General features: G+C 39.9%; 4 protein-coding genes and 1 long non-coding RNA gene across 10 annotated transcripts in view; 4 read left to right on the forward strand and 1 right to left on the reverse strand.

Annotated features, from left to right (window-relative positions):
• Window positions 1-7,464: 7,464 nt before the first annotated feature.
• LOC113134054 (myosin-7-like) lies at window positions 7,465-20,894 on the forward strand. 2 transcript variants are annotated; one of them, XM_026313261.1, is made up of 39 exons: window positions 7,465-7,558; window positions 7,873-7,927; window positions 8,121-8,328; window positions 9,009-9,152; window positions 9,341-9,497; window positions 9,600-9,627; window positions 9,721-9,826; window positions 10,101-10,193; window positions 10,298-10,361; window positions 10,471-10,569; window positions 10,683-10,786; window positions 10,920-11,058; window positions 11,138-11,256; window positions 11,856-12,005; window positions 13,830-14,000; window positions 14,089-14,398; window positions 14,478-14,551; window positions 14,691-14,896; window positions 14,985-15,108; window positions 15,219-15,355; window positions 15,453-15,708; window positions 15,790-16,032; window positions 16,118-16,294; window positions 16,369-16,514; window positions 16,602-16,692; window positions 16,777-17,166; window positions 17,495-17,621; window positions 17,705-17,823; window positions 17,902-18,098; window positions 18,172-18,355; window positions 18,430-18,595; window positions 18,688-18,812; window positions 18,924-19,232; window positions 19,314-19,517; window positions 19,618-19,914; window positions 20,001-20,105; window positions 20,191-20,286; window positions 20,397-20,531; window positions 20,766-20,786. In XM_026313261.1, the coding sequence occupies exons 3-39, from the start codon at window positions 8,128-8,130 to the stop codon at window positions 20,784-20,786; spliced, it is 5,814 nt and encodes a 1,937-aa protein (XP_026169046.1). In that variant the 5' UTR covers window positions 7,465-7,558; window positions 7,873-7,927; window positions 8,121-8,127. The 2 variants fall into 2 exon arrangements, with proteins under 2 accessions (XP_026169046.1, XP_026169047.1); XM_026313262.1 differs by lacking the exons at window positions 7,465-7,558; window positions 7,873-7,927 and having other exon boundaries at window positions 8,128-8,328; window positions 20,766-20,894.
• A 4,276-nt stretch (window positions 20,895-25,170) lies between these two features.
• On the forward strand, window positions 25,171-39,401 carry LOC113134053 (myosin-7). 2 transcript variants are annotated; one of them, XM_026313259.1, is made up of 39 exons: window positions 25,171-25,291; window positions 25,390-25,428; window positions 25,581-25,788; window positions 26,194-26,337; window positions 26,448-26,604; window positions 26,684-26,711; window positions 27,224-27,329; window positions 27,431-27,523; window positions 27,617-27,680; window positions 27,774-27,872; window positions 27,960-28,063; window positions 28,448-28,586; window positions 28,666-28,784; window positions 28,904-29,053; window positions 29,176-29,346; window positions 29,435-29,744; window positions 29,903-29,976; window positions 30,122-30,327; window positions 30,416-30,539; window positions 30,965-31,101; window positions 31,235-31,490; window positions 31,578-31,820; window positions 31,908-32,084; window positions 32,198-32,343; window positions 32,459-32,549; window positions 32,627-33,016; window positions 33,139-33,265; window positions 33,458-33,576; window positions 33,674-33,870; window positions 34,104-34,287; window positions 34,362-34,527; window positions 34,615-34,739; window positions 34,825-35,133; window positions 35,215-35,418; window positions 35,519-35,815; window positions 36,325-36,429; window positions 36,660-36,755; window positions 37,025-37,159; window positions 39,280-39,300. In XM_026313259.1, the coding sequence occupies exons 3-39, from the start codon at window positions 25,588-25,590 to the stop codon at window positions 39,298-39,300; spliced, it is 5,814 nt and encodes a 1,937-aa protein (XP_026169044.1). In that variant the 5' UTR covers window positions 25,171-25,291; window positions 25,390-25,428; window positions 25,581-25,587. The 2 variants fall into 2 exon arrangements, with proteins under 2 accessions (XP_026169044.1, XP_026169045.1); XM_026313260.1 differs by lacking the exons at window positions 25,171-25,291; window positions 25,390-25,428 and having other exon boundaries at window positions 25,588-25,788; window positions 39,280-39,401.
• A 5,606-nt stretch (window positions 39,402-45,007) lies between these two features.
• Window positions 45,008-57,942, forward strand: LOC113134052 (myosin-7-like). Of its 4 annotated transcripts, none has more exons than XM_026313255.2 (38): window positions 45,008-46,872; window positions 47,066-47,304; window positions 47,408-47,551; window positions 47,643-47,799; window positions 47,892-47,919; window positions 48,003-48,114; window positions 48,279-48,371; window positions 48,456-48,519; window positions 48,605-48,703; window positions 48,800-48,903; window positions 48,985-49,123; window positions 49,198-49,316; window positions 49,402-49,551; window positions 49,643-49,813; window positions 49,902-50,211; window positions 50,337-50,416; window positions 50,580-50,785; window positions 51,219-51,342; window positions 51,618-51,754; window positions 52,070-52,325; window positions 52,423-52,665; window positions 52,773-52,949; window positions 53,046-53,191; window positions 53,273-53,363; window positions 53,494-53,883; window positions 54,020-54,146; window positions 54,230-54,348; window positions 54,428-54,624; window positions 54,698-54,881; window positions 54,955-55,120; window positions 55,204-55,328; window positions 55,418-55,726; window positions 55,827-56,030; window positions 56,131-56,427; window positions 56,519-56,623; window positions 56,790-56,885; window positions 57,001-57,135; window positions 57,388-57,942. In XM_026313255.2, the coding sequence occupies exons 2-38, from the start codon at window positions 47,104-47,106 to the stop codon at window positions 57,406-57,408; spliced, it is 5,826 nt and encodes a 1,941-aa protein (XP_026169040.1). In that variant the 5' UTR covers window positions 45,008-46,872; window positions 47,066-47,103; the 3' UTR covers window positions 57,409-57,942. The 4 variants fall into 4 exon arrangements, with proteins under 4 accessions (XP_026169040.1, XP_026169041.1, XP_026169039.1 ...); XM_026313256.2 differs by having other exon boundaries at window positions 45,008-45,872; window positions 46,665-47,304; XM_026313254.2 differs by having other exon boundaries at window positions 45,008-47,304.
• Window positions 50,631-69,425, reverse strand: part of LOC113134056 (uncharacterized) — a 33,866-nt gene continuing 15,071 nt past the window's right edge. The window contains exons 3-5 of the long non-coding RNA XR_003296047.1: window positions 59,499-59,545; window positions 59,241-59,359; window positions 50,631-50,764 (exon numbers count right to left, since the gene is read on the reverse strand). This is a non-coding gene — a long non-coding RNA (uncharacterized LOC113134056). The remainder of the gene's footprint in view (window positions 50,765-59,240; window positions 59,360-59,498; window positions 59,546-69,425) is intronic.
• The window catches only part of LOC113134055 (myosin-7-like), a 13,098-nt gene continuing 10,494 nt past the window's right edge, over window positions 66,822-69,425 (forward strand). Inside the window, exons 1-10 of the mRNA XM_026313263.1 lie at window positions 66,822-66,937; window positions 67,584-67,792; window positions 67,878-68,021; window positions 68,113-68,269; window positions 68,362-68,389; window positions 68,473-68,584; window positions 68,749-68,841; window positions 68,926-68,989; window positions 69,075-69,173; window positions 69,270-69,373. Of these exons, the coding sequence (XP_026169048.1) occupies window positions 67,592-67,792; window positions 67,878-68,021; window positions 68,113-68,269; window positions 68,362-68,389; window positions 68,473-68,584; window positions 68,749-68,841; window positions 68,926-68,989; window positions 69,075-69,173; window positions 69,270-69,373 (1,002 nt within the window). The 5' untranslated portion in view covers window positions 66,822-66,937; window positions 67,584-67,591. The remainder of the gene's footprint in view (window positions 66,938-67,583; window positions 67,793-67,877; window positions 68,022-68,112; window positions 68,270-68,361; window positions 68,390-68,472; window positions 68,585-68,748; window positions 68,842-68,925; window positions 68,990-69,074; window positions 69,174-69,269; window positions 69,374-69,425) is intronic.

The raw sequence follows: 69,425 nt of genomic DNA on the forward strand, positions 1-69,425 counted from the left end.
TACAAAACATCATCGTGCATACATTGGGTTTCTGTCTGACTTAAACTATAATGAAATGGCAACAGCTGGGAGAAAATGTTTGATGCAAAACAGTTTGATACAGAACATTGGTTCACAAGACTTTTGAGAAGTGTATCTTGTAGCCCAGAGTGTTTGATTCAAAATGATGTGAAAATCATCATCATTCACAGAAAACAATACACTGATTTAAATTTTCTAAGACACTTTTTGTTTAGAAAAAGACATATGCAGGAAGGCGTGCCTGATCGTGAATAATCATGTGATTCACCTGAGAAGACAAAGACCCACATAATGAGCTGCATAATGAGCCTTTTAGTCAGGAATGTGCCTGAGAGGGAATTACTGCAATGCAATGCAGATGCAAACGTTCGTCATCTGAGTCGCATTTTTCCTCTGAGGACAAAGTAAACTCTTCGTCACTGTCCAGAACCATCCAAAATGCTTCTTCACCCGTGTAGCGTGCCATCATCCAGACACCATCCAGAAAAAGTGAGTAAATTCTAGGATTGACATTTTATGCCATTTCGCAGGGGTGTGTACAGAACTACCGGGCTCACCTCAGGTTATTTCCATATGAACAGTGTGCTCAGTGTGAGGTGGGATCACATTAGCTATAATGAGGTGAGACTTGAGAAAACGTACCGCTCCCTACTTTCATATGGATTACATAAAAAGAGATTATTTGTTTTCAACTTGAATTGTTTCATTTAAATGAAGACATTTCAACCTTTCTATACATATATTTCTCATGTTTTTGAGGCAAGTATTCGCTGAGATTCAGGTTGTTGTTTGGGTGTCTGTGAAGACTGGTGACAGAGACATCGAAGACAGAGAGGGCACCCTGTCTGCTTTCTTTACCTTGCAAAAGCACAGTGTTTTGTTATTCTGAAATAAAATGATATATTGCTCTTATCTGTACGATCAAAACTGACAGAGTAATTTAAGTTTGTTTCGGCGTTATCAGGAGAAGATGCCATTCATTGACCCCTGAGGGTTAAAGAGGATCAATCCTTGTTCTCTGCAAGTCCAGGCAAGGGTCCAGGCACCCTGCAACATCCACTAATACTTGCTATACTATGCATTTACCATACAGGTACACATGTGTTAGAAAAATGTGATGTTGAAGTTGAAGGCTCAACATTATGATATTATAATGTGCAACTGCTAAAGTAAATAGCTGCTTGTCCGAACAGGAGTAAAATTAAATAACTTAATCCAGGCTTAATCCAATTTAAAACTATGCAACAAACGTGATCACATACATGCATATTGTTTTCAAACTGAGTGAAATACACATGTGCTTTGCATTTTAATTAAACAAAACATTAAATCTTTGTTTTTAAAGCAAGAACAAATATTGCCACATTATAACCAACAATGACTGTGAGGTAATTTAACCCTAACAAGCCAGGCACATTGTTCTTAATTGTTGGAAACAACTGTTCTTGTTTCCAGCTAGAATCTGGCTGCAGACAAATTAAAATTTTCATCAGTCAGTATTCATTTCTTTGAAGCCTGTCCATGTGTATCAGCTGTATTTCATCGGCTCATAAAGCTACATAGAAGAGGTCATGACAGAGCTGTCACTGAAGTGTCAGCAGTGGTTGCTGACAGGGTGTAGCTTGACCGGCCCACAGTGTATACAATAGATTTAAAGCCAGGTTGTGCTAAGCATACTATAATGAGACAAGTGTTAAATTACAGATATCATATAATCACTCAACCCTACTTTCATTAAAGGAGGGAGTGATCTGAAAGCCAATTAGCACCTGGTGACAGTATGCAACACCTTTTTTTATCACCATCATCATAGGTAGCTTGTTAAATATAAACAACATCATCTAAACCAACTTTGACTTGATAGCAGGTTTTGTTGTTGGAGCTTTTCTATACTTCCAGAACACAGTTTTATAATAAGGTGATACTGCAAATAACCCCTGAGTAGAAATTAAGTTAGAAATAAAACATGTTCCTGGTGCTTATAAATAGGCCATGACTAAAGCAGGTGGACATTGGGGTGGGAAGGTTTTAACAATAGCAGCATTCACACAGTAAATACAGCCAAAAAGGCCTTTAAATAGACATGTCATGACTCACTGGCACTTTTTGCCTCAGCCTTTATTTTGACATGTCTTCCCACTTCCTGCAGTCCTTGCAGGGAAGTCCTTGCTTCCTTTTGTTGCTTGTTTTCACCTGCACATCATTATCTGGATTCATTTTATATCAACCACCAATTTTTCAGTCTCCGGTTTGTTTCGTTGGAATGTTTCTATGCCTCTTGTACTCTTGCTTGCTCCCTATTCTCTCTGTCGTCTGTTGTTTGATGGGACACTGGCTTTAATATTTGAGTTTGTGGTTTTTTAGCAAGAAGGACCAGCAGAGAAATGAACTCCCAATAACGCTTGGGATTAAAACGTCATCCATTAGAAACACTGAACATCTGCTGGACCAGGTGAAAGAACATTCCTCCCAATGAATGGGAAACAACAAGTTGGTGTTAGCTAGCTTATCAGACAGAAATTCCTGAGGCAAAGCCAAGAGGTCCTGACGACATGGTGGAACAGTATTGCCACCTAGTGGACTACAAGCCACAACTGTTGAACGAACTTGTACCGCTCAGAATGAATCACATGCCAGGAATGCCTGATTTGATACCTTAGCTATAATAGTGTGTGTATATATGTCTCTTTGTAGCACTGAAGTAGTTGTATTTCTTAATGGCTAGGTTTGTGGTTCACACGAATCATGTTACGCCCTGTTGAACTGACTATAACCAATGTACTCTCCAGGTAGAACATCATTCCAGTAACAATAATACACTAAACTTAGACAAACTGTCATCCTTTGTAAAACAAGCTGAAGGTTGTTGTTTGTTCTTTATTGAACAAACTCCTTTAGTTGAAGCCCCAAATCTTCTTGGTAACCTTTCGATTTTTCTACCTGCACTCAAATGTCTTTCTTTCTGCGCTTTGATTGTTACTTCGATTCCTTTTTAAATTTTACAAGCCAGAGCTTTTTCCAAATTTTGTTGTACAATATCAAAGTTGTACTATATCAAAGTCGTACTATATCAAAGTCTCATTTTATAACAAGCCATCCGCCTGCCTGCAAACCTCAGCCACTCAGAGAAAAACCTGAGCAATCCTGTTGTGACTACAGCAGATGACCGGAAAGCAGTCTACCACACCTGCAGGACAAACAACGAAATCAACAGGTTATCTTCAGCACCAGTTACTGGCAGCAATAGCTACAGTTTATTGTTTTCCCTCTCTCAACTGCTGATGTTCTTTTGTCTGGGTCACGTTGGCTGTGTGGGCCCCTGCTGTGAAATATTCCTCTGATCATAGATCCCTTAAAGTTCACTTCGTCATAGTACAAACCCAAACTCACTACAACCTTACTATTTAAATATCAAACCTACATCCCTCTGATTTCCCAGGCTCATCAGCCACTCCACCTATTACATCACATCAGTAGTTAAAATGTCCTTTAACTCATGTCTGCAGTAATAAATTACTGTTCTGGTCTCTTTGCATCTTTTGCTGTGAAAAAAGGTCATTGTTGGTAGGATTCACCTTTAGATATCAAATTGATTGACTACTGAATCAGTATTTGTGGATAATTAATTATTATATTTGGTTTTTATATTTTAGTTTTTCTCTCTACACTGTCCTGTGTGTTATAGTTCCTTATGTGTCCCTTTTCTGTACTGTTCTGTAATACTTTATTTCCCTGTCTTACTCTTGTTGTCTTGGTAAATATGTTTTCATGTGTTGGTTAGCTTCTGTTCATATGGTTGTTTGTTTGGCCACTAAATAAAGTTTGTTTCATTCATTACACCTGCATCTCTTCATTTGCCTGAATCTGGTTACACACCTGAGGAACCAGCCAGAGCCTGAGACGTCCGACCAGTCAGAACATTGCACAGTCTATCTTTGCCTGGGTCGACGATGCCCCTTGTTCTCCTGTTCCCAAGAAGGTCTGCAATGCCATGCCTGTTCCTGTTGAGGCGTCTGCCATCGTAGCCAACACTACCTCTGTTCGTATTCTCGAGTGGATCAACGCTGCTGCCTCTGTTCATGTTTCAACATCACCACAGCTGTTTGAGGTAATAACACAATCCTGGTTCTGGCCTCCAAGGGGGCCACCAACAGCATCCCCTGTATCCATTAGTGGGTGTATGGTCAGAGATGCTGATGTCGGGCTTGTCCTTGTTTCTGTCCAGGCACCAGCATATGCTGTGCTTTCTGCTTATGCCCACTGCCAATGTTACCCTGCCAAGCAATGCCAGGTTCCTGCTCCTGTATGCAGCCAAGGCCATCCTCATGAGCAACCTGTGCTTGCTGTATCCACCCACCATAAAGGCCATCCTTCCAAGTAGCACTAGTTCTTATATGCTCTCCAGTTCCCCTCTTCAGTCAGCCTCTGAGGCAGACTGGAAGCTGGTACAATACAATACACTTCATTGTCCCCAGTGTCTCTGCTGCCATTATAATCTGTGCCATTTTGCACAAGGCTGCATCTAATTCTCCAAAGTCCTATTGACTGCTATATATTAGTTTCTGTCCCTATACTCCTCTCTAAATGAAGTGTCAACTCCAAACTCCTTAATAAAGAAAATATTTGCATTAATGATAATTTGTCTCTTTCCCTGGGAGCACACTGCAGAAACAGCTTTCAAGAGAAAAACCTTAAATATACAGAACTAGCTACAAAAGTAGGGAACAATTTCACAACCAGAGTTCAGTGCTGCGAAGCCAGAGCGGCACCTGTTCCTGAACGGCCTGGGACCCACGCCCGCCTGAGAGGGCATCCCCCTGAACGGCCTCGGACCTATGCCTGCTTGAGCCTTCCACCGGGATGGCTCCGGACTTTGTTCGCCCAAGGGGTTGACCTCATCACCAACCCTGGAACCTGTCCCATCAGAGCCATGATGGTGGCTTATGTTACCTTGTGGGGATCCTTAAAGAGGATCCTAGGACTTGGACTCAGCTCCCTCCCGCCCACCCTGGATCTTGCTTTTTGGACTTTTCTAGTGGCTGTCTGGAATCCGGCCTGTCATGATATGGATTCTTCAGTTCTGGTTTTGGACTTTTATTTTCTTTAGTTTCCTGTTTTCTCCTGTGTGATCTTGGGTAGCTTGTTTTCATTAGTTTGATCAGTTTCACCTGTGTCAAATTAGTTCTGTCCCGAAGGTATTTATATCTCCTGTTTTCCTTTGTTCAGTGTTGGAGCATTAACGTACATGTGTTTATGTCTGTCCAAGGAGAGCTTTTTAGTTTTTTTTTTTTATGCCCGGCCCGCTGAGTGGCAGAGATGTTTGTTGCCTGTGCCTGGTAAATCCAGGCAAAATAAAGAACCTTGTCCTGCATCTGGGTCCTCTCCTCTCCTCCTTCATCATCACTACCACCACATCATAACATCTGGGTGGTTATCACATTTTTGTTGCTTAAGGAGTGAAACACCATAATTGAGAGGGTGCCCATCTGATGACCCTGTAGACTCACCTACCCTCTCACAGCCACACAGAAGCTGTATAGGGGTTACTAATAAGACAGACATTTTATTCTGAAAGACACTGTTGATATTTTTTCTGCAGAGTAATATGACTGGTAGTATCAGTGGAGTAGTAAGGAGAGAGTAGAAAGTAACTGAGGATGATGTGGTATACCTCCAGGTATTCAGGGCACCGTGCCAATCTGTGTCACTGAAGAGTGATAACAATGACAGCCATCTTTGTTACTGCACGTAAACAGGGGCTGGAGCTGTCCTGAGGACTCTGAGTATATTTACCTGTACCAGTAGGTCTTAACCAACAGGATGGCCTGCATTTTGCCCATGTTCTGTAGTGGTGCTTTTGAAATCATTGGATGTGAGTTTCATGACAGGTTAGGATTGGAGAATGGGGCTGCTTGTTGTGCGGCCCTGAATACTTATGACACCTGCATGGTAGGTTAAGTATCATTTCATCTGGATATAGAGTTTCCATAGCAATGCTCATATATTTGTGTAATGCTAATAATTGGAACAAATCTAGAATTTGATTTTAAAAAATTAACATGGACTTATAATGACAAAGATACAGTTGTAAGCTGTTATTTCCAACCTTGGTATGGTTGAGAAGGAGAAAGAAGTAGATATAAAATTTGTGAAAGAAAATTCACAGCTTCCAAAAAACCTATAAAAAGATCAATTAAACATCCTTGTCTAATGAATCTCAGGCAGGATAGTGGAGGAAATTGGTGACCAGCTGTTTTCCTGAGAAAAACCAAGGTTACTACTAAAAGTAATAGCATTATTGCTGGACTGCTGAAACAGTATATAATTAACTCACAGATCATAATTATAAGAACAGGTCTTATTGGCATGCTTATAGAGGATCAGAAGGAGATATATAGATTTCAGGTCATGCCATAGCTTTTACTGATACTGTCTGAGTTTTTCAAAGTGGCCTTTAGTTGAGGCCCAGGGAAAGAGAAGTTTGGAAAGCTGCAATTAAACGTGAGACAAAGTCAGACACATATGTCATAATGGCCTAGAACATGAGGAGCACTTAAAATGAAACTACGAATGATAGTCCTATGAGATGCGAAGGGCATAATATTGTTGCAAGATGACCTGCCTGATAATGCTGATGACAGTCTTATCACCTTTAACTGTGACGCATTCTACAGGTGTCCCCACATGAGACTTCCAAAAGAATGGAGGATTGGTCACATTGCAGAAGGTCCTGATACCAACTGCAGGAAAATCCCTGGTAGCAGGGTAATACCATTCTATTGTGTCTGCATTTAAAAAACGTCATAGGAGAAGATATTATTCCTATTATGCGGAACAAATTACCAAAATCTCAGATCTGAGCATCAACCTTCATCTAGCAATATCTTATTGTTGGTGGATTGGATGATGCCTAATAAAATATAAAAGAGCAGCCTTGAGGAAATATTTTCATAGTAAAATTGATTGTTAAAAATTATACAAGTAGGTAATTTTACTTTTGACCTAGGTGGCAATTCATAGCTTTGATTTTACACTCTTCCCCTCATTGCTCCTCCTCAAAAGCAACTATTGGAATCTGGTTTCTGTCCATGGACAGTACTCACTTGGAAAAACTATTTAGCACCTGACATGACAGGAAAAAACTATGGTAGAATTAGAGATAGAGAGGTTATGCTTGGATGAGTCATGGGCGAGTTATGCTGCAGAAAGTTCCTGGCACTGCTCCCGTAAAATCACATTATTTGGACATGAGAGGTAGAGACAAACAGGCAGAGAGGGCAGCCAGACATCATGAGAGCCATAGAGAGCCCTGTCATAAGTGATGGCGATTACCCCAGTGCTGCGTGTGTGTGTGAGAGGGCATAATAGTATGTGTGGAAGTAGTGTACCTTTTGATGTGTGTGTTTGTTTGTGTGTGTATTAATAAGAAGGTCAGGGTGGTGCCCTTGGCCTTGTAAGGCAGGGTTATCTAGGGTTATATATTTGAATCCTGCCTACCCTGCAGGTCTAGTAGCTGCTTCTCTTTCACCTGGCCTCGGTAAGTATGCACAACTGATTACATTTGTATTCACAGATGCTGTTTCTCATACTGTATCTTTCAATTAAACAAAGGTTACATGGCTTAAAGTTGATCTCATCAACAACATTTGAAGTATAATTAATACAGGGGCGACATACATATTTAACATAATGTTGCTAAATCAGATGCCATTGTTAAATATACTTTGACAGTTGTACTAACCAGGTTACCTAATTATTAACAAGAGATCTGATGTTAATGTGCCTCAGCTATTTCACACATTTTACTGTAACATCAAAAATCTTCCTTATATTTCCCTTCACCCACTGCAGTCGGATCACCGATTTATTTACTGAAGCTTACCTGTCATCTGCGTTGAACCCACAGGTAACTGTTTCTTTCGTAATGCTTACATGGCAATTCATATTGTACAGCTAATCATTGATATAGTATGCCTATATTCTGCTGACCCTCACAGGTTTAGAGTAATGTTTTAGACATAGATGTATTTATAAATGGGTAAATAGTAGTACAAACAGGCTGAGGATTTAATCATCTCTGCCGGCTGCATGTACATTAGTGCAGCCATGGGGGATGCAGAGATGGCTGTGTTTGGGGAAGCTGCCCCGTACCTGAGAAAGTCGGAGAAGGAGCGGATGGAGGCCTCCACACGTCCCTTTGACATAAAGAAGGAATGTTTTGTCCCGGATCAAGTGGAAGAGTTTATAAAGGCAACCATCACAAGCCGAGATGGAGACAAGGCCACTGTTGAGACGCAGAATGGCAAGGTCTGTATTTGCGTTTTAGCACTCAGACACTATTATTAACAAACCACATGGTGTTTTTGTCATAGATTCAAAGATAAAATTACTGTTAACCGATCACTAACCTCTCAATATTGTAAGCATGTTGTTCAAATACTGTACAGTAGATTTAAAAATCTGGTCATAGCTACGTGTACTGTAGAAGGTCAAAAGGCAACCACAATCAAATGCCAAGACTGTTCCACTTCATTCTTTAGTACATTTGAAACTAATTTGTGCCATAAAACCGACTGAAACCATTTGAGTCACCATCAGTTAGAGCAGCACAGGAAACACGTTAGATCTGCTTGGAGTGTGAATTTGTGTGTTGGTCCTTGTCTGGAAGCAAGTGTTAATCCCAGTGTAAATCTATGTGTGATTTAAAGCGTCTATCCTTGAGTGAGTGCAAATACAAGTTCAAATGAGACCCTGAGTGCTGCTGTAATTAAAGAGTCTCCATTCGCTACACTCAGCTGCTTAGTGAACAAAACAAGGCATTGCTGCCATCTGGTAATAATGATGTGTGGCATGCGTTATAATATCACACAGGCAATGTCGACAATAATAGTGTAGTACAGGCAGGTAACATCAACAGTAATCATCTGGATTTTTAGCTTACTCACTTCTTTGCATATTAATCAATGAACTGTCTTCATTTTCCTTAGACTGTGACTGTTAAAGAGTCTGAGATTCTGCAACAGAATCCTCCAAAGTTTGACAAGATTGAGGACATGGCCATGCTGACCTTTCTCCATGAGCCTGCTGTGCTGTATAACCTCAAAGAGCGTTATGCATCATGGATGATCTATGTGAGTTATAATTTAAAATAAATATCATTCAACTGGCATCACTTTTAAAGTTGCGAACAAAAACAAAATAATGGATTGAAAAGCACAAGCACGGGATCCTCTTCCAAGGATGGGACAGTGTATTCAAACATTTTGATTTATATATAGAATTGAACTGATGCCAAAATGGCATTTTCTGTGTTTCTCAGACCTACTCTGGGCTGTTCTGTGTGACGGTCAACCCTTATAAGTGGCTGCCAGTCTACGACCAAAAAGTGGTTGTTGCCTATAGAGGAAAGAAGAGGAGTGAAGCTCCTCCTCATATCTTCTCCATCTCTGACAACGCCTACCAGTACATGCTGGCAGGTATGGAAAGATAAGACAGATTGGTTTTACTTTTGCTACATATGCACATACAGAATATTAAATACTAATATAATTCTATTCCCTGCCAACTTGTGTTTGTAGACCGTGAAAACCAGTCCATTCTGATAACGTATGTAACTACTTACACATTCTTGACACTTATATAAAATTGTGTTCTCTATTATGCCACTGTAAATATTGATCAGTGACTTTGTAATTACAGTGGAGAATCTGGTGCAGGAAAGACTGTCAACACAAAGAGAGTCATCCAATATTTTGCAAGTATTGCAGCTGGAAGTGTTAAGAAAGAGGTCATTACCAAAGACAAGGTGAATAATGAGCTGTCAAATGTGTGATTTTTTGTTGAGGTTACAGGGAGTCTTAGACTAGTATAACTGCAGATAACACAGGTTTACAATGAAACACTAAGTGCCACCATCAACTCACACCATTTTTAATTAAGATGGGATAGATTTGCTATACATAAAATTCTGGTGTCAAGTAAAAACCTGATGTTAAAGCCATGCAAAGAGTATACAAAGAATCTTTAGCAGCCTCTGGTGGCATCACACACATACTGAGTAAAATGTTCTTCCGTGACAGGGTACCCTGGAGGATCAAATCATCCAGGCTAACCCTGCTCTGGAGGCCTTTGGCAATGCCAAGACCATCAGGAATGACAACTCTTCGAGATTTGTGGGTATCTAATTTCTGTTGCTGGTTGTATTTAGTTCCATGACAACGTTTCTAATAGCAGTAGATATCATGGTATCTTTGTAAATGAAAAAATATGCTTTCAGGGTAAATTCATCCGAATTCATTTTGATACCAGGGGGAAGTTAGCCTCTGCTGATATTGAAACATGTAAGAACAAAAGTCTTTATCATTAATAATGTAAATATCAAAAATAAGCATAGAAATATAGTTGATTCTAACTCATGGCTCTGTCTTCACTCTTGTATTTGTCAATCAGACCTTCTGGAAAAGTCTCGTGTGATCTTCCAGCTCAAGGCTGAGAGAGATTATCACATTTTCTACCAGATTCTGTCCAACAAGAAGCCTGAAATTCTAGGTTGGTACTAGTCCAGGATTCATTTCTGTGTCAGTGGTGGTTTGCCATCATGGGCTTTATACTTTAGTTCTGCACCATCTTACAGTTGCTCATATTTTCTCTGTTTCCTCTAGAGATGCTCTTGATCACAAATAATCCATATGACTACGCCTTCATCTCTCAGGGGGAAACCCAAGTTGCCTCTATTGATGATGCTGATGAACTGATGGCAACAGATGTCAGAATCTCATTCCTATTTTTACATGTTACATTCACCTCTATGTATTTTCTGTGTTTTTGATTCAGAAATGTATTATTTCATAATTACACTCTGCATATGTTTTGAAAAGTCACTGCCTGCTTTTCCACAGAGTGCCTTTGATGTGTTGGGTTTCACTCAAGAGGAAAAGAACTCTGTGTACAAGCTGACTGGTGCCATCATGCACCACGGTAACATGAAGTTTAAGCAGAGGCCACGCGAAGAACAGGCAGAGGCTGATGGCACTGAAGGTTAGCAAAGCTCTTTGAAGCCACAAGACGTGCTAAATGAGATATGAATGAGGACTCAGTGATTAACCTGTTTTCTCAGATGCTGACAAAGTTGCATATCTGATGGGCCTGAACTCTGCAGACCTGATCAAAGGTCTTTGTCACCCAAGAGTCAAAGTAGGAAATGAGTGGGTCACCAGGGGGCAAAATGTTGCTCAGGTGAGAAATAAGGATAATTGTCTTAAAATCTTGTACTCCCTAACTGGTGTGCTCTGTTTCTAATAAATGAACACAAGGTGTTCTCTACATGGATCATATTCAAACTGATTTCAGTTTGATCCAATAACTGTTTCATATATTTACTTGTGTCAGGTTAAATAGTAGAATAAAAACTGTAAAAAAAACATGTATGCATCTGCTCAAATGTATCCCAAGTGAAAAATAAATATGTTAATTCATACTTACATGATACTTTTAGCATATAAAGTGTTCTAAAGTGTTGCAAAGTGTATTTGTGCTTGTGCTGAAACATAGTAAAAGTACATTTTGGTAAGTCTCCAAAGTACAAGATTAGTAAAACAGTTACTGATACAAAAAAATATTGGCATGATATCAATACTTAATTAGTGCTTTAGCATATTTCTTAAAACATATTTGTAAGTATATTTAGTTTAGTTGTATTAAGTGCAATTTCAGCGGTTTCATTTTAACACAACTTCAAGTATAGTAAAATCTAACATTTAAAAAGTCTACTTAATAGACTTTTAGAAAATATACAAAAATATATTTTCTTTCACTGGGAATTACCTGTTCCACAGGTGAACTATGCTGTTGGAGCTCTGTCCAAAGCTGTTTATGAGAAGATGTTTCTGTGGATGGTAATAAGAATTAACCAGTCATTGGAGACCAAGCAGCCTCGTCAGTACTTCATTGGTGTACTGGACATTGCTGGATTTGAGATATTCGAGGTAAACTTTTTCTATTTATGTTCATATCATCTATATTTTACAATCCCTTTCATTTATGTACTGTAGCTATAAATTTTAATGCATGTAATACATACAGTGGGTACGGAAATTATTCAGACCCCTTTAAATTTTTCAATCTTTGTGTCATTGCAGCCATTTGCCAAAATCAAAAAAGTTCATTTTATTTCTCATTAATGTACACTCAGCACCCCATCTTGACAGAAAAAAAACAGAAATGTAGAAATTTTTGCAAATTTATTAAAAAAGAAAAACTGAAATATCACATGGTCATAAGTATTCAGACCCTTTGCAGTGACACTCATATTTAACTCACATGCTGTCCATTTCTTCTGATCCTCCTTGAGATGGTTCTGCTCCTTCATTGGAGTCCAGCTGTGTTTAATTAAACTGATTGGACTTGATTAGGAAAGGCACAAACCTGTCTATATAAGACCTTACAGCTCACAGTGCATGTCAGAGCAAATGAGAATCATGAGGTCGAAGGAACTGCCCAAGGAGCTCAGAGACAGAATTGTGGCAAGGCACAGATCTGGCCAAGGTTACAAAAGAATTTCTGCAGCACTCAAGGTTCCTAAGAGCACAGTGGCCTCCATAATCCTCAAATGGAAAAAGTTTGGGATGACCAGAACTCTTCCTAGACCTGGCCGTCCAGCCAAACTGAGCAATCGTGGGAGAAGAGCCTTGGTGAGAGAGGTAAAGAAGAACCCAAAGATCACTGTGGCTGAGCTTCAGAGATGCAGTAGGGAGATGGGAGAAAGTTCCACAAAGTCAACTATCACTGCAGCCCTCCACCAGTCGGGGCTTTATGGCAGAGTGGCCCGACGGAAGCCTCTCTGAAGTGCAAGACACCTGAAAGCCCGCATAGAGTTTGCCAAAAAACACATGAAGGACTCCCAGACTATGAGAAATAAGATTCTCTGGTCTGATGAGACCAAGATTGAACTTTTTGGTGTTAATTCTAAGCGGTATGTGTGGAGAAAACCAGGCACTGCTCATCACCTGCCCAATACAATCCCTAAAGTGAAACATGGTGGTGGGAGCATCATGTTGTGGGGGTGTTTTTCAGCTGCAGGGACAGGACGACTGGTTGCAATTGAAGGAAAGATGAATGCGGCCAAGTACAGAGATATCCTGGAAGAAAACCTCTTCCAGAGTGCTCAGGACCTCAGACTGGGCCGAAGGTTCACCTTTCAACAGGACAATGACCCTAAGCACACAGCTAAAATAACAAAGGAGTGGCTTCGGAACAACTCTGACCGTTCTTGACTGGCCCAGCCAGAGTCCTGACCTAAACCCAATTGATCATCTCTGGAGAGACCTGAAAATAGCTGTCCACCAACGTTCACCATCCTCCAACCTGACAGAACTGGAGAGGATCTGCAAGGAAGAATGGCAGAGGATCCCCAAATCCAGGTGTGAAAAACTTGTTGCATCATTCCCAAGAAGACTCATGGCTGTACTAGCTCAAAAGGGTGCTTCTACTCAATACTGAGCACAGGGTCTGAATACTTATGACCATGTGATATTTCAGTTTTTCTCTTTTAATAAATTTGCAAAAATTTCTACATTTCTGTTTTTTTCTGTCAAGATGGGGTGCTGAGTGTACATTAATGAGAAATAAAATGAACTTTTTTGATTTTGGCAAATGGCTGCAATGACACAAAGAGTGAAAAATTTAAAGGGGTCTGAATACTTTCTGTACCCACTGTATATTTATTACTATATTAAATTGACTACAATAATATATAATATATAAATAATACTATAATTACTGTATTAAAATACAATTTGTTGTCATGACAGTTCAACACCTTTGAGCAGCTGTGCATCAACTTCACCAATGAAAAACTGCAACAGTTCTTCAACCACCACATGTTTGTGCTGGAGCAGGAAGAGTACAAGAAAGAAGGCATTGAATGGACTTTCATAGACTTTGGTATGGATTTGCAGGCCTGTATCGACCTCATTGAAAAGGTGAGAGAATGAGTTACTATACGTTCAGACATGGACAAGAATAGACAAAAATAGCTGTTTTCCTAACAACTCATATTTTCCCCCTCAGCCCATGGGTATCATGTCTATCCTTGAAGAGGAGTGCATGTTCCCCAAAGCCACGGACATCACCTTTAAAGCTAAGCTCTATGACAACCATCTGGGCAAATCTGCCAACTTCCAGAAGCCCAGAATTGTCAAAGGAAAACCAGAGGCTCATTTTGCCCTGGTTCACTACGCTGGAACTGTTGATTATAATATCAACAACTGGCTGGTGAAGAACAAAGATCCTCTGAATGAGACTGTTGTAGGACTCTACCAGAAGTCTAATCTCAAGCTGCTCGCTACACTCTTTGCAAATTATGCTGGGGCTGATTCAGGTACCCCAGTGTGAACATGTATTTTGTAGATTAGGATAGTTTTCTGTCCAGTATTAAGGTGCCATATCTTTTTGAATAGTTGAAGGACATGAAGGTAAAAAAGAGAAGAAGAAGAAGGGTTCAACATTTCAGACTGTCTCTGCTCTTCATAGGGTACTGTATATATCATTGGATATGATATTTTGCACATAAAAGTACGCTGGTGTATATAAATGTATTTCTCACCCTATTAAAGTAGAACCTAATCAAACTGATGACCACCTAAACTTTAAATGTTTAATCACCTCCACAGGAGAACTTGAATAAGCTGATGACCAATTTGAGGTGTACTCACCCTCACTTTGTACGCTGCATCATCCCCAATGAGACCAAGACTCCTGGGGCAATGGAGAACCCTCTGGTGATGCACCAGCTGCGTTGTAATGGTGTGCTGGAAGGCATCAGGATCTGCAGGAAGGGCTTCCCCAACAGGATCCTCTATGGAGATTTCAAACAGAGGTGTCGTTTAATTTAGACTAAACAGTGGATAGGTCCAAAAGAACTAAAATAAAATGCTATGAAGACACATTATGTGTGACTTTTCCAGATATCGCATCCTGAATCCTGCTGCCATCCCTGAGGGTCAGTTCATTGACAGCAGGAAGGGAGCTGAGAAACTTCTTGGGTCTCTGGATATTGATCACAATCAGTACAAGTTTGGACACACTAAGGTATGATCTGGAATGGTTCTGATATTGGGAAAAGTGACTAAAAGTAACACATGATTTCAGTAGATACTATAGAAGACTGCAAAAAAGTAAAACTCCCATTGCTGTTTTAGGTGTTCTTTAAGGCTGGATTGCTGGGTTTGCTTGAGGAGATGAGAGATGAGCGTCTCTCTAAAATCATCACTGCCATTCAAGCCAGATCCCGTGGTCTTTTGTCTCGTCTTGAGTATCAAAAGATGGTTGAACGCAGGTATCCAGCTGATATTGATCATTAAACATTAATTAAAAATGATTGGCTTGTGTTATATTTCACTATCTACCACTAACCTTATACTTTATTTAAAAAGAGATGCTTTATTAGTGATCCAGTGGAACATCCGTGCCTTCATGGGGGTCAAGAATTGGCCCTGGATGAAGCTGTTCTTTAAAATCAAACCTCTGTTGAGATCTGCTGAGGCAGAAAAGGAGATGGCCAATTTGAAGGAAGAATTCCTAAAGTTGAAAGAGGCTTATGCAAAATCAGAAGCTCGCAGAAAGGAACTAGAGGAGAAAATGGTGACTCTTCTCCAAGAGAAGAATGACCTGCAGCTTCAAGTTCAAGCTGTGAGCATGGCATTATACTTACAGTACATTTTCCTTTGAATGTCATTACGGTATGTACTAATGGAATTACATGCTTGGCAGGAGCAAGATAATCTGTGTGACGCTGAAGAACGATGTGAGGGGCTGATCAAAAACAAAATCCAGCTGGAAGCAAGAGTCAAAGAGTTGACAGAGAGAGTGGAGGATGAGGAAGAGATGAATTCTGAACTGACGGCTAAGAAAAGGAAGCTGGAGGATGAGTGCTCCGAGTTGAAAAAAGACATTGATGACTTAGAGTTAACTCTGGCTAAAGTGGAGAAAGAGAAGCATGCTACTGAGAACAAGGTACCACGTTTAAATGAACCATTTCCTCCAACACAAATCAGTAACTAATTGAGGAAACCATAATGCACCTGTTCATACTTCACAGGTAAAGAACCTGGTTGAAGAAATGGCAGCACAGGATGAAATCATTGCCAAGTTGACCAAGGAGAAGAAAGCCTTACAGGAAGCTCATCAGCAGACACTGGATGACCTGCAGAGTGAAGAAGACAAAGTCAACAGTCTGACCAAAATCAAGGCTAAGCTGGAGCAACAAGTGGATGATGTAAGAAACCAAATCAAGATGATACAATTATTAAACAGTTCACAGGTGTTTTAATCATGTGTATTATCATTAAGCTTGAAAGTTCTCTTGAGCAAGAGAAAAAGATTCGGATGGACCTTGAGAGAGCAAAGAGGAAGCTGGAGGGAGACCTAAAGTTGACACAGGAGACCGTTATGGATCTAGAAAATGACAAGCAACAACTTGAAGAGCGCCTGAAAAAGTACACATTCATTTTTACGTTGGTTATTTAGTATCTTCAGTATCATTTGTTTTTATAAGCTTAGACTGACTGAACAAAATTCTGCAGGAAAGATTTTGAGATCAGTCAGTTGAATGCCAAACTTGAAGATGAACAGGCCATAATCATTCAACTCCAAAAGAAGCTGAAAGAGCTGCAGGTAAAAATGTGTACCATTGTGTCTTAATTATATGTAAGCAATCTTGCAAAAATGTTATATTTAAAAATGTTGTACTGATATTAGGCCCGCACTGAAGAGCTGGAGGAAGAGCTGGAGGCAGAGCGAGCTGCCAGAGCCAAGGTGGAGAAGCAGAGAGCAGATTTGGCCAGAGAGCTGGAGGAGATCAGCGAGAGGCTGGAGGATGCTGGAGGAGCAACTGCAGCCCAGATTGAGATGAACAAGAAGAGGGAGGCTGAGTTCCAGAAACTCCGCAGAGACCTTGAAGAGGCCACTCTGCAGCATGAAGCCACCGCTGCCACACTCAGGAAGAAACAAGCTGACAGTGTGGCTGACCTGGGAGAGCAGATTGACAACTTGCAGAGAGTCAAGCAGAAACTGGAGAAGGAGAAGAGTGAGCTCAGGCTGGAGCTGGATGATGTGGTCTCCAATATGGAGCATTTAGTTAAATCTAAGGTAGGCATGCCTTATAGTAGATTTTCACATTGATGTATCAACCAATATTGACCTGGTAATGATTTTTGATTGATTAACATGGCAACACCTCTGGTGTGAATTTGCTTCTCTTAAAAGGGAAAATGGGGATGCAAATAAGGAAAATATAGTTCAGGAAGTTCCCTCATGTCTGGTTGCTGCTCCACGTTGCAATTTACTAAGATGCCTATTTTTAAGCATGTTATGATCTCTGAGCTGTAAATGTAAATGACACTGTCTGAAATGTTGCTACATAGTATTTGAATGGTGTCAAAAAGTGGCTATTAGTGATAGTATATTTATTTTGAAGACTAACTTGGAGAAGACCTGTAGAACATTGGAGGATCAAATGAATGAATACAGGAACAGGTGTGATGAATCTCAGAGAGCCATTAATGACCTCACCACCCAGAGAGCTAAGCTTCAAGCTGAAAATGGTCAGTATTATCCTCTTCTCACATGAAATAAGAAAATGTGTGTAATGTAGAATAATGCCTCTCTGAAACATCTGTCTTTCCAGATGAATTTTCAAGACAGTTGGAGGAGAAAGACTCTCTTATTTCTCAGCTGACTAGAGGAAAGAATTCCTACAGTCAACAACTTGAAGATCTGAAAAGACAACTAGAGGAGGAAATGAAGGTATAAAATTAGCAAAACTGTCTTTATGTTTCAAACATAGTTACCGAACCATGTTCATCCAACCTTATCTATATTCAGGCCAAGAATGCATTAGCCCATGCAGTGCAGTCTGCTCGGCATGATTGTGACCTGCTCCGAGAGCAGTATGAGGAGGAGCAGGAGGCCAAGGCTGAACTGCAGCGCAGCATGTCCAAGGCCAACTCTGAGGTGGCTCAGTGGAGAACTAAGTACGAAACTGATGCCATCCAAAGGACAGAGGAGCTGGAGGAGGCCAAGTGAGTAAAATGTATTTTCACTGGAACAATTCAGCAGTTTAAACGCAATTAACCATGAATATATGACATCCAGAAAGAAGCTGGCTCAGCGCCTGCAGGACGCTGAAGAGGCCGTTGAAGCAGTGAATGCCAAATGTTCCTCTCTGGAGAAGACCAAACACAGACTGCAGAATGAGATTGAAGATCTCATGGTGGATGTGGAGAGGTCTAATGCTGCTGCTGCTGCTCTGGACAAAAAGCAAAGAAACTTTGACAAGGTAGGGTTTCAAATATAGACCTCAGTTTTTTTTTAAGCTTTAGAACATAATGACCATAAATCCACATGTTTCAGGTCTTGGCAGAATGGAAGCAGAAGTATGAAGAGTCTCAGTGTGAGCTGGAGAGCTCCCAGAAGGAAGCCAGGTCTCTGAGCACTGAGCTCTTCAAACTGAAAAACTCCTATGAAGAATCTCTTGAACATTTGGAGACCATGAAGAGAGAGAATAAGAATCTTCAAGGTAATAGACCAGATTAGTACATGTGTCTTAGCAGGTAATGCCCAGAGCATATCCATAAAAAGCTAATTACATTCAACTATTTCAATACACAGAGGAGATTTCTGACCTCACTGAGCAACTTGGTGAGGGAGGAAAAACTATTCACGAGTTGGAGAAGGTTCGTAAGCAGCTGGAGCAGGAGAAAAGTGAGATTCATTCTGCACTGGAGGAAGCAGAGGTAAGACTAAAACTTCTGACCCTCACTTTATCACATATATACATGTATCTTTTCAAAACATATAAATTGGAAAATAGTAATACTATTGATTTGCAAAACTCCTGATCGTAGGCTTCTCTTGAGCATGAGGAAGGGAAAATTCTCCGAGCCCAACTTGAATTCAACCAGATTAAGGCCGACATGGAGCGTAAATTAGCTGAGAAAGATGAGGAGATGGAGCAGAGCAAGAGGAACCTGCAGAGGACAGTGGATACCCTGCAGAGCTCTCTTGAAGCTGAGTGTCGCAGCAGGAATGAGGCCCTTCGTCTGAAGAAGAAGATGGAGGGAGACCTCAATGAGATGGAGATCCAGCTCAGCCAGGCCAACAGGCAGGCAGCTGAGGCCCAGAAACAACTTAAGGCTGTTCATGCACATCTAAAAGTAAACTAGCACAAGAGAAGCTCACTTTCTTTAGGTGTTTTGAGTTCAAAACATTAATGTGACTAATGTCATCCCATTAAGGACTGCCAAATTCAGCTGGACGAGTCTGCTCGGGCCAATGATGACCTTAAAGAGAACATTGCTATTGTTGAGAGGCGCAACAACCTGCTTCAGGCTGAACTGGAGGAGCTGAGGGCCGCTCTGGAACAAACTGATAGAAGTCGCAAACTTGCTGAGCAAGAGTTGCTGGATGTTAGTGAGAGGGTGCAGCTGTTGCACTCACAGGTAACATTTAGTTTCTACTGCATATGTTTCAGACATATTTCTTGTTTGTTTCATAGTCTCTCTTTTCACTCTGAAATGGTTACTATTCATGTAAAACTAGAACACTAGTCTAATAAACCAAAAGAAGAAGCTGGAGGCTGATACATCCCAGCTTCAGACAGAAGTAGAAGATGCAATACAGGAGTGCAGGAATGCTGAAGAAAAGGCCAAGAAGGCCATTACTGATGCTGCCATGATGGCAGAGGAGCTGAAGAAAGAGCAGGACACCAGCGCTCACCTGGAGCGTATGAAGAAAAACATGGAGCAAACCATTAAAGACCTCCAGCACCGTCTGGATGAAGCTGAACAGATCGCCATGAAGGGAGGCAAGAAGCAGTTGCAGAAGCTCGAGGCCAGGGTGAGTTATTCCTGTTTCATTTGTTATTGAGATTATTTTTGGTCAGCAATGATGTTAAACTGTTAGTAAATCTTGTCCATGACCAGGTGAAGGAGCTTGAAACTGAGATAGAAATGGAACAAAAGAAAAGCAGTGAAGCTGTGAAGGGCATCCGTAAATATGAGCGCCGCATCAAGGAACTTACCTATCAGGTTTGTGGCCAATATGTAGTTTGATGTGTGTATTAAATTATCTTTAAGGAAATTAAATTTGTAACCGCCTCTCTTATTGTCACAGACTGAGGAGGATCGCAAGAATATTGTCCGACTTCAGGATCTAGTTGACAAACTGCAGCTGAAAGTCAAAGCGTACAAGAGAACAGCTGAGGAGGCTGTAAGTGTGGAAATGTGTGAAGTGTTCTCTTCATGTGGCTTCTTCCTCTGCCAGTATGATCAGTTTAATGTTAAGTAATTTAATTTGTTTGCTTAATTTCACTTAAACAGGAGGAACAGTCTAATGCTCATCTTGGCAAGTTCCGTAAGCTGCAGCATGAACTGGATGAGGCTGAAGAGCGAGCTGACATCGCTGAGTCTCAGGTCAACAAGCTGCGCGCCAAGAGCCGTGATGTGGGCTCAAAGGTTTGAAGCATGCACTCTGCAGGAGGTGCACAGCATCTCACCCTGACACATGCTCCGCTCTGTTGGCTGTATTTAAACTTTGTATGCTGCTCTTCAGTTATTCTGTGCAAATATGTAGGTTGCATTAGTTTGTTCATGACTATATTGCTTTGTGGTACTAAAGCAATACTAATCTGATGACCTAACACTTGTTTTCTCTATTTCTTTTTCCCCCAATGTCCCTGGCTGCAACAGAAAGGGTTTGATGAGGAGTGAAGCTTTGGACCCATCTGAAATGCTTTTGCCTTCGGTTTATAGTAGAGCCCCTCAACTATCACTATTCACAACCTGTAGTGCTTAATAAAATCTCATCAAGCTGTTGCATATCACTGTATTCTTCCCATTTATTTTTTTGAGAATGAGTGGATTCATGGGATACCATAAAGTAAATGTGTTAAGGTAAATATTGTGATGACTACAATATGGAATCGACATACAATTCAGTACCTATGCATAGTATTAAAACGCCGGTAACCATCAATTTATGTAGATAAAACTGAAATTTTCTATTGGCACGACATGGAGGTGACGTGACAGCTTAAACAAGGGAGAGAACCTAAACAAAATTCTTGTTCTAAAAACAGATTTACAGAATGCACAGGAGCCTGGGCGTCAAGGTCAAAAACAAATCGACGCACATACTCAAGCCTACTTTAATACCACATGTAATCACTTTCAGCTAAATCCAACTAAATCCTTATTGTAATTCTGTCTGGTCCTCCAAAGGGCCAGGAGATGTTTCAGAGAACCAATAATCAAACATGTAGTGCATATACGGAAATAAATTATCAGAAAAAACAACAAATTACATTGAGAGTAAGTGATATAGAGGCATGAAGAGAAGTTGACCTGCTAACCAGATACATCTGTCTAGAGGTTTTCCACACTGCTGCTGCTGTGAAGCGTCCTTCTCTTTGGGGGAGAGGGAGGTGTCAGATTCCCTTCTGTGTGATATTCCAGTACTTTTGTCTCTTATTCACTTATTACACGTCATGTCCTTAACTCCCCTGAGTGGACAAGCAGGAATTTATGAGCTAATTAAAACCCACTCACTACACTGCTTAAAGAGGTGCACCACATACAGCACAGTATGTGCTGAGGATTATCAACATGATTTAACAGGACATTAGAGCCCATGTCTTATCAGGGGAAACGCCTCTGCTACACAGACCCATACACTTCACAGCTCCAGCAGCAGTAACACCAGTAGTAGAAAAAAATGTAAAATTGGTTAGTTGCCATGCACAAGCAATAATTGATATGCATGAACAAAGAAAGAAAAGATCACCACTTAAAGAAACTCAAACCTGGTTAGCAGAAAATCCCCCTGGCACCATAGCAACAAATGTTTTTAAAGGTGACAAAATTAAACCATAAAAAGGAGGTTTTACTAGGATCACCACTTATAAGGGGCATTCTTCTATAGGTCACTATCTAGTTTTGAATGCAGAAGTAAACTGACCCTTTGCCTAGAAATTATATTCATATAAGGGTAATTTGCAAACATGAGTATGGATACAAATCTCTGTGGGAGTTGGGCAAGTTGTACACACTTCCCCTTGGTTGGACTGTATTCATTCATTCATTCATTCATAGAAAAAGCTTTCCGCTGAACATAAAACAGTGAGAATTTGTTATTACCACAATGTAACTGGGAACAGTTTAGTAGTATATGAATGTAATATCTGAAGAAAAATGTGAATATACATAATATTAAATTTGAATATACATAATATTAAATTTAAACACAGTATCAGCACCAACGGTAAAATTATAGTCAGGTTTGTATGATGATGATGATGAATGATAAGTTTTTAGGATTTTGGCCTCTGTAAACCACCAAATTGAATTTAAAATGAAACATTCAAGATATGAGTGAAGCTTTAATTTAAAATGGGTTAGACAAACGTGTGACATTAACCATTCTTTTTATACACCCAGCCCAGTTTTTTTGTGGCTCATAAGAAAAAATAACATAATTACAAATCCAAGGGTCATATGAAGATCCTTTGCTCTGAAGTCTGGAACCCATGGACATGACCATGGACATGACCATGACCAAGCCTTTACTGCAGCTGCATTCAGCTGTTGCTTATTTGTGGGTTTTTCTGTCTTCAGTTTTGTCTTCAGAAAGTGAAAAGCATGCTCCCTTGGGATGGGATCAGGTCACCAGTGAAGAATATCCTGTTTGCTGTTTTGGTCATTTTCCATCTGCAATATGAAGCATCATCCTATTATTTTTGAATCTGAGCAGAGAGTGTAGCCCTATTCATTGCTGAATTCATCCTGCTTTTATCCAGTTACACATGCCCATGCCATATCATTGCCTCCACCATGTTTGACAGACGACATGGCCTGTTTTGGCTCTTGAGCTGTTCCTTTGTTTCATCATGCTTTTCTCTTTCCGTCATTCTAGTACATTCTAGTACTTTGTCAGTCCAAAGAATCGTATTCCAGAACCAGGAAGGCTTTTTTAGGTGATTTCTGCAAAGTCCAATCTAAACTTTCTGTTCTTGAGGTTTCCAGTTAATTCCTTCTCTTGGGCAGTCCCAAAGCTTTTGCTATATCTAATGTTTTTTACAGCTTAATGACGGCCTCTTTAACGTGGATAGACATCTCTTTGGGCCAGATGTTAAGTGTTTCTGTAAACACTTATGAAATGTAACTATTACTCTCTGAAACAACTCTAGAGCTTTTATCTGCTTGAAAGAATAGGTCATATGTGGCCATGAAATTGCTTCTCAGTCATTTGTACCATCATTTATGAGTCACCAAAAGTTGGGGTGGGTGTATAAAAATGGCTGTAATTCCTAAATGACAAAATTTTTTGAACCTGACTGAATTAAACCTGAAAGTATTAACTATGCCAAAAATATGAAAATATGCCAAAATGATAAGATAGATAATGTAACTAAACATAAAACTCTGGAAACCTGAACAGAAATATTAAAAGTTTAAAAATTTTGTAGGAAGCTGTCTGGTAAAATTAACTTTAAAATATCAATTGCTGCTATACTGAGTAAACAGATATATGGCTAAATGCAGTATCAAAATCCTTCTGTAGTTTTCTAGTATTTAAATACTTATGTGGCAATGTGCATAAAGAAAACATCTAAATAATGTTTCCTTCAATGAATAGGAGGTTATCTTCACTTGGTCTTTAGTGGGGGCATGGAATCTCTCACTTCCATTTGGCACCCTGACGCCAGCTGTCGGTAATAAGGAAGTTATCAGAATGGAAATAATCTCAGCACTTGTCAGCAGATGTTAACCCTCCTTTTATCTCTTGACCTTTAAAGTGGCTATGGTTACTGGTGCTAGAGTGGCTGTGCATTATAGTTCGCTTTACATTCTTACAGTGTCTATAGTATAAGTTATTGGGTAAGTTTTATGATGTAAATCAATAAATATTATTAAATAGGGGGTAAGGTCTGTTAAATTCAGACTAATTGTACATTGAGTATCATTGAGTAAGGTTGAGTTCTTGGTAGGCCTTTATTTATGAGACATCGCCTATTGAAGGAATAGATTTGAAAGATTGGATGAAAAACCTTCCTTAAAACTATAACTGGAATCTCTACATAAGAGTGCCAGGTTTAAATCAAGGTTGCAGGTTATACAGTACCTATCACTCAGAGTATATTTATATGAGCGAGATCCCAGTGTGCAATAGCAGATCCTACATGCAAGCAAAGACAGGATCTTCAGTCAGTGCAGGATTCTCATCAGGCATTTCGCACAGTTATCTTTGTCCTCAAAGACACAAAGCCATGTCAACAGGACTGTTACTGAGGGGCCAGCTGTGCCACCTGTGGCAGACCTCAGCCTGTGTTGCCTCACAATTGTCGCCTGGTTAATCTCACAGACCAGTGTTCTTTATTTAGACCACCCGCTTTGGTATCTGATGCCTGTTCATATTACCACATAGTCCATTCTCTGATAACTAAACACAATATGTTACTGATGCCTCGCTGTGACTCTGCTTAATCCCTCTGGGCAATTGAGGCCCACACATGACATACTTCTCTAAAATATCTCCTCCCATATCCTTGTCTTGTCTTTGTCTTTCTTTGTTTCAGTAATACCAGTAGTTTATATTTATGCATTGCTCTGTATTATTGTAAATTATTATATTAAAGTTGTAATGTAATGTGATTATGCAGCAGCAGTATAAATGAGCAATTATGCAAATTGATCTATAAAACATTGCCATTTTTTGTTTTTCAATATGAACGTGATGTTCTCTGCTTCTAAAAAACACTAAGGAGATAATATGAAGCCATATTTAAAGCTTTTGATCAGTGTTAGTCTTGCTTGTCCCAGTGAGGTTGCTTCTATTCTGTTTGACGTGTTGTTCCTGTATCAGGAGTACACTTCAGGGATGATGAGAAACGAATTCCTCCCATGTGTCTATTTAAAGACTGAGTTGTGGTTCCCTGGCTGCTTGAGGATACCTATGATTAATCACTGCACTGCATGGAGCTCCTAATATGGGCCCATCAGGAGCCCGACCCCATCACTCATAAGACTCTGACCCGCTGATTTCTGTATTGCTCTCTGCCACTCATTAAGCCCTCCTTCCCTGTTCATGTACCCCCAACCCAACTCAGACACAATAGCATTCTTGCACTCTGAAGTATCCCACCATATTTGGCAGAGGTGCTTTGTTTATAAAGACAACTCATTGTGAATCCCTCAATAGGTCACCAATCTAGCTCAAGGTAAGGTGCAGAGACAATGGCTTACTACACTAGTACATTATCTGTGTTGGTGTGGACCACAGACTGGTCTCATCAGTTTCCACTATTTCTTTCCCCAGGGCCATTATACATCAGACTTCTCATCAGGGACTGACAAGGTAAGAGCATTTGAAAAGACATTTTATAACATACAGATTGAAATATAACACATTATATGATATTAGCATAAGTATTCTTTTTATCCTGCATCTGTTTATAGCTAAACGTATAATATAGTTGAATTGCAGTTGAGAAATTTTTTGTAAACAAGGTGAAAAATGGGTGACGCTGCCATGAAGGAGTTTGGGGCAGCAGCCCCATACTTAAGGAAGTCAGACAAGGAGCGTCTGGAGGCCACGACTCGTCCCTTTGACATGAAGAAGGAGTGCTTCGTTCCTGATCATGATGAGGAGTTTGTAAAGGCTTCCATCGTCAGCCGTGAGGGTGACAAAGTCACTGTCCAGACTGAGAAAGGAAAGGTCAGTGAGCTGGCAGACACAGCTGTCCTGGATGCAACTAATATCCTGTTGTAATGCAATATATGATTCAGGCCCATTTGTCCTTTAGCTAAAAAACAGTTGAAACCAGCCTGGCAACAAAAAGAAGCCTTGCATCAAAGTATCAAAGTGAAACAGATTTATCAATCAGTAAGTCATTAATTCACAAAATAACACTAATTTGTGTACAGTTGAGCTAATACGTAAAATGAAAGACTGTATTTTCCAACGTTTTTCTCCCCTAATTTGTACAGAAAGCTATTATTCACTAGATGGCCTACTGAATCACTGTACAACCACTAAACTAAAACGACTGCTAATCTTTTAAAATAGCTGAAATTTTAAGGATTAAAACAGTGTATTAATACTGACTATGCCTATTTGCAGACTGTCACAGTGAAGGATTGTGATGTACACCCTCAGAACCCACCAAAGTTTGATAAAATTGAAGACATGGCAATGTTCACCTTTCTCCATGAGCCTGCTGTGCTGTTCAACCTCAAAGAGCGTTATGCAGCATGGATGATCTATGTGAGTTGAAAACAACATTAGGACACAAAGATCATATCCCTCATCCACTGCAGCGACATGCTTATATTTGTGTCTGATATAATATTACCTTGTGTTAACCTTTCTTATAGACCTACTCTGGGCTGTTCTGTGTGACGGTCAACCCTTATAAGTGGCTGCCAGTCTACAACCAAGAAGTGGTTATTGCATACAGAGGAAAGAAGAGGAGTGAAGCTCCTCCTCATATCTTCTCCATCTCTGACAATGCCTACCAGTACATGCTAACTGGTAATTTACCTTCTGCTATTATATGTTGACAGAAAAGGATTCTGAGATTCCTCAAGTGATTTTGTCTTCTCCTTTTCAGACAGAGAAAATCAGTCAATTCTCATCACGTGAGTAATGTTTGTCATGATTGTGATGAACAACTGGTATACTTCTGTGTAGTTTGTTGTATCCATCTTTCCTTATTATTTGCTGGTTTTGTGAGTTTTTCACATAATGCTCCAGTTAATCCTAGTAGTGTGGTGTTTGCTATATATTTGTAAGTTCTGTTATTAGTGAACATGTTAATGTCATGTTAGAACAGAAGACCTGAATAGGAATATTAAATCATGGAATTTTTGGAAGAAAATAAAAACTAATCATGTATTCTTTTGGATAGTTTCAATGTGATGCGATTAAGATGAAAGACATTTCTACTACTACTTCTCATGCAAAGGCCATTAAAGAACAATCATAATCAAAATGATTGTGATTGTTATTGTAGTGCTTCTGAATAATAACAGTTGTATTCACTATGGAAAACATGCATGCATAAAAAAATCATGTAATCTGATTAAAATTGAATCTGTTTTTACTGAAAAAAGACTGGCTGTATCCTGTCGATTTGTCAATTTGTCTTCAGTGGAGAATCTGGGGCTGGGAAAACTGTCAACACCAAAAGAGTTATCCAGTACTTTGCCAGCATTGCAGCTGGAGGAGGGAAGAAAGATGCGGGCTCTGAGAAAAAGGTTATCATGCTTAATGTAGAAATAATAGCAGCTTTAATTGTGCACAACATAACTTTCTGATTATCTGTCTGAACAAACATTGCACTCCTGTAATCTTTTAGGGTACCCTGGAGGATCAAATCATCCAGGCTAATCCTGCTCTGGAGGCCTTTGGCAATGCCAAGACCATTAGGAATGACAACTCCTCCAGATTTGTAAGTTTCTGTATGGGATAAAATAGCATCCTGTGCCTACCCTCTTCTTGACATTTTAAATATTATTTATTTATTTGGTTCTGCAAATTTTAGGGTAAATTCATCCGAATCCACTTTGCTGCCAGTGGAAAGCTGGCTTCAGCTGATATCGAAACATGTGAGCAGGCTTTCTTTTATACATCTGGTTTCCTCCCATAACGGTAATACCTGGACATTCACCAGATGAACATAATGCAACTGTCTTTAATAGATCTGCTGGAAAAGTCCCGTGTTACCTTTCAGCTCAAGGCTGAGAGAGACTACCACATCTTCTACCAAATTCTGTCTCAAAAGAAACCTGAGCTGCTTGGTGAGTGAAAATTGATATTTAAAGCAGTGACAACTAGTTGTTGAAATGGTGGAATAAAGTAACTTTGCATTATGTTTTACCTCTTAGAGATGCTGCTTATCACCAACAACCCATATGACTACGCCTTCATCTCCCAAGGAGAGACGACTGTAGCCTCCATCAATGATGCTGAAGAGTTGATGGCCACTGATGTGAGTAGAGATGCACCATGTTTTTTATCCACTCAATCACATGAAAAAGTGCCTTTTTGTAACCTTATAGTGTTTACTTAAAAATATTAATTGAAAATATGATCAAAAATTGAAAATATTATTGGTTTATTGATGAAACACAGAAAACAAACTGCAGAGCTCCCATGTTACATGTAGTTGTTCACATGAATTGTGAAAGCTGATATCACTAGATGAGTGAACAGTATTTGAATACTCTGTCCCATGATAGATATCTGGCAGGTTTAACATGGAATTTTGATGGCTCAGAGAGAACATGTTATCATATTCTCCAGGTCTTTTGTGTCACTCTGGTTGTAGACCCTGGTACAAGCTTAAAGGTCAATGACATATATTCTGATGCAGGATGCTTTTGATGTCCTGGGCTTCACACAAGAAGAGAAGAATGGCATTTACAAGCTGACTGGTGCCATCATGCACCACGGTAACATGAAGTTTAAGAACAAGCAGCGTGAAGAGCAGGCAGAGGCTGATGGCACTGAAGGTTAGCAAAGCTCTTTGAAGCCACAAGACGTGCTAAATGAGATATGAATGAGGACTCAGTGATTAACCTGTTTTCTCAGATGCTGACAAAGTTGCATATCTGATGGGCCTGAACTCTGCAGACCTGATCAAAGGTCTTTGTCATCCAAGAGTCAAAGTAGGAAATGAGTGGGTCACCAAGGGACAAAATGTCCAGCAGGTAAGAATAAAATCTAGAATTTGGGATGTCAATTCAAATACATCAAATAATGGAAGTTAACTGAACATATGGCACAGTCTATATACAATAACTTGGAATGTTTTGATTTCTTTTTATAGGTGTACTATGCTGTTGGTGCACTGTCTAAGGCAGTGTATGAGAAGATGTTTCTGTGGATGGTCGTGAGGATCAACCAGTCCCTGGACACCAAGCAGCCCCGTCAGTACTTCATTGGTGTACTGGACATTGCTGGATTTGAGATATTCGAAGTAAACTTTGTCATACCATTTATATTTTACTGTCTGTTTTAATTATTTAGCTATACATTTTTCATTTTAATGTTTGTAATAAATAACTTAATATTAAAATGACTATAATATTGTCATGACAGTTCAACACCTTTGAGCAGCTGTGCATCAACTTCACCAATGAAAAACTGCAACAGTTCTTCAACCACCACATGTTTGTGCTGGAGCAGGAAGAGTACAAGAAAGAAGGCATTGAATGGACTTTCATAGACTTTGGTATGGATTTGCAGGCCTGTATCGACCTCATTGAAAAGGTGAGAGAATGAGTTACTATACGTTCAGACATGGACAAGAATAGACAAAAGTAGCTGTTTTCCTAACAACTCATATTTTCCCCCTCAGCCCATGGGTATCATGTCTATCCTTGAAGAGGAGTGCATGTTCCCCAAAGCCACAGACACCACCTTTAAAGCTAAGCTCTATGACAACCATCTGGGCAAATCCAACAACTTCCAGAAGCCCAGAATTGTCAAAGGAAAACCAGAGGCTCATTTTGCCCTGGTTCACTATGCTGGAACTGTTGATTATAATATCATCAACTGGTTGGTGAAGAACAAAGATCCTCTGAATGAGACTGTTGTAGGACTCTACCAGAAGTCTAATCTCAAGCTGCTTGCTACACTCTTTGCAAATTATGCTGGGGCTGATTCAGGTAAAAATAAAGTGAATGTAATGTATTATTGTCCAATGGGATTGTAAATATTTTATATAATTTGTGAGAGCTCAAAGATTGATTAATACAATGTATGTGTGATAATTACAATAATACAATGTCAATACAATGTACTGAGTTTTAAATTGGTTTATTAGCTGACAGTGGAAAAGGCAAAGGAGGAACCAAGAAGAAGGGTTCATCCTTCCAAACTGTGTCTGCCTTACACAGGGTTAGTATACAAATGCATGTAAATGGCTAAATTAAAACATAAATGGCTACTTCAGTCAGTGACAGGGATGTAATTTTGCATCAGTGTCTGAGAGATATATATCACAAACATCACCTAAACTTTAAATGTTTAATCACCTCCACAGGAGAACTTGAATAAGCTGATGACCAATTTGAGGTCTACTCACCCTCACTTTGTACGCTGCATCATCCCCAATGAGACCAAGACTCCTGGGGCAATGGAGAACCCTCTGGTGATGCACCAGCTGCGTTGTAATGGTGTGCTGGAAGGCATTAGGATCTGCAGGAAGGGCTTCCCCAACAGGATCCTCTACGGAGATTTCAAACAGAGGTATTGTTTAATTTAGACTAAACAGTGGATAGGTCCAAAAGAACTAAAATATTATGCTATGAAGATACATGTTGTGTGACTTTTCCAGATATCGCATCCTGAATCCTGCTGCCATCCCTGAGGGTCAGTTCATTGACAGCAGGAAGGGAGCTGAGAAACTTCTTGGGTCTCTGGATATTGATCACAATCAGTACAAGTTTGGACACACTAAGGTAATTAGTAACAAAACCAAAGCACATCCATTACATTGTCTAATGCAGTGGTGGGAAATACCGATCCTTGATGACCACTACCTGGCAGCAAGCACTGTAGATACAAACGGTAACTGCTTGATAATGGTAAATGTGAAAGTAAGTAGAAGAGTAGCAGAAGTAGAGAAGAAAAGAGTCACCAAGTTACTATGCCTATTGCATAATGTCAGATACACAACAATATTTATTTTAGGTTTGTGAACAGACAAGCCAACATATATCTATTTACCATAAACTATTGGTTGCACAAATAATCCTGTAGCTACATAAATCCTGAGTATACTACATCAAGCATGTGTATGTCATTAGTCATTAATTATTCAAAACACATACAGTTACAATGTCCTAAGTTTTGAGCCTTTACATGCTCTGACATATGTCTTAAGGTGTTCTTCAAGGCTGGTCTTTTGGGGCAGCTGGAAGAGATGAGAGATGACCGCTTGTCACTCATCATCACTGGAATCCAGTCTAGATCTAGAGGTCTGCTAGCAAGAGTGGAATTCCAGAAGATTGTTGAAAGGAGGTCAGAGGAATCAGACATTGAAAATGACTGTAACCAAGTAAATGATAATTATTCTTAATTAGTTATTAAGTTAATTCATTATTTATTTTTTGTGCGTGTTAAGTGGTAATAATAACTGGTTGACCTTTGACAGAGATGCTTTGTTAGTGATCCAGTGGAACATCCGTGCCTTCATGGGGGTCAAGAATTGGCCCTGGATGAAGCTGTTCTTTAAAATCAAACCTCTGTTGAGATCTGCTGAGGCAGAAAAGGAGATGGCCAACATGAAGGAAGAATTCCTAAAGTTGAAAGAGGCTTATGCAAAATCAGAAGCTCGCAGAAAGGAACTAGAGGAGAAAATGGTGACTCTTCTCCAAGAGAAGAATGACCTGCAGCTTCAAGTTCAAGCTGTAAGTCTTATTATATGATTACTAATATTATTAGTTGCACGATAATACATAACTAAATTAATCAACTTAATGGAAATTTCTATTCAGGAGCAAGATAACCTTGCTGATGCTGAAGAACGATGTGAGGGGCTGATCAAAAACAAAATTCAGATGGAGGCAAAAGCTAAAGAGCTATCTGAAAGACTAGAGGATGAGGAAGAGATGAATGCTGAACTGACGGCTAAGAAACGAAAATTAGAGGATGAGTGCTCTGAGTTGAAAAAAGACATTGATGACTTAGAGTTAACTCTGGCTAAAGTGGAGAAAGAGAAGCATGCTACTGAGAACAAGGTATGGCAGCTATTTCTATTCATCTTAACTGTATGAACAAGCACCATGTATTACTCTACAGTGTCTATAGTGTTTTTCTCATTGCAGGTGAAAAACCTAGTTGAGGAGATGGCAGCACAGGATGAAATCATTGCCAAGTTGACCAAGGAGAAGAAAGCCTTACAGGAAGCTCATCAGCAGACACTGGATGACCTGCAGAGTGAAGAAGACAAAGTCAACAGTCTGACCAAGGCCAAAGCTAAGCTGGAGCAGCAAGTGGATGATGTAAGATTTGAAATATGTGTTGTCACCATGACTTTAATGTGTTTAGAATGATCATTCTCCAATTTATTTGGGGGAAATGCTTCAATGCAATCTTCTCTAATAATAAAATCCAGCTTGAAGGTTCTCTTGAACAAGAGAAGAAGATACGAATGGATCTTGAGAGAGCAAAGAGGAAGCTGGAGGGAGACTTAAAATTGAACCAGGAAAGCCTAATGGACCTGGAGAATGACAAGCAACAACTTGAAGAGCATCTGAAAAAGTAATTTTTCTATATGTACAGCTGTGTTTCCTACACAAAAGACACAGTATAGGAGTACAATAATACTGATACTCAGATTAGTTTTAACTTACACTGTTTCACTGTTTATCCACAGAAAAGACTTTGAACTCAATCAACTCAATAGCAAAATAGAGGATGAGCAGGCAATTGCTGCTCAGCTACAAAAGAAACTGAAAGAGCTCCAGGTAATGAATGACTTACATGTGTCATGATTTAAAATTGGTAGTAAGACTGAATCAACTAAATAATTCTGGCTCAACAGGCCCGTATTGAAGAGCTGGAGGAAGAGCTGGAGGCAGAGCGAGCTGCCAGAGCCAAGGTAGAGAAGCAGAGAGCAGATTTGGCCAGGGAGCTGGAGGAGATCAGTGAGAGGTTGGAGGAGGCTGGTGGAGCAACTGCAGCCCAGATTGAGATGAACAAGAAAAGGGAGGCTGAGTTCCAGAAACTGCGCAGAGACCTTGAAGAGGCCACTCTGCAGCATGAAGCCACCGCTGCCACACTCAGGAAGAAGCAAGCTGACAGTGTGGCTGACCTGGGAGAGCAGATTGACAACTTGCAGAGAGTCAAGCAGAAACTGGAGAAGGAGAAGAGTGAGCTCAGGCTGGAGCTGGATGATGTGCTCTCTAATATGGAACATATTGTAAAGACAAAGGTTAGCTAAACTGAAAAATAATTTTATTCTTATGTTAAAATAGCAGGTGTACAACATGTAGTTAGTTGGTGTATGATAGGAGACTAAAATGTTATATTTTAATGTGATTTACTGAACTTCAGACAAATCTGGAAAAGACATGCAGGACTCTGGAAGATCAAATGAATGAATACAAAACCAAGTTTGAAGAAGCTCAACGCAGCATCAGTGACTTCAGCATGCAAAAAGCAAAGCTTCAAACAGAGAATGGTACCTTTTTGCTTAATTAAAAAAATGTATCTATTTTATAGCTGATATTTAAAAGGTTGTACATTTTCAAAGCATGAAAAACTAATGTGTGAATCTGGGGAAAGAAACTAAAATGTCTCATAAAAGGAAGGTGATTCAAGATTTTTCAAAAACAGACATAATAATAATATCCTGCATTTTCCAAAATATCAGGTGAGCTCTCAAGACAGCTGGAAGAGAAGGATTCCTTGGTGTCTCAGCTGACACGAGGAAAAATGTCTTACACACAACAAATTGAAGACCTGAAGAGACAACTGGAGGAGGAGACCAAGGTATAGTGAAGGTTAATTATAGAGCACATAATGTGGTGACAGCACTCAACAGTAATTTCTATTCGATGTCTATTAAAGTGCTACTTTCTTTCAACAGGCTAAGAGTGCCCTTGCCCATGCAGTGCAGTCTGCTCGTCATGACTGTGACCTGCTCCGAGAGCAGTATGAGGAGGAGCAGGAGGCCAAGGCTGAACTGCAGCGCAGCATGTCCAAGGCCAACTCTGAGGTGGCTCAGTGGAGAACTAAGTACGAAACTGATGCCATCCAAAGGACTGAGGAGCTGGAGGAGGCCAAGTAAGACAGTTTAAGATCCAATGTCATTATTTAATCTGTAATTACTAAAATCTCATTTTACTTCGTCCAGCAGATCAGCTTTTTGTTTGTGTTATGTTCCTATTAAAATGTAAGACGAACAAAAAGTTTGTCTGTCAGATGACTGAGCAGCTAGTCAGAATCGCTGAATTTACTATGATTTACTTTTCACAAGTAAAGAAAAATTAAATTATTTGAATGATTGATTCCTTAAGGAAAAAGTTGGCTCAGCGCCTGCAGGACGCTGAAGAGGCCGTTGAAGCAGTGAATGCCAAATGCTCCTCTCTGGAGAAGACCAAACACAGACTGCAGAATGAGATTGAAGATCTCATGGTGGATGTGGAGAGGTCTAATGCTGCTGCTGCTGCTCTGGACAAAAAGCAAAGAAACTTTGACAAGGTAGGGTTTCAAATATAGACCTCAGTTTTTTTTGAAGCTTTAGAACATAATGACCATAAATCCACACGTTTCAGGTCTTGGCAGAATGGAAGCAGAAGTATGAAGAGTCTCAGTGTGAGCTGGAGAGCTCCCAGAAGGAAGCCAGGTCTCTGAGCACTGAGCTCTTCAAACTGAAGAACTCCTATGAAGAATCTCTTGAACACCTGGAGACCATGAAGAGAGAGAATAAGAACTTACAGGGTAAGCTCTACTGTCAAGTTTTGATTTACACAGAAAATCTTCTGAAACTGTAAAACCATCTTAATACTACTGCTTGACATCACACAGAGGAGATTGCAGACCTCACTGAGCAACTTGGTGAGGGTGGAAAAAGCATCCACGAACTGGAGAAATTACGCAAACAACTTGAACAGGAAAAGAGTGAGATTCAGTCTGCTCTTGAGGAAGCTGAGGTAAGAAGACTTTTGTGGTCTACAACAACACATTTGAGAAAAAAAAATCTGTTATGTATAACTCTGTACCTTTTTGTCCACCTAGGCCTCCCTGGAGCATGAGGAAGGGAAGATTCTCAGAGCTCAGTTAGAGTTTAATCAAGTTAAAGCTGACATTGAACGCAAACTAGTTGAGAAAGATGAGGAGATGGAGCAGAGCAAGAGGAACCTGCAGAGGACAGTGGATACCCTGCAGAGCTCTCTTGAAGCTGAGACTCGCAGCAGGAATGAGGCCCTTCGTCTGAAGAAGAAGATGGAGGGAGACCTCAATGAGATGGAGATCCAGCTCAGCCAGGCCAACAGGCAGGCAGCTGAGGCCCAGAAACAACTTAAGGCTGTTCATGCACATCTAAAAGTAAACTAGCACAAGAGAAGCTCACTTTCTTTAGGTGTTTTGAGTTCAAAACATTAATGTGACTAATGTCATCCCATTAAGGACTGCCAAATTCAGCTGGACGAGTCTGCTCGGGCCAATGATGATCTTAAAGAGAACATTGCTATTGTTGAGAGGCGCAACAACCTGCTTCAGGCTGAACTGGAGGAGCTGAGGGCTGCTCTGGAACAAACTGATAGAAGTCGCAAACTTGCTGAGCAAGAGTTGCTGGATGTTAGTGAGAGGGTGCAGCTGTTGCACTCACAGGTAACATTTAGTTTCTACTGTATATGTTTCAGACATATTTCTTGTTTGTTTCATAGTCTCTCTTTTCACTCTGAAATGGTTACTATTCATGTAAAACTAGAACACTAGTCTAATAAACCAAAAGAAGAAGCTGGAGGCTGATACATCCCAGCTTCAGACAGAAGTAGAAGATGCAATACAGGAGTGCAGGAATGCTGAAGAAAAGGCCAAGAAGGCCATTACTGATGCTGCCATGATGGCAGAGGAGCTGAAGAAAGAGCAGGACACCAGCGCTCACCTGGAGCGTATGAAGAAAAACATGGAGCAAACCATTAAAGACCTCCAGCACCGTCTGGATGAAGCTGAACAGATCGCCATGAAGGGAGGCAAGAAGCAGGTGCAGAAGCTCGAGGCACGGGTAAGAGAAATTTTCCAGTGTACAAATATTTCATAAATAAAACAGATTTCCACAACTGTATCTGTGAGACCAACAAGTCTGTTTATTATCACAAATGTAACTCAGAGTAGAAACTACTGCTACTACTACTTCCCCTATAAGCCCTGATATGCAGTATTATTCAAATGTGTTATGGGTAGCAACAACGTACTTGTACATAAATCACACTGAACAGTAAAATCCAATAAAAAAACATGTTTCTGGCCACACATATTTATTTCTCATTCCCTGGTATGTCTGGTTTGGTCTGAGGACAGTATACATCTTCACCAGGTGATGCTGAGTGTGCCTGTCACTGTTTGGGCAATGACTGGTTGCATGCAGTGGGTTTGTGTAGAATTATATAGCAGGGTGATTGTCTTACCTTTAATTTTCTAGTTTTTCCAGTAAATGTTAAAATATGTTGATTCATGCAGCTTTGAGCCTGTAGAAGTTTGAATTTTCAATTGATAATTTTCTGATGTTATCAGGTGAAAGAGCTTGAGAATGAGCTGGAAACGGAGCAGAGGAAGTGTAGTGAAGCTATAAAGGGAATCCGTAAATATGAAAGACGGATCAAGGAGCTCACTTACCAGGTAAATTTTTTGTTTGCTGACTATCATAACCTACAGAATTAGCAACACACGTGTATTTTCATCCAAACAACATACTGCTTGCAATTGTACTATCGATCTATACCTTTTTATCCAGTCACAAGTTCAAATTTACAAATACTACACTGATTACCAGCACTTCCCTAACCCTACGCAAAATTAGGCTGGTGATTGAAGAGATTGCACTTGTGCTTCTCTTTCCATTTCTACAGACGGAGGAGGACCGCAAGAATATTGTGCGTTTGCAGGATCTGGTCGACAAACTGCAGCTGAAAGTCAAGGCCTACAAGAGAGCTGCAGAGGAGGCTGTAAGTAGAAAAGTTGTATCTCATTTTTTGCATCATGCTCAGGTTGGTGTTTTCTAATTTTAAACTGTGGCTTAAAGGTAACGTTATATGCTGTACTCAGATGGCAGTTCATGGCATGTAGCTAACAAAGGTAGTCTAATACAACAATTCTTCCTTCATGGAGGTGATAATATTTCAGAGAGGTGCTGATCCAGCTCTATGGTCATTTTGGAGGCTAGCCCAAGTCAACTGCCTTTTGTTGTAATATACTGTACTGTTTTATCCTGTAGGAAGAGCAGGCCAATACTCATTTGAGCAAGTTCCGTAAGCTGCAGCATGAGTTGGATGAGGCTGAAGAGCGAGCTGACATCGCTGAGTCTCAGGTCAACAAGCTGCGTGCCAAGAGCCGTGATGTGGGCTCAAAGGTAAGAACACAACAATTGACAAACTGCCCCCCTGTATTCAAGTATAATGGGAGAAAATAAAAGTTTGTGCACAGATGGGACCAACAAATGTTTAAAAAGTCTCCAGGAAAGATAAAAATGAAAATGTAATATCAAAACATTGGTCTTCAGGTATTTTTGTAGTTTATGAATATTTTTATGAAGCACTTTTTTGCCTCCCTGGACTTTTTTTAAACAAAGTGTAGATCTGCCCTGCTAGTATGTAATCTACACACAGGTGACAAACCAATTTGGACAGAATTTGAAGGAGTACAACAGTGCTGATGTATATTTTGGTAAATAAATCAGACCAGTCATTGAACAGATCACTTTTATTATGGATGTTATTCTGGATTTGGTAAATTGTATTAGTGTAATTTAATAGGTTAGTTGTAATGTAAATTTTGCCATACAGAGGGCTTCCTGAGTTTAACTGCTAATCAAATCCTCAAAAAGGGTTAAATTCTATTTTTGTATTCTCTGCCATTATTGGTGAGAACAGTAAATGTCATACGACATAACAGGGAGAAGACAACAGGATGTTCCTATGTGAATAATTTTCTACCTTAATAACTACATCTTTGAGATTTTTGTGAATACAGAGAAAGTAATAAACACAAATCAGCAAAAACAAAATAATACAGTTTCAAATAGATACGCCTGTTCGAGCACATAGGTTTTGTATATATTTTCTCTTATGGACGATCCCTATAGTATTATTAGTCGTCATGTAGAGTGCAGCATGCTAACATAGTGTCTGTGTTGGCATACTTACCTTCGTTTTAATTAACCTTCTATTTTATGGGATAAATGTCTGAATGGCAACACTATAAATTAAGGCAGTGGCTCCCGAACATTTTCTGCGTGACCCCCATTTTTAGATAAGAATATTTTAAAACCAACCCTGATTCTTAATAGAGCGTAAATTAAGGAATATTAATTTTTTCATTCGTTATTTATACCCATTTATTCCTATTCAGGGTCACAGGGATCTGCTGGAGCCTATCCCAGCTCTCTTTGGGTGAAAGGCAGGGGTACAAGACAGGTCACAGTCCATCACAGGGCAATGTTAGCTGTATTACAATTACACAAAATTACACCAGTTCAGATCCATGCATTTGATCAGCTTCTCTATAACCACAAACAGAACATCTTCTCATGGAAATTTGAACCTTATTTTTTAACTAAATATTTCATTAGATGCAAACATTTACATGCGGCTGCATGGCCATTTGTACTTTAGCCACATAGGTTACTTTGTGAATGTTTAATGTAAGAAATTAGAACAGAATGGGTGACACAATAAGCAGGTAAAAGTAAAAAATGACACATGAAGGCTGATCAAATGCATGACTCCAAATTTAATCTTCACAGCAAAATCACCAGTCTTAAATCAACACAATAAAGAGTATATAAACAGTGGGCACAATTTTTAATGGTAAATTAACACTGGTGATTTTGATGTTTGTGTAATTGTAATGAAGCTAATTTGGTGGCATTATCAATAAATGTATGAAATAAATTAATAATAAATAATAAATTAATTCCTTAATTGATGATCTTTTAAGTATAAAATAATCACATAAAACCATGACCATTTAATAATAGTTACTAACAGGAATATTTCCTGCATTCATTCATACATTAAATCATTGTAAATCATCCCTCGTTCCTTCACTGTAAAATGTTTCTGTCTAGATTACTACATGATTTCCACAGGTCTAGGGCTTGAAATCACTGTTTTCTGAGTATGGAATATAAAATAAGCTTATATGATCTCTAATATATGGTATATATATGGATAATCTCAGCTTTCCTCCAAATACTTTCAGTCCTACATTGTTTAATTCCTACCAATCATTCCTAACAAACATTTTAAATGATTTGTGTGCAATGCAATAAAGTACAGTAAAGGAATGTTAGTAGAAAAAAAATAAAATTTTTGAATATTAAAAAGATTAGTTACAAATTAATAATTGACTGCTTAGTTCAGAACCAAATCTAGGTTTGCTGTACTACCTTGTATAACACTTGTTGAGTCTTGTGGGTCTTCTGTCTTTAATCCACCTCTCTGTCGTTTCTCTTGTCATTCTTCATCACAGAAAGGGCTAGATGAGGAGTAAAAATTCACAGATGGCCACCTAAGACCTTTGGGATCTGCTGTGCTGTAGTCTCCCTTGCCACCAAAGTAACTATAGAATAAAGCAAAGTGCATTCAAATTAATGTGTAGAGTCCTCATTTATTTCATGCAAGAATACTCCATGTTGAATTTACCCGAAGAAGCAGAAGGCAGACCTATTATCAAATGAATTTATCAATATATTTAAATTCAGCATTAATTTTATTGGCACATAAAATGACACATACCAACTATTTCAGAAAAAAATAATCAGAGGGTTAGTGATAGGCAGTGGAAACCACCTACATGTTTGCATTAAAACAAAAACCTCACGATATGAACAGTAGTTAGTCAATCAATACCTGACAGATGTTTTTTTTTTATTTGTTTGCTTTCTGTAAAGAGTCACAATTAGAAAACAGTTGCTGTTAAGGGTCACTCCTACTAAGTAACACCATAACACACAACTATAGACTTTTTTACTTTTCAGTCATGAATCCTTGTAGTTTAATCACTTAATTTTTATATCAGCTCATTTCTCTTCCTAAACATAGCAAAAACAAAACAATAACAAAAAAACATACAAAATAAATAACTGCATTGCAAAAAGAAAACGCTGAAAGTCCTCAAATAAATGCTTTGAGGTGAGAATTGCTCATGGCAGTGTACAGTAAATGTCGTTTTACAGATGGATTCCCTGTAAAGGTCAAATTTAAAGACACTATATTGACATTATATTGGACTTACTTACTTACTTTACAAGTATACTGTAGACCAACAGAATCCCAATGAACATACATTGCTATTAATAGAAGTGCTATTGACGCTTTTCCAGTGGATATTCTAACGAGCATAAGATGAACAGGGCTGAAACTGTTGTAAACTATTGTATCTTAAATTCTGTAACCTTTTTTCTAAAAATCCTAATTTTTTTTTTCTATAATCAAGATTCTTTTCATTTTTGTGGTAAAAATTCATGTGTCTCACCTTGTGCTGTCGTCTTATTCTATAAGACAAACACTGGAAACTGTGCTGTCTTGTCTTGAAAGTCTAGAAAATTAATAAGTTAGCTTATTCAAAAATATGTATGTTCATTGCAATTTGACAAGGTTTCCCAGTGCAACGTGATCCAGATTTCTCTGGATGCTCGGAGCCCTCAAGCATCAAATTCAAGAAGCAAAAAAGGGAAAAAAGAAAATTTCATGTGAGATTTTAGCAAAGGCATTGGTTTAATACCACAGAGCCTACTGTGGGAATCATTAAACAATTTCAAAGTACCAGTAATTGTTAAAGGGCTAGTGGAGGAATATTTTTCAGGGGGCATGATGCACAGTCTCAGTATTAGTCTTAAAATGGCAAGTGAAGTTATTATGAGTGTCAGGTGGGTGGTCCATCAATCACTACCACAGTACCACATACCAAAAGACTATTAGATAAGTTGATCATTAACATAAGTGTAGGATTCATCCAGAGAAACTGAGGCATATTTTAATAGTAAAAGGTGTGCTTTCATGTAGGAGGTTTTGTTTAGACAGACAGGCACTCATGTGGACAAAAAGCCAGTCAAAGGTTTACGACACAACAGGTACAATAACAGCTCTCGTTGGTAATATAAAGATCATGTACTGGGCCAAAGGCAGCAGGAGGGAGATGTTTTTTTTTAAATTAGAAAATAAGAACAGGCCAGATACGGGTCAGGCACAGCAGTGACAGTATATGAGATGGCAAAGTGTAGAAAGAAAGACACTATGTTGGAGAAAGGTTTGGGGACAGGGAGACAAATACGATCAGATTCATATTAGGTGCAACCTGACATGCACAATCTAAATAGATGATTAGGTGACACCATGTCCTGTGTTCAGGGGAGACAGCACATCTATTCAGAGGTTAAAACAAGCCTGGCTGAAGGTCCATACACACATTATCAACTTAATATGATCTGACCATAAAAGGTATAGGTAAAGGTAGAAGCGACAGGTTATTTTACCTAAACTTCAAATTAAATTAGCCCCATCAAACTAACTTAATGTTCTACAGAGGAATAAAGCTGATGAGTCACACAATGAAGTTATAGGAAAGAGTAGTGGAGGCTAGGCTGAGGTCAGAAGTGAGCATTTGTGAGCAGCAGTATGGTTTCATGCCAAGAAAGAGAACCACAGATGCAATATTTGCTTTGAGAATGCTGATGGAGAAGTACAGAGAAGGCCAGAAGGAGCTGCCTTGTGTCTTTGTAGATTTGGAAAAAGTGTATGACAGGGTGCCGAGGGAGGAGCTGTGGTTTTGTATGAAGAAGTCTGGAGTGGCAGAGAAGTATGTTCGAGTGGTGCAGGACGTGTATGAAAGCTGTAAGACAGTGGTGAGGTGTGCTGTAGGGGTGACAGAGGAGTTCAAGGTGGAGGTGGGACTGCACCAAGGATCGGCTTTGAGCCCCTTTTTGTTTGCTGTGGTGATGGACAGGCTGACAGATGAGGTTAGACAGGAATCTCCGTGGACCATGATGTTTGCAGATGACATCGTCATCTGCAGTGAGAGCAGACAGAAGGTGGAGGAAAATCTAGAGAGGTGGAGGTTTGCTCTGGAAAGGAGAGGAATGAAGGTGAGCCGCAGTAAAACAGAGTACATGTGTGTAAATGAGAGGGATTCAAGTAGAACAGTGAGGTTACAGGGAGTAGAGGTGAAGAAGGTGGAGGATTTTAAGTACCTAGGGTCAACAGTCCAGAGCAACGGAGAGTGTGGAAAAGAAGTGAAGAGACGTGTGCAAGCAGGTTGGAACGGGTGGAGGAAAGTGTCAGGTGTGATGTGTGACAAAAGAGTGTCAGCAAGAATGAAAGGAAAGGTGGACAAGACAGTGGTGAGACCAGCAATGTTGTCTGGTTTAGAGACAGTGGCACTGAGAAAAAGACAGGAGGCAGAGCTGGAGGTAGCAGAGCTGAAGATGTTGAGGTTCTCTCTGGGAGTGACAAGGATGGATAGGATCAGGAATGAGGACATCAAAGGGACAGCTCATGTTAGATGTTTTGGAGAAAAAGCCAGGGAAGCCAGATTGAGATGGTTTGGACATGTTCAGAGTGAATACATTGGTAAAAGGATGCTGAGGTTAGAGCTGCCAGGAAGAAGGCCTAGAGGAAGACCAAAGAGGAGGTTCTTGGATGTAGTGAAGGAGGACATGAGGATTGTTGGTGTGGGTGAGGTTGATACAGAGGATAGGGTTAAATGGAGGCAGCTGATTCGCTGTGGCGACCCTCGAAGGGAGCAGCCGAAAGGAAAAGAAGAATCTAACCTAATGTTCGAGTTTCACATCCCTTATCCAATCTTGACTACATTATACTCTTATTCCAAAATTACCTCAAATTATTGAAATATATCTGTTTTGTTGTGTTCTTACTTTTAGTTTTTTAAACATACACTCTCCTATATATTGTGCATGTGGATTGTTTGTGTAACTTGCAGCACATTTCCCTGGGGGGATGTTGTACAAATGGTTTTTGAGAGTAAACCACTTTGATATACAGAACTCATTATGGAGGCAGTGAGCCCCCAGTGAGCCCCCACAGCAGTTTTGCCCTTTGGGAAATAAATGTGGGTTCACTCTGGGCAACCCACTGTGGGCTTGCCTGCAGCAAACCTGCACAGGGCCCTCAGATAGCAAGCGAGCTTGGCCTGCTAAAAGTTTGTACGTTTTCGTCAGGAGTTTGGTGATAGTCCTGTTCACAGCAAAATGAAGTTACCATTATGTTATAGAGGAGGACTGACTAGTGATTATCAAGGCACAGATAATATTGGCTGCTTACAAAACATTGGACGGGTTATTAAAAAGTAAAGTGTTTGGAGTCTTGCTTGGACACAATACGAGGCAGCTGTGCTTAGCGCGACTACACCCTTAGAATGGTTATAAATAGCACTCAGTTACTTCAGTGTGAAACCCACAACTGTGTGTATGTTGATTGAGCAGTGTGTAGGTGAACATGCCAATGTTAACATTAGTAACTACATGACGCAAGAGAAGTTAATCTCTTCTTCCTGGACTAAATAAACTTTGCTTCACATGTTACAGATCCAAAAGAAAAATAAAAGACATCTAACATAATAATAAACTACTTCAGGAAATCAGCTAATCACAACACAACAGTTTCAGGGGGGCTTCTGTAGGAAAGCTCATCCATTCTTTGGCAATTTCAACATGTACTGTTTACTAATAGATCTGGATTAATACAATGGTCAATGCTTAGGTTTTAACTGCCTACAACATGTGATACTGTTATATTATTAGAAATAAACTTATGCCAGATTAAGGTAGATACACTGAATGCTTGAATGCTTTTGATGATTATTAGTCAGATTCATTCTTCAAAGACCTCTGGATCAAAACATGTATAAAAATGTCTCTTATTTGCACCTCAAATTTACGCCAAAGTCATCTAGAACTACTTGCAATTTCCTGTTTTCCCCTACAGAATCTCACTGGGTCAACCCTCTTCAAGCTGTAACAGAGCATAGACAATGATGACAAAAACAGTTGTCTTACAATTACAGTACACTGAGAAAACCCAAGTGTTGGAAAAAACACTCAGTGGTTAACTCAGTGGTTAAATATGAAAACAAACTGTGTAAAGAGCAGGACTAAAGCAACAAATGATATTTTGGTCCACAATGGCTGTATTAATAAAACAATGTTTCAACACTGAAAGCTATGCAGATTAAAAGTAGAAGGGGAAAAAAATCAATACAGTATGTGACATGTTAGGAAAGCTTATTCCCAAATAATGGAAAAGAGTTTTTAAGAGAAGACTTATGAGATGCAGCGCATTGCCAACAATTTTCACCTGTGCCAAGGTCATTCAAAACATTACAATATATCAAAATGAATTGGTGGTACAATTTAAAATTTCAGAAACCACTTTGAAAGTAATTAGGAAGGCCACTTTAAGCAAGATATTGGGGAAACATGGCTGAACATACAAATCAGGTTTGACAAAGTTTTTCACACATATTTCAGGATAAGGAACATGATAATTTTTACAGTTACAGCATTGACCTGACTGAGGATAAATGCGTATGTAAAAAATAGCTACTGACAGAGCTACTGATAAAGATATGAAGCATCTTTCCAAAAAAAGGTAAAGGGAGTGGCTGTACCTTTTTGGACTCCAGCAGACAGACAAACTGACTGAACAAAAGAGTAATAGAGTACTTTTAAGTTGCTATGGAAAAGTTTGGATTTTACATAAATTAGTGTAACTCTCTGACATAGCTAGAATTAAATATTAATCAAATCAACAAGTTGTATTCTGATGATATGGCTTGCTCCACCTGCTGGCCATTTTATTTGCTTTTTAAAACTATGACATACAATATATAAATGTTAAAAAATACACAATACTGTAATTTAAAACATCACAATGAATTTTGAAGAATGAGAATCAAAATGAGAGAAAATACCATATAAATAAAGAACTATAGTTTAAATGTAATATCTACTAGCAATAAACTGAATTTAATCTGGATTTATTTACACTAAATCTAGTTTCTAGCAAAATTTATGACAGGCTTACCTTACCTCATGCATCTGTCGCAGCACAGAAGAGGTGCTCATGTCCTTGCACTGTCAGAAGAAGCTGAGTACTTGGTGGCTATCAGTGTGGCCCTTATGCTGACCTTGAGTTCACATGACTGCATCCTTTAAAGTCTTTAAATAGAGAGTATTAAAAAAGTAAACTGCATTGTGTTATTCCCTGTTATCCACATTCTAAGGCTAACAAAACTACATAAGCCATGACTTTATCCTTCCACTTACAGTTTAAGACCTAACAGTCTTCTAATAACATTACTTTAGTGCTATTGACCTCTCTGTGTCATCTGATTAACACGTAGGACTGTGAGAAATTTCTCTTTAGAGATGCTGTAGGATTAATTAGCAGACACCACCACGGCACCAACAATAGCATATCAAGGTGACACCGTTTGTTCTTTCCATCAAAGAGCTTAGCTGCCAGCTATTGACCTTGTCTTACAGGAGTCTGGCTATGACGCTGTGCTGGTGCAGTGAGAAGAGTATAAATGCCAGGAAGAAACCACAAAACAGATTTCCATAGGGACTTAGACAGCTGAGCATGTGAATGAGTTCAACATGAAAGCAAATTCTTTCACAACTCTCATCTCTCTCACTCATCTCAATTTTTATTTGCTTTCCAAAAATGTAGACAGATAAACGTGTCTGGTAGTGAATAAGAAGGACATCAATTTGCACATGGATTTAAAGCACTAGAAGTATCATCAAGTAATGACATTCAATAATGGAATAATAATCTAAAAATTATGAATCTTGTGAACTAGAGTAAAGTGAGATTTCTACATATCTTTTCAGTGCCATCCACCTGTTTCCCCTCATCCATCATGACACCAGAGAGTGCAGTTCAGATATCACTGCCTTCAAAGGCTGCCCTTCTCAATCAGAGAGAAAAAATCCAGACAAGAATTTCACAGGGTTATCTTTGTCCTCAAGGCCAAAGAAAAGGGAACAATGCTATGACGACATCATGAGACAAAGGGTGTAGACTAAATGGGGCAGAACAGTGGTGAGTGATCATTTAAAGTCCTTGACCTTAACTTTCATTGAACAACAGCTGCAATACATTATTGTCTGAGCAGAGGCTCTAGAAATCTTCCCATGACTGATTTTTGGTGAATTTTTTATCTTTGTACTTCATCTTAACACAAGTCTAAACTTTTTTTTTTTTAAACTGATTCTTTGAATAAATTAGTCTTAATAAGTAATTTATTACCCCCATTTAGGATGTAGAACAGAGACACTGGATTTACTGGTGATGTTACTGTAGGAAAGGAGGAATAGCAGAAAGTTTTGCTTTCCTTATCTTTTCTAACGCCACAGAAATGGGAATTCAGACTGTATGAACCTCTGAGTGTTTATATTTCCTGGTGTTTTAGATGTGCTTTTCAACTTTTCAGCTGTTAAAGCGAACGTATACATATACACCTTCGATCTTCTTGCCCAGATTACAATGTACTCTATTATGATATTAGGTTCATGTTATTTGCTTCCATTCCACATAGATTATTAACAAGTGCACTTTAACTGAGCAATTAAAGAAACTTTATTTAATATTACATGACAGATGGTATAAGGGTACCTCATGTCATTTTTAAGTGCCCTTTAAAAGTAAGTCTGTGTGAAATACAAAATAAAAATACATATAGAAATACATAATATATCTGAATAAAACCGGTATACTAAGACATTGTCTAAAATGACCTCTTATGATTTATATGAATAAAAATTGTCATTTGATACCAAGCCTGTTTTTGATCTCCACCTCTTCCCCTCCCCTTCCTTTGTGTAACATGCACAGTATTATCCTCGCCTTGTTCATCACAAGGTGAAAGGAACAAATAGCACCAGTATATTCTGCCTAATTAGGAGAATGCTTTTTTAATGGTCAACCTTTCTCCAAAAATTCATCCCATATTTGGTGAATAAACAACCTTTATTAATGGAGGGAGGGCTCCCGGCAGTGACGGGACTCATCACTACACTTGAGTAAACGTTGAGAGTCACAGGTAAGCAGAATATTTCAATAACTGGTGTGGGATAGAAATGTGACACATTTACCATTTATAGTATACATTAGCTAGAAAATATCTTGGTGTAATGTGTTAGTGATACAGTTCATTTGTGTATGATGCTGGTCGTAACAGATGTTGTTAGAGTAATAGAAATTAAATAATGTTTTGTGTTGTATGGTTTAACTAGCACGACCCTGACTGACACTGCTATAGGTTGAATAAAAAATGGGTGATGCAGCCATGAAAGAGTTTGGGGCTGCTGCTCCTTATCTGAGAAAGTCAGATAAGGAGCGTCTGGAGGCCCAGACTCGTCCCTTTGACATGAAGAAGGAGTGCTTCGTTCCTGATCCTGAAGTTGAGTATGCCAAAGCTTCCATCATCAGTCGTGAGGGGGATAAAGTCACAGCTGAAACTGAATTTGGAAAGGTTAGATGTAATTTAGTTAATTGCAGAAGAGTGTGGTATGTTTTGATATTGATGGGTGGACTTTCACCATTGTGACTGTAAAGTTTATCACTGTCTTTTGCAGACTGTCACAGTGAAGGATTGTGATGTACATCCTCAGAACCCACCAAAGTTTGATAAAATTGAAGACATGGCAATGTTCACCTTTCTCCATGAGCCTGCTGTGCTGTTCAACCTCAAAGAGCGTTATGCAGCATGGATGATCTATGTATGACAATAGAACTTTCATTTCATGGTTAAAGCATCAGTTAATAAGCAGTATTAATTTAACTTCTGAATGTGTCACCTTACTATGGCAGACCTACTCTGGGCTGTTCTGTGTGACGGTCAACCCTTATAAGTGGCTGCCAGTCTACAACCAAGAAGTGGTTGTTGCCTATAGAGGAAAGAAGAGGAGTGAAGCTCCTCCTCATATCTTCTCCATCTCTGACAATGCCTACCAGTACATGCTGGCAGGTATATAATCTATTTTATCTTTCCTCTGGTTTAAATATTTTGTTGTGACCATGAAATTTAACTAATATTTTGATACCTCCTCTTGCTGACAGACAGAGAAAACCAATCAATCCTTATCACGTAAGTCACTCAGCCAACAAAAATTTGCAGCAGTCTGCAGATTTACAGCTCTTAGCCTCAAACTTTGTGTCTCTTCTATGCAGCGGAGAATCTGGTGCTGGAAAGACTGTCAACACCAAGCGTGTCATTCAGTACTTTGCCAGCATCGCGGCTGTCCCGGGTGCAGGGAAGAAAGACCCAGCAGCTGAGAAGAAGGTCTGTATTAGAAAATGTATTTACTCTATGACCTTTTTTATAAGGTATCAGGTATAAAGATCAGTCACACTTCAGTTCAAAATAATTTATAAAAGCAGAAATACATTTCACTTTTGAATACTTGACACCAAGCATAAAGTTGTGTCTTTATTTAACAAAACCAGGGTACCCTGGAGGATCAAATCATCCAGGCTAATCCTGCTCTGGAGGCATTTGGTAATGCCAAGACCATCAGGAATGACAACTCCTCCAGATTTGTAAGTTTCTGCACGACTCCAAATCATATTTTCTAAATTGTACTGAATCAGTTTCATTAATATTAGTGGGTCTCTTCTTCTCAGGGTAAATTTATCCGCATTCATTTTGACAATCGAGGAAAGCTTGCATCTGCTGATATTGAAACTTGTAAGTAACATGATTTAAGTAGCAAAGACATGGCTCACCTGTCAACTTTTCTATGCACCACAGTAACAACTGATTTTTCTAACAGACCTCCTGGAAAAGTCTCGTGTGACCTACCAGCTTAAAGCAGAGAGGGACTACCACATCTTCTACCAGATCTTGTCTCAGGTAAAGCCCGAACTTCTAGGTAAGTGGAAAAATATTACTGATACTGTAAATGGTAATGTAATTAAGTCATATATCAAATAATAAAATAAATATGATCAATTTTGTGCCTTTTTAGAAATGTTGCTCATCACCAACAACCCATATGACTACGCCTTCATCTCCCAAGGAGAGACGACTGTAGCCTCCATCAACGATTCTGAAGAGTTGATGGCCACTGATGTAAGATGAATCTTCTAATCCAAAGTGAAATTGATAAATGTACTTTTATGATGTCAGCAATGCATGTAATATCCTATTTAGGAAGCTTTTGATGTCCTGGGCTTCACTCAAGAAGAAAAAAACAGCATGTATAAGCTGACTGGTGCCATTATGCATCATGGCAACATGAAGTTCAAGCAAAAGCAGCGAGAGGAGCAGGCAGAGGCTGATGGCACTGAAGGTAAGAAAGTCTGTGTGCAAGGTTGGCTCAGAACCAACTCCATGAGTTTCACAACATTCACTTTACTTCTTCAGATGCTGACAAAGTTGCATATCTGATGGGCCTGAACTCTGCTGACCTCATCAAAGGTCTTTGTCACCCAAGAGTTAAAGTAGGAAATGAGTGGGTCACCAAGGGACAAAATGTTGCTCAGGTTCGTCCAGGTTAAACTTTTGTTCAATGTTATAATAAAGCTCAGAAAGGTTTACTAACTTTTTTCTTATGTATTTCCTTGTTAGGTGTACTATGCTGTTGGTGCACTGTCTAAGTCAGTGTATGAGAAGATGTTTCTGTGGATGGTACTGAGAATTAACCAATCCCTGGACACCAAGCAGCCCCGTCAGTACTTCATTGGTGTACTGGACATTGCTGGATTTGAGATCTTTGATGTGAGTTTGACAAGGAAATATAATCTATATTAAACAGTCTTTAGTTTAAGGAGAAACTATCAATCCTTGTCCTGTGATCGTTTCTTTCCAGTTCAACACCTTTGAGCAGCTGTGCATCAACTTCACCAATGAAAAATTGCAACAGTTCTTCAACCACCACATGTTTGTGCTGGAGCAGGAAGAGTACAAGAAAGAAGGCATTGAATGGACTTTCATAGACTTTGGTATGGATTTGCAGGCCTGTATCGACCTCATTGAAAAGGTGAGAGAATGAGTTACTATACGTTCAGACGTGGACAAGAATAGACAAAAATAGCTGTTTTCCTAACAACTCATATCTTCCCCCTCAGCCCATGGGTATCATGTCTATCCTTGAAGAGGAGTGCATGTTCCCCAAAGCCACAGACATCACCTTTAAAGCCAAGCTCTATGACAACCATCTGGGCAAATCCAACAACTTCCAGAAGCCCAGAATTGTCAAAGGAAAACCAGAGGCTCATTTTGCCCTGGTTCACTACGCTGGAACTGTTGATTATAATATCAACAACTGGCTGGTGAAGAACAAAGATCCTCTGAATGAGACTGTTGTAGGACTCTACCAGAAGTCTACTCTCAAGCTGCTCGCTACACTCTTTGCAAATTATGCTGGGGCTGACTCAGGTTTCTAAAATTATTTGCATTGTTGTTTAAATATAAATTAAACAATATTATGTATACTGTATAACTAAGTTGCCTCTACTGTATAAAATTATTTAAAACAATATGCTTTAAAATACTTTATGTAGCTCAGGAATCTGGTGGAAAAGGAAAAAGTGGTGGCAAGAAGAAAGGGTCATCCTTCCAAACTGTGTCAGCTTTGCACAGGGTACGATCAATATAACTTGTAGTTTGTGACACATTAGCTAAATGAGAAATTTTTCCAAACATATGACTGAACTGCATGAACAACATTGTATTACTGTATGTTATATTATTTTGTTATCTACTGACAAGCAATATTAGTAATCAATTCTGCCTTGTACCCACAGGAGAACTTGAATAAGCTGATGACCAACTTGAGGTCTACTCACCCTCACTTTGTACGCTGCATCATCCCCAATGAGACCAAGACTCCTGGGGCCATGGAGAACCCTCTGGTGATGCACCAGCTGCGTTGTAATGGTGTGCTGGAAGGCATTAGGATCTGCAGAAAGGGCTTCCCCAACAGGATCCTCTACGGAGATTTCAAACAGAGGTGTCTGTCAGATACATAGTGGGTGACAAATTGAAGGAAAACACAAAACAAGGTCTTAATTAGAAGCTGGGCAACCATGAGCGGCCACAACAGTTCAAGTTGCCTTGGCATAAATTCTACAGGTTTCTGGCACTTTGCTGGAGGGATGGACACCATTTTAACCTCATTAGGTGTTTTGATAATGTGACAGAACACTAACATGTTGCTCCAAATTCTCTAATACGGGTTCATATGGGTTGAGATCCGTTGGAAGATGACAGAATTTAATTCACCGTTTTTGTGCTATTCATTGAGTGAACCTATATTTATTGTTTTTCATCTTATCTTTGAGATTTTTCTTTCAATTTGTCACCCAGCCACATTATATTAAAAATTTTAAATTTTTTTAAAATTAATTATAAGTAAAATTATTCCTTTTATTTATAATATAAAGATACCGCATTTTGAACCCAAGTGCTATCCCTGAGGGACAGTTCATCGACAACAAGAAAGCTTCAGAGAAGCTTTTGGGCTCCTTGGATATAGACCATAACCAGTACAAACTAGGGCACACCAAGGTCAGTACTAGTGAAATTTACACAGGTAATACAACACATGCATTTCTCCCTTTGTGTGATAAGGAACCATGTTTTTGTAGTTTTCTCTTGATCACAATTCGACAGACATATGTTGGGTATCACGTCAGATATAATGGTTTTCATTTACATCACTAATTCCTATGTGATAACACCAATTTTGTCTGTAATGACTTGAGGAATAGAAATTGATTTTAACACAAGCCTTTACAGTGGGCATCTTGTGCTTCATTTAAATCTATGTACAAAAAAATTAGGTGTTCTTCAAAGCTGGACTGCTTGGTCTGCTCGAGGAGATGCGAGATGATCGTTTAGCACTAATAATCACCAGAATCCAGGCCCGATCCCGAGGTGTCCTTGCAAGAATTGAATTTCAGAAGATTGTAGAGCGCAGGTATGTGCATTGGTGAAGTAGCTGTGTCCAGAAAAAAGTTGTTTGTATTTTTGTGTACAATAAAAAGATGTGTTCCACACTCCATATTTACCATAAAATGAATAACAGCTGTTCACCATGCTGAACATCCAGATTTGATGTGTTTAAAATTACCTGAGATGTATTTCCTTCAAAAAATTCCACAGTGGAAAGACAAATGTGTCAGTAGTATCTACTCTTTCTGCTAACCATCTGCCAGTTGACAGTAATAACAGAAAATGATAATGATTAGTAAGTCAATGAATGAATGCAACCCAGTGAATCTCTGGTCCACAGGGATGCACTGCTTGTAATTCAGTGGAACATCCGTGCCTTCATGGGGGTCAAGAATTGGCCCTGGATGAAGATGTTCTTCAAAATCAAGCCTTTGTTGAAATCAGCCGAGACTGAGAAGGAGATGGCCAACATGAAGGAAGAGTTTACCAAATTGAAAGAGGCTTATGCGAAATCAGAAGCTCGTAAAAAGGAACTAGAGGAGAAAATGGTGACTCTTCTCCAAGAGAAGAATGACCTGCAGCTTCAAGTTCAAGCTGTATGTTTAATTCTTTTTCTTACGCCATCACAATTAATGTCTACATAATTCCAAGTCTACCTGAACTATATGGCACATTTTATGTTTTTAATAACAGGAACAAGATAATCTGTGTGACGCAGAAGAACGATGTGAGGGGCTCATCAAGAGCAAGATTCAGCTGGAGTCAAAAATCAAAGAGCTGACAGAGAGAGTGGAGGATGAGGAAGAGATGAATTCTGAACTGACGGCTAAGAAAAGGAAACTGGAGGATGAGTGCTCTGAGTTGAAAAAAGACATTGATGACTTAGAGTTAACTCTGGCTAAAGTGGAGAAAGAGAAGCATGCTACTGAGAACAAGGTATCACAGACACAACAGAGGAGTTTGTTTCAAGAATAATATTTACATTGAACTGCTTGATAAAAACATTATATTAGTATTATTCTATTATTATATTATACATGTAGGTAAAGAACCTGACTGAGGAGATGGCAGCACAGGATGAAATCATTGCCAAGTTGACCAAGGAGAAGAAAGCCTTACAGGAAGCTCATCAGCAGACACTGGATGACCTGCAGAGTGAAGAAGACAAAGTCAACAGTCTGACCAAGGCCAAAGCTAAGCTGGAGCAGCAAGTGGATGATGTAAGAACTGACACAATCAGGTGGATTTTTGTATATAATTAATTATATATTATTAGGATTTACATTTGAGAAAGAAACATTAATTACCTCCTACAGCTTGAAGGGTCCCTAGAGCAAGAGAAAAAAGTGCGTATGGACCTTGAAAGAGCAAAACGGAAGCTTGAAGGAGACCTAAAATTAGCTCAAGAGAGTGTCATGGACCTGGAAAATGACAAACAGCAACTCGAAGAGAGGCTGAAGAAGTAAGAAGTGTACTATTTAAAATGCAAATACATGTTATATTATGTCTCCCCTTGTACATGTTACACTTTGGTCATCCACAGGAAAGATTTTGAAATTAGCCAACTTAATGGCAAAATTGAGGACGAACAGGCAATGAGTGCCCAGCTCCAGAAAAAACTGAAGGAGTTGCAGGTAATATTTTTAATAGAATAAGGTACCATAAGCTGAGTAAGCCACTGTAGTCCATAGTTATTCAAGAAACCAAGAAAACAATTTAAAGAAATAAAATTTGATGTAGGATATGAATTTGATTTTGGTCTAGGCCCGTATTGAAGAGCTGGAGGAAGAGCTGGAGGCAGAGCGAGCTGCCAGAGCCAAGGTGGAGAAGCAGAGAGCAGATTTGGCCAGAGAGCTGGAGGAGATCAGTGAGAGGCTGGAGGAGGCTGGTGGAGCAACTGCAGCCCAGATTGAGATGAACAAGAAGAGGGAGGCTGAGTTCCAGAAACTGCGCAGAGACCTTGAAGAGGCCACTCTGCAACATGAATCCACTGCTGCCACACTCAGGAAGAAGCAAGCTGACAGTGTGGCTGACCTGGGAGAGCAGATTGACAACTTGCAGAGAGTCAAGCAGAAACTGGAGAAGGAGAAGAGTGAGCTCAGGCTGGAGCTGGATGATGTGGTCTCCAATATGGAGCAAATTATAAAGACAAAGGTAAAATATTTTCATGTATTATCTTTTTTTCTGTTCATTTATAGATTAATATTTTACTATTAGTCTAACACACTTTTAATTCTTTTAATAGTAGTTAATCTGCCATTGTTAATGCCATTGTTGTTTTTGTTTCCAGAATAATTTGGAGAAAATGTGCAGGTCTCTGGAAGATCAAATGAATGAATACAAAACGAAAGCAGAAGAGGGACACCGTACCATTAATGACTTGACCATGCAGAAAGCAAAGCTTCAGACTGAGAATGGTATGCATTTGAGCTGAAGTATGCATTTTAGGATCTTATAATGGACTCATTTTATTCTTTATTTTTTCTTTATTCCAAATTAGGTGAACTTGCAAGGCAGCTGGAAGAGAAGGATTCTCTGGTGTCTCAACTCACCAGAGGAAAACAATCCTACACTCAACAAACTGAAGATCTGAAGAGACAACTGGAGGAGGAAATCAAGGTAGAAAAGTAAAAAGAGACCTCATGTAGTTCAGATTCTGCTGGCTCCTGAAAAGCATAAAGATTTGCTTTCATTTCAGGCCAAGAATGCATTAGCCCATGCAGTGCAGTCTGCTCGGCATGATTGTGACCTGCTCCGAGAGCAGTATGAGGAGGAGCAGGAGGCCAAGGCTGAACTGCAGCGCAGCATGTCCAAGGCCAACTCTGAGGTGGCTCAGTGGAGAACTAAGTACGAAACTGATGCCATCCAAAGGACAGAGGAGCTGGAGGAGGCCAAGTGAGTAAAATGTATTTTCACTTGAACAATTCAGCAGTTTAAACGCAATTAACCATGAATATATGGCATCCAGAAAGAAGCTGGCTCAGCGCCTGCAGGACGCTGAAGAGGCCGTTGAAGCAGTGAATGCCAAATGTTCCTCTCTGGAGAAGACCAAACACAGACTGCAGAATGAGATTGAAGATCTCATGGTGGATGTGGAGAGGTCTAATGCTGCTGCTGCTGCTCTCGACAAAAAGCAAAGAAACTTTGACAAGGTAGGGTTTCAAATATAGACCTCAGTTTTGATGAAGATTTAGAACATAATGACCATAAATCCACATGTTTCAGGTCTTGGCAGAATGGAAGCAGAAGTATGAAGAGTCTCAGTGTGAGCTGGAGAGCTGCCAGAAGGAAGCCAGGTCTCTGAGCACTGAGCTCTTCAAACTGAAAAACTCCTATGAAGAATCTCTTGAACATCTGGAGACCATGAAGAGGGAGAATAAGAACTTACAAGGTAGTTGGATTAATGTAAAAACTCTTATAAAAATCATTTACTTACAATAATACATTTACAGTTTATTACACTTTGGCCCATAGAGGAAATATCTGACCTCACTGAACAAATTGGTGAGAATGGAAAAAGTATTCACGAGCTTGAAAAGATTCGAAAGCAGTTGGAGCAAGAGAAGTCAGAGATACAAACAGCTTTGGAGGAAGCAGAGGTATGTTGTTTCCTCTGACAAAGGACCCTGAGCACTTTAATGTAAGTGCAACAAGTAAAAACCTTATAACTTCCCGTTGGTTTTTCTAGGCCTCGTTGGAACATGAAGAAGGGAAGATTCTCAGAGCCCAGCTTGAGTTCAACCAGGTTAAGGCCGACATCGAGCGCAAGCTGGCAGAGAAAGATGAAGAGATGGAACAGGCAAAGAGAAACCAACAGCGAATTGTGGATACCCTGCAGAGCTCTCTTGAAGCTGAGTGTCGCAGCAGGAATGAGGCCCTTCGTCTGAAGAAGAAGATGGAAGGAGACCTCAATGAGATGGAGATCCAGCTCAGCCAGGCCAACAGGCAGGCAGCTGAGGCCCAGAAACAACTTAAGGCTGTTCATTCACATTTGAAGGCATGAATAGAAAGAATACAATTACTGTCCTACTGCATTTACAAATATGACTCGCTATCATTTGTGATTTTCCTTTGTTTGTTTGTGTGTTCTCATAAAGGACACCCAGCTGCAGCTTGATGACTCTCTGCGAGCTAGTGACGATCTTAAAGAGAACATTGCTATTGTTGAGAGGCGCAACAACCTGCTTCAGGCAGAACTGGAGGAGCTGAGGGCTGCTCTGGAACAAACTGATAGAAGTCGCAAACTTGCTGAGCAAGAGTTGCTGGATGTTAGTGAGAGGGTGCAGCTGTTGCACTCACAGGTAACATTTAGTTTCTACTGTATATGTTTCAGACATATTTCTTGTTTGTTTCATAGTCTCTCTTTTCACTCTGAAATGGTTACTATTCATGTAAAACTAGAACACTAGTCTAATAAACCAAAAGAAGAAGCTGGAGACTGATACATCCCAGCTTCAGACAGAAGTAGAAGATGCAATACAGGAGTGCAGGAATGCTGAAGAAAAGGCCAAGAAGGCCATTACTGATGCTGCCATGATGGCAGAGGAGCTGAAGAAAGAGCAGGACACCAGCGCTCACCTGGAGCGTATGAAGAAAAACATGGAGCAAACCATTAAAGACCTCCAGCACCGTCTGGATGAAGCTGAACAGATCGCCATGAAGGGAGGCAAGAAGCAGGTGCAGAAGCTCGAGGCCAGGGTGAGTATAACTTGACTCACAAAATTATTTATATGTGCAAAGTAACGGTACATAGGCATTGCCTGACATTTACTGTGATCACATCCTGCAGGTCAAGGAACTTGAAAATGACGTGGAAAGTGAACAGAGAAAGGCCAGCGATGCTGTAAAAGGAGTAAAGAAATATGAACGACGTATAAAGGAGCTTACTTATCAGGTAACAGTAAATCTTTACAGTAACCTGTTTATGCTGGTATAAATAGTACATGTAAGACATTTATATATATATAAATATCTATAAATACTATAGATCGATACAGATATAAAGATATACAAAGAGAGACATAGATTTTTGTACTGTACATTGTTTTTGTACTATTTAGACTGAAGAAGATCGTAAAAATCTTGCACGTCTTCAAGATTTGGTGGACAAGCTACAGCTAAAGGTCAAATCATATAAGAAGACTGCAGAGGAGGCTGTAAGTACTATGACATTTAAAAAACATCCCTATATACTATATACATACTGAACATTGAAATTAAGTATTATCTGTGCTGAGATAATGTATAATATATGGTGTTTCTCTCCTATAGGAGGAACAGGCCAACACTAACCTTACCAAGTTCCGTAAGCTTCAACATGAGCTTGATGAAGCTGAGGAGAGAGCTGACATCGCAGAGTCTCAGGTCAACAAGCTACGTGCCAAAAGTCGTGATGTGGGCTCAAAGGTTTGTATACAAATACTGTACTGTGTTACTTTTGAACACATGCATTAGTCTTGCATTTTACAACCCTCCATGCAGCCATGCAAACACATCAGTGACTTGTACCTAGTTCTCTTGCAGAGTAATGGCTATTGTTACTACATTTTGATTACATCTTTTAAAGGCAAATGGGATACAAACAACAGAGACATTGGTTTTGGGTTAACTAAATGATTATCTAGTCAATGTTTATCTTTTATTCTGTTTTTGTTTCAGAAAGGATTTGATGAAGAGTGAAATTCCCTCAGCAAGGAATTAGTTCTGATGCACCAGATGCTTGTGTAATACTGTCGCTTCAAGCATGCTTTTTGTTCAGTAGACGTATTTTTATGTGTATCTTTCTCTTCACTAATAACAGCTGTAGCTTTCCACAACTATGGAGAACTAAACTTTAATTATTTCTAAAATTAATAAAATAAATACAATTGTTTGAGAAATAAAAGGTAGTTATATTTATTTAATAATAATAAGTGAATGTAGTAAATGAAAAAATTAATCTCAAAATGGCAAAAAATATTGTACTTTGTATTTTAGCAAATGTGTTTTCGGCAGCAGTCTTGTATCTGCACAATCTATGTACGTGCTAAGTGATCTAAAACAAAACAAGTCAGTCTGCTAGAATACATTCTGCACTAATTAGTTCATGTATTTATTCCTATTACTAGAAGTTAATTTATAAGTGATGTTTGGTCCTCCATAGCACAAAAATGCGAAGAATTACTGACTCCAACTGCTGTTGCCACAATATTAAATAAAGACAGTGACACCATGTCTAGTTCTTTCATTATATGAGTCCTTATAATAACTAATATCATTAGCTAAATGAATCTGCTAAAGGTTTACACCTCATTTATCTGATGCTGCAAAAATCACTCACGCAAATCAGCAGAGGGAGCTCAAACATCCTATGTCAGTTTAGTTGAGAAGGTAGTTTCCAACTGACAGACCTCCCTACCCTTACCTACTGACAAAATCTATCATGATATTTTAGAAAGCAGCTACTATACTATAAAGTTAATATAAAACTGATAAGTAGGGTCTTTATAGATTCATTTTTTATTTAGAATTCAAATATTACAAACTTTTTTCTTATAACATGACAATTCATTTAAACATGTAGAGTATGTCTCAAATTAATAAAAGAAGAAATTATATTTAATGCTTTTCAGGGTTTCCACATTTGAGTGACATTGTAAAAATGTTAAATAGCACAAAACAGAATGAAGACGCCTCATAAATGACAATGATTAGGTGAACAGACTGTAACTGTACACTACTTTAGTCCATCCACCATATATACCCACTTATTTTTATTTAGGGTCACAAGGATCTGCTGGAGCCTATCCCAGCTCTCTTTGTGTGAAAGGCAGGGGTACACCCTGGACAGGTTACCAGTCCATCACAGGGCCACATAGGGACAAAGGAAAAATTGAGTAACCGGCAAAAACCACTCAAGCAGAGGGAGAACATGCAAACTCCACACAGAAAGGTCCCTGCTGGGTTTCGAACCTGGAACCTTCTTGTGAGGCAACAGTGCTAACCACTTATTCACCATGTTGCCCACTACTGTAGTCTTCTTAACTGAAAAAGAAGCTTGACTGAAGGGCCACTATGTCTTGCTTGCTAACACAGTGAAGAAAAATTCACATTCTCAGTAACTAACTTGGTGATAAGCCCACCAGCCAAGAAACTATAAAAGCATTTTGAAGAATTTGCTCATTTTTATACGCTCACTCGTAGCAAATTGGCAGTTGACATAACACACTACATTTTGTGTTTCCAGCTATTCTTTAACAAAAATTGAATATTTGGAATCATTTGATTTAGATCTCGATAGCAATCATGCCCAATAAGAATGCCTGTAGCACAGTAGTGAACACATCATTGTGCTAACACCATATCTAGAAGATATAAAAACCTATGATGAATCTGTGAAACAGGAAACTAGGATATTATTAATTCACAACTTTCTTGTTTCTTACATAAACGTATAGCTAAAAAAAAACTTCCATTCTGATAAGATTACAAACTCCAATGTCTAAAAATCTAAACAAGCTGAAACTACTAACCTTCATCTTAGAAGGGGATGTCGGTTCCTTTGTGGTAACAAGAATCAAAATGAAGGAAGGTCATTTGAATCACAGAAGAGGCAGAGTTTACAAAACTGGGTGGAGTCCTCCAGAAGAGACTGAGGGAATTCAAGCAACAAGCAATATCAATCAAAACCACAATGTGTCATCACAAAATTAAAACTCTACAAAGCTTTCAAAACTCTGGTATTTTCCAATAGATATGAAGTTTAGCATCCACAAGAGTTTGAATGGTACCTCTCTGGTATTGTGCTATGTCCTGAGTCCAAGCAGAGGTCCTTAGTCTGAATGAGTGAGGAGAAGACATAACAAGAGAACCATCAGCCACTGTTAGCCACCAGAATGCAACCTTAGAAGTGACCTTTCTGCAACAATGCAACTACTAACAATAGATTTGCTGGCTCCAGTTTCAAACTTAAGTGAGGCAAGGTGCCTCACACCTTCTCTTGTGCTTTCATGTGATGATAAAAGCCAGGGACACAAGGACTCTGGACAGCTGGGAATGACAACTAATGAATGAATGAAAGAATGAATGAAGGGTTAGAGGCTAAAACAGACTGAAGGATACTGTATCGGCAAGAGCAAGCATGGGCAAGGATACGACAAAAAGTATAAGACACCTGAGGTTCAGGTTGCATTACTTTGTATGTATGTAGATGGGTTTCGACCTTTCTGTTAGGTCAAGAATTGCTTCTGGTGGCTCGCATTATTCAGGTACAGTTGTTTCAGGCTGTCCTTACCAGCTGTTCTTCATAGTATGACACACTTAAAACACTAAGTTTTTACTTGCAATTTAAAATTTTGGTCTCAAGGCAGATTCATTAAACTTATTCCTCTATATGCATTACATAGTACCCAACATTACACTTAATATAGAACATACAGTATCAGTGGTGTCTCTTGGGATTATCACCTGTTGCTGCTGGTCAAAGAAAAAACAAAATCCTGTTCTGACTGTCTGCGTCATAAGCTGTCCCCAAGCTGTCATCTGAACCAGCAAACCCTCAAAGGCAGCCAGCCGGAATTTCACAAGTTATCTTTGTGCTCAAGGATAAAACAAAAGAAGGAGAACAATGTCATGTCAACAGAAGTGCATCAAGGGCACTTGCAGCATGCATCTATTGTTTAGAAGACTGGCGTTTAGGTCACAATAAAACAAATTTGTATGCATAACCATATGTTGTGTAGGTAGGTTTTCACTTTTCTAAAAAAGAAATTATACAAAAGTGAATTCTGTAATTTCAAACAGAGGTGAGAGAGGTGAATCAAACAAAAATCTGAAATGCAAAAATACAACTCCTAGTGTAAGCACTGTATAGATGGGATACTTTCTATTACATAAATTGTATTTTCATTAATAAAATTATTTCATACCAAAAGCAGTGAATTGAATAAAACCTAAATCTAATCAGTATTTCCAGCACTTTCCTTGAACCAGCACCAGTTCTCTCTAGTTTGACCTGCACACAGTTTCTCCTGGTACTTTGCACCACCTTGGAGAAGCTGCTGCAGTTCTTCTGTATATTCAGGCTGTCCCAGTGTTTGTGTCTCCTCATGTGATCCCAGACTGACTCCACACTGCATAGATCAGGCCTATTTGGGGGTCAGACCATCTGCTGCAGGACTCATGGTTCTTCTTGCCTCTGGAAATGGTTCTTCATGAACTCTAGTGGGCATTTTATGGGCTTTTTGTCCTGCACAATGGGCTGCACAATGAACCTGGGATCAAGCATACGTAGCCTCTATGGCTACGATGCAGGTACCCCTGTCAGACAGACATACAACCACACAGCATAAATGTTTTCACTCTCTTTATTTGTGTTTTCTTTTGTAGTCCTCAGCTTCTTTGGCAGCATTCCCCACTTCCTTGTGGTGACCACCTCCTCGTCACTCCGCTCTCTGTATATATACAGAGCCGATTAAGCTCTAATGCACCGCAACTGCAGGCAGTTTCCCTGAGTTCGCCGCTGTCCTCGAGCCGCTGCCCCATAGCTCCCCCTGCAGTTGAGCAGGAATCACACCCCGCCACCACATATCCCCACCGCCTGACTTAGGCCGGGGAGCTCAGCGGATGCACCTATGCTGAAGAGAATCCTATGGACCACTGTGAAATTAAAGGGCTGTAGGGCCAGATACCGCGTGATCCCGGCTTTGGTGTCTTTCATGAAATGGAACCATTGGAGCGGGGCATGATCAGAACATAGGGTGAATGAGTGTCCCAGGAGGTACTACCTGAGGGCATCGACCACCCACCAAATGGCCAGACATGCCTTCTCAACGGTGCTGTACCTCGTTTCCCGGTCTGACAGCTTCTGACTGAGGTACAGCACCGGGCGGTCGACCCCTCATACCTGCTGGGAAAAAACAGCCCCGAGCTCTCTGTCTGACGCATCGGTCTGCAGGGTAAATGTCAGTGCAAGTCAGGAGCCTGCAGGCACCATGGACCGATGTTTTTTTGTACCTCCGTCCCAGCTCATCCCTGTCTGCCACCAAACTCGCCATCTCCTCCCTCAATGCTTTTAGCAGGTTGAGGGTAAATCTGCGTAGCTCCACCCCTGTTGGAGCGCACAAAATTGACCTCCCCCACTCGTCGTGTGACCACTAAGGGTCCTTGCCACTTGGCGAGTAATTTAGAGCTAGAGGAAGGGAGTAATACAGGAACCTTTTCTTCTGGTGCGAATTGTCCCAGCTGCACCCTTATGTTGTACAGCCGTTCTTGGCATTCCTGGAGCCTGGAGCCTGAAGCAAATTCTCCCATGATAACTGCCTGAATGGAGTTTTGCTTGCAGGTTCAGAACGTTTCAAAAATTTCATTTTTACTAATGCTTGAACCGTCCACCCAGTTTTCTTTAATGAGGTCCAAGAGACCGCGTGGTTTCCTGCCAAACTTAGTTCGAAGGGAGAAAATCGCATGGAGACCTGGGGCACCTCCCACGCCCCAAGCAACAGAGGGTCCAGCCATTTATCCCAATTTTGTTTGTGAATAAACTTCCACAGCATGGACTTCAGAATTTTGTTCATGCGCACCATTAGCCTGTCCATTTGTGGATGGTACACACTGGTGCGAACCGCCCTGATGCCCAACTGCCCATATAGCACCTTAATGGTGCGGGACATGAACGATGTGTCCTGGTCTGTCAGGATCTCTTTCGGGATCCTGACGCGGGAGATGACCTGAAACAGTGCCTGCGCAACACTCTTTGCTAAAACGCTGCGCAACGGCACTGCTTCCGGGTATTGCATTGCGTAGTCCACCGGGAGTAACACAAAGCGGTACCCGCGTGCGCTCCTCTGGAATGGACCAATTAAATCCATTTCAACGTGCTCAAACAGCAGCTCAGGGGGAAGCGGCCACAAGGGTGCTCTCGGAATAGCGTTGGGATTTACTAGCCAGCAAACTGACGCACACCACCAGCGTATGTCAGTCTGGATGCTGCCTAAAACCGATCCATGATCCAGCGGAGTGTTTTGTCATACCCCATGTGGCCGAACATTGTGTTACAATGAGCCACCTGGAAAACCACCTCCCGACGACCAACTGGGTGTTCTCTGCATTCGTTTGAGTGTCACAACTCACCCTGTAAAGCCTTTCTCTAATAACTGAGTTCAGGTATGTGAGCGCAGCTTCAGGGCACACCATCCTACCTCTACAGGTTTTGACCGCACCCCCACACATTGCTTTACTAGGTCATTAAACCCCGGCCAATCAGTCCACAGAATCAGAGGGTGCGTCAGGCCAGTACTAACCACTGCCTGTACTATACTTTTTCCCTTTGTATCTATCTATCTCTTGACCTTGCTCTATCTCCACCGGCACCACCGGGTAAGGGTGAATATCCCCATGTACACACCTTATCCCCACCCACCGTGCCTCCACCAGTGCACCAGGTCAAACCAGGTTCTGATGAATTAAGATCTGCAAACAGCCTGAATCCACCATCGCCTGGTATGTACGCCGTGACATCCTGACCGGAATGCTGTAAATCTCCACCAGACTGGTGGAGGAAGCTGTCGTGCCGACCACACGCACCACCTGTCCCACCTCCATCAGTGGTCAGTGCCTCCACAGATGGTCAGGCTGTCCGCATAGCCAACATCCCTGACATGGCACTGAAGGAGCTGTATGTGGGGGAGGAACGGCTGTTGCCAGAGAACAAGGGCGTGGATGGGGCCGAGAAGTAGCACAGCTGTCTACCGGATCCGCTGCCCTTGGTTGCTGTGAAGGCCCAGGAGTGGGATGTCGTTTGCACGGAGCCAGCACTGGCCGGTCGTCGCCTCCCAGTTGTCCGCACCCCTGTTGCCTGGGAGGATGCACGGCCAGGAAATCCTCAGCCAGCGTGATGGCCACCTGCATGGATGCCGGCCGATGGTACCTCCAACTTCTCCGTTGGCAACCCAGCCACGAATTGCTTGAGGACAATCTTTTCCAACATGTCCTGTTCACCCTGACAGCTCCTCGGCTGTAGCCACCATGCCGCAGCGTCCCGTAGTCTCTGGGCATATATGAATGGCCGGTCCCGCCATTCCATCCTTCCGGAATCAGCGCCAGTAATTCGGTTAGTCTAGCGGCTAGCTGGTAGTGCGAGGGCTGACGCCTGAGCTTCGCCGATCAGCAACGGCAACAGGCGCAAGTAATCTTAAGATTTTGAGGGGTCTGGCCCTAAACTATATAAAAGAGTTGTTGATAATTTATAAGTTGCTGGTTGTTCCAAGGTTGAGGCTAAAGACTAAAGGTGACTGGGCTTTTGCTGTCAGGGTCCCTCGACTTTTGGAAGACGTGCCCAAGGAGACAAGGCTTGCAATATCAGTAACTATTCATCCATTCATTATCTATACCTGCTTATTCCTATTTAGGGTCAGTGCTCCTGATAACGCTGAAAAATACTTAAATTACTCTGTCAGTTTTGGTTGGTACAGATAAGAGCAATATATCATTTGAATCTGTAAAGGGTCATATTTACAGATGGGTAAATTAGGGTTTTATTTGTATACACTCATAACAACAAAACGCTGTGCTTTTGTAAAATAAAGAAAGCTGACAGGGTGCGCTCTCTGTCTTCTCTGTCTCTGTCACCAGCCTTCACAGACTTCACAAAACGTGAATCTCAGCGAATATTTGCCTCAAAAACGAGAAATATATGCATAGAAAGGTTGAAATGTCTTCTTTAAAATGAAACAATTCAAGTCGAAAACAAATTATCTTTTTTATGTAATCTGTATGAAAGTAAGGAGCGGCATGGTTTCTCCTGTCTCACCTCATTATAGCTAATGTGATCCCGCCTCGCACTGAGTGCACTGTTCATAGGGAAATAATCTGAGGTGAGCCAGGTAATTATGTACACGCCTCCGAGAAATGGCATAAAACGTCAAGCTTCATCATAGAATTTACTCACTTTTTCTGTGCGTTTGGATGATGGCACGTTACGTGGGTGAAGAAGCACTTCGCATGGTTCCAGACAGCGACAAAGAGTTTACTTTGTCCTCAGAGGAAAAACGTGTTTCAGATGATAAACGTTTGCGTCTGCATTGCATTGCATTGCAGTAATTCCCTCTCGGCCACATTCCTAACTGAAAGGCCCATCATGCGAGTCTTTGTCTTCTCAGGTAAATCACATGATCATTCATGATCAGGCACACCCTTCTTACATATGTCTTTTCTACTAAAAAAAGTGTCTTAGAAAAGTTAAATCAGTGTAGCAAACACTCTGAGCTACAAGATGTAGTTCTCAAAAGTTTTGTGAACCAATGTTCTGTATGTGTTTTATGGCTTATTTCAGTGACTTAAAAATTTTTATTTTACTAAGCATGCATAAATGCTGTTTTCTCAAAAACACTATCATGTAAAAACATGCTGCCACATATTATTGTAGCCCAGTTTGTGCTGATTAAAGTGTTATCAGACGTTAGATATTAATATGTTTAAAAGACACTGAAAAAAGCACAAATGTCAGGACATGTCAAAATTTGTCCAGGCCCCCAAAACCCCCTCAAACCCCAGAGGGTTAACTGTGTGGTGAAGAAATGTTTCTTTCATTTGGGCCTACGGTGGCCAACAAGGGGAAACGTGCCACAATGGCCGAACGTTGCAAATGTAGAAATGCCACAACAGCCAACCACTGAAAATACAAAAAAGCTGCAACAGCCAAAAGCTGCAAATACATGCAAGAGAGAAATGGCTGTTTGGCTGTTGCGGCATTTCTGTATTTGCAGCGTTCGGCCATTGTGGCACGTTTGCCCTTGTCAGCCACTGTATGGGCCTACTGGCTAAGTCTAAGTAATTTTGTTGAATTCCGATTTAGAAAAAGCTATATGTGCACTAGTTACCAGCAGAGTCGATTACTTTAATGCCTTGACCTAGGGGACCTTTCCTCGCTAACATGGCTTCATATGGTCCGAAATGCTGCACCTTGGTTTTTAGTAGGAGTCCCTTGTTATAAGTGCATCACACCTTAGATCCAGTTAATTATAAGCTTCTGGTTTTTGTTTTTAAGTTACTTAATGGTTTGGCTCCTCCTTACTTATACAAACTCCTATTTTTTTGTCAGTCATCATTTTTTGTCAGCCATTAGGTGCATCACTTAAAGTCTCCTGGTTGTCCATAGATCTTGATCCCCAGATGGGCTTTTTTAATTGTGCTCTTGGATCTTGATTATATTGCATTAACATTGACGTGATTTTATTGTTCAGCTACGTGTGCAGCTTGCGCTGTTGTGCTCCTCTTTCTGCTGTCTCACTAGCCTTTTTTGAATGTCAGACATAATGGTTTATACTCCAAAACCTGAAAGGTTTGATTACAAAAATGTAAAATGCATAAAGTATATTCATACTATATTACAGATGGATAAAGTAAGATCAAAATATCTAGCTCTTTATGTGAAGTTTCTTGTTGGAAAGAAAAGGAAGAAATGTCAGTTGACCAGGATTAGACATAAAGACATAGCTGTGAACAGTGGTGAGTGATAATAAAGGGATCTCACAGCTGCGACCTTGGCCTTGTCTTGCCTTGCTATAGACAACAGCTGCAGCTCTTTATTCTCCCTCTTGAAATGTATTTCACACCCTGTCACTTGACAAACTATTGTTGAAGTTTAGATCTCAGGACGTTTGATGTCCTATAAATCCTGCTTGCCTTTTAGCCTACTTTATTTAATCTATAATAGAGTCACACCACCAGGACGATAAAAACATGTTTGTTTTGACATATATACATACAGCATCATGAAACATCACGAAGCACAGTGCATCTATTATTTAGATATCAAATAACAGTATCAATAATGATGTATTCTGACTGCTTTTTCTGCCTGACATTTCAGTGTCAAGAAAAGATACATGCCTGCTCATACTGTCCTGAAGCACCAATAAAACTTACATATAATTTAATGGGACAGAAGAAATCATTTGATAGACTCTAGCCTGTCCCTGCTCCCCCACCTCCTGCCTCTCTCTTTCTTTGTCCTGGTCCAGTCTGGCCTTGTTCACAAGGTGAGAGCAACAAATAGCAGCACTGGGCCCTACCCAATTTGGAGAAAGCTTTTTGTGTTTGGCAACCAGGATGCCATTTCCGTGATATTCATCCCCATATTTGGTTGACTAACAACCTTTATTAATGGAGAGACAGCCTGGTGTGAGCCACTGGATTCATCATTTCACTGGGCTAAGGTTGACGGTCAAAGGTAAGAAAAAACCCAGTCAAGGGAGACATTGCTATGTCACATGTGAGTGACCATTAAAACAGTTAAAACTTTTAAAATTACTCTGGCAAAAATTTTTATAAAAGGGTTAGTGATATAATTTGATGACTTTCTTTTTACTTGTCAAACTTAATTTGTCTTAATTAATGATGTAATATTTCAATTGGTATGTTTCTGTCCACTTGATATAAATAGCACAATCTCAGTTTCCTTTACAATGAAAAGTTTCTTTTATGAAGGACCTTGCTTTTATGTCAGATACTACTTCACCCCTATTCTGAATTTTGAGGTTGTAATTGCATATCAAAATGCCTAAGGCATCCAATTTTGCTTTATGCAAAGGTCATGACTTTAATAGTAATGTTAGAAAGATATCCATTTTGACTTAATTCTAGACTTGTATAAAACAGGTAAAAGATAAAAGATCTAAACCTTAAAAAAATATGTTAAAATGAAAATGACTGGAAATATTATTTTTACATGTGGGGATAGAGAAAGTGTGTTTGACCCTTTTCCAGGTTCATTATGTTTTTAATAATACATCATCTTGCTTGTGTTTTCATTGAGTCTTATGTGAATGATCACTGGTTTTTATATGTTTATGGCTGTAATGTTTTCTTCTTGCAAGATTGAAAAATGGGTGATGCAGCCATGGCAGAGTTTGGTCCTGCTGCTCCTTATCTTAGGAAGTCTGATAAGGAGCGTCTAGAGGCCCAGACTCGTCCATTCGACATGAAAAAAGAGTGCTTTGTTCCTGACCCTGAAGTTGAGTATGTCAAAGCTTCTGTCACTTGTCGTGATGGTGACAAAGTCACTGTTCACACTGAGTTTGGAAAGGTAGGTACATCATAACAATTCAAAAACAATATATGCTGACACAAGGACTGGCCTGTGTTTACAAATCTGTTATCTGTTTCTGCAGACTGTCACAGTGAAGGATTGTGATGTACACCCTCAGAATCCACCAAAATTCGATAAAATTGAAGACATGGCAATGTTCACCTTTCTCCATGAGCCTGCTGTGCTGTTCAACCTCAAAGAGCGTTATGCAGCATGGATGATCTATGTATGACAATAGAACTTTCATTTCATGGTTAAAGCATCAGTTAATAAGCAGTATTAATTTAACTTCTGAATGTGTCACCTTACTATGGCAGACCTACTCTGGGCTGTTCTGTGTGACGGTCAACCCTTATAAGTGGCTGCCAGTCTACAACAAAGAAGTGGTTATTGCCTATAGAGGAAAGAAGAGGAGTGAAGCTCCTCCTCATATCTTCTCCATCTCTGACAATGCCTACCAGTACATGCTGGCAGGTATATAATCTATTTTATCTTTCCTCTGGTTTAAATATTTTGTTGTGACCATGAAATTTAACTAATATTTTGATACCTCCTCTTGCTGACAGACAGAGAAAACCAATCAATCCTTATCACGTAAGTCACTCAGCCAACAAAAATTTGCAGCAGTCTGCAGATTTACAGCTCTTAGCCTCAAACTTTGTGTCTTTTCTATGCAGCGGAGAATCTGGTGCTGGAAAGACTGTCAACACCAAGCGTGTCATTCAGTACTTTGCCAGCATCGCGGCTGTCCCGGGTGCAGGGAAGAAAGACCCAGCAGCTGAGAAGAAGGTCTGTATTAGAAAATGTATTTACTCTATGACCTTTTTTATAAGGTATCAGGTATAAAGATCAGTCACACTTCAGTTCAAAATAATTTATAAAAGCAGAAATACATTTCACTTTTGAATACTTGACACCAAGCATAAAGTTGTGTCTTTATTTAACAAAACCAGGGTACCCTGGAGGATCAAATCATCCAGGCTAATCCTGCTCTGGAGGCATTTGGTAATGCCAAGACCATCAGGAATGACAACTCCTCCAGATTTGTAAGTTTCTGCACGACTCCAAATCATATTTTCTAAATTGTACTGAATCAGTTTCATTAATATTAGTGGGTCTCTTCTTCTCAGGGTAAATTTATCCGCATTCATTTTGACAATCGAGGAAAGCTTGCATCTGCTGATATTGAAACTTGTAAGTAACATGATTTAAGTAGCAAAGACATGGCTCACCTGTCAACTTTTCTATGCACCACAGTAACAACTGATTTTTCTAACAGACCTCCTGGAAAAGTCTCGTGTGACCTACCAGCTTAAAGCAGAGAGGGACTACCACATCTTCTACCAGATCTTGTCTCAGGTAAAGCCCGAACTTCTAGGTAAGTAGAAAAATATTACTGATACTGTAAATGGTAATGTAATTAAGTCATATATCAAATCATAAAATAAATATGATCAATTTTGTGCCTTTTTAGAAATGTTGCTCATCACCAACAACCCATATGACTACGCCTTCATCTCCCAAGGAGAGACGACTGTAGCCTCCATCAACGATTCTGAAGAGTTGATGGCCACTGATGTAAGCTCAATTCACAATACCAAACAGTATTTCGGCATAGATTAATTCATAA

Source organism: Mastacembelus armatus, chromosome 17 (genome assembly GCF_900324485.2).
Source record: "Mastacembelus armatus chromosome 17, fMasArm1.2, whole genome shotgun sequence".
NCBI classification, from domain to species: Eukaryota; Metazoa; Chordata; class Actinopteri; order Synbranchiformes; family Mastacembelidae; genus Mastacembelus; species Mastacembelus armatus.

Excerpts from the sequence above, each read along its gene's own strand:
- LOC113134053 (XM_026313259.1), top strand. The coding sequence starts at position 25,588 with ATGGGTGACGCTGCCATGAAGGAGTTTGGGGCAGCAGCCCCATACTTA. Across the intron at positions 34,528-34,614 it reads AGAGAATAAGAACTTACAGG|AGGAGATTGCAGACCTCACT; the intron begins GTAAGCTCTACT and ends GACATCACACAG. Across the intron at positions 34,740-34,824 it reads CTGCTCTTGAGGAAGCTGAG|GCCTCCCTGGAGCATGAGGA; the intron begins GTAAGAAGACTT and ends TTGTCCACCTAG.
- LOC113134054 (XM_026313261.1), top strand. The coding sequence starts at position 8,128 with ATGGGGGATGCAGAGATGGCTGTGTTTGGGGAAGCTGCCCCGTACCTG. Across the intron at positions 14,001-14,088 it reads GTATCGACCTCATTGAAAAG|CCCATGGGTATCATGTCTAT; the intron begins GTGAGAGAATGA and ends TTTCCCCCTCAG. Across the intron at positions 14,399-14,477 it reads TTATGCTGGGGCTGATTCAG|TTGAAGGACATGAAGGTAAA; the intron begins GTACCCCAGTGT and ends CTTTTTGAATAG.
- LOC113134052 (XM_026313254.2), top strand. The coding sequence starts at position 47,104 with ATGGGTGATGCAGCCATGAAAGAGTTTGGGGCTGCTGCTCCTTATCTG. Across the intron at positions 51,343-51,617 it reads ACAAACTAGGGCACACCAAG|GTGTTCTTCAAAGCTGGACT; the intron begins GTCAGTACTAGT and ends CAAAAAAATTAG. Across the intron at positions 53,884-54,019 it reads AGCAAATTATAAAGACAAAG|AATAATTTGGAGAAAATGTG; the intron begins GTAAAATATTTT and ends TTTTGTTTCCAG.